Genomic DNA, 57,500 nt, shown 5'->3' with positions numbered 1-57,500 from the left:
CTTTGAAATCGTAATGAACAGATATTTGCGTTCGGTGTTGAGGAAGAGGGAGATATTTTATTTGTTCCCAGAAGCGTCCACAGACTGGCTTCCGCACCTTCGTTGGAGTGATATTGTTCACTGATTTTGTTCAAGTTAACGCCCAAAGATTTTGTTCAATGGAGGAGCAGACTCAAGACTCAATTTGGAACCGAATTGACTCTTCGATTGAATAAGATTATTTGGCAGCAAGTTGAACAAAAACGCGAAGGAGGTGATCTATTATATATAGGACATACAGGACAATAATGATTAACAGAATTTGTACTCTTTGACAATTTAAAAAAAGGAATGTATACAATTTGCTTTTCATAGGATATTATATCTTAAAAAGAAGATTTTTTCTACATCATAAATGAAAAGATATTGCGTGAATGTACCTTTGTACCGATCTCAGACATTGTAATCAACAAGTAACATAGTAAAGGAATGCTTTATGTTCTGTGCTATTTGATCAAAAGCCAATCTATTTTCGTTACATAAGATAGAGCTGAACACAAGTGGCGACATATTCCTATCTCTTCCTGTGTGCAAGGATGAGTGCCTGTGAGCTCGCCCACATCAAAACATTCTTTCCTAAATGAAAAAGACAAAAAAAAAAAAATATTTTCAGATTTTTTAACAAAGACTAATTAACAATAATACTTATGGTATTTTTTCTAAGATGTACATCTTATAGTTCACCAAAAGACCCTGTCAAAAGTAAACATTGCGTTAGTGCGCTGTTCCTTTTATAACTGCGTCTGATTGGCTTCTGAACTAAAGTGTTCAGTGCACCAGCCAATTAGGCGCAGCTTTGGTAAGGATGTTGCCATAACGTGAGGTTTATTACCGAGAGAAGTAAACGGACAAAACTGATACTCTCGGATTGTTAATATTTTATTTCTTTATTGTGTAGAACGTTTTGTAAAAGGGTTACGAAATTAAAATTCATTCTGCTAAGCTTCTGAAGTTACCCTATGGCAGCGGACAGACAGCCCAGCATCTGAGATACATAATATATCGACAAACTAAACTGGACAAACAAGCGAACAAGTGAATAGATAAGATTTTGTTGGTAAAGAGATCTGCTCAGTCATAGATGTAACATGTCCAGATTTGACAACATCCCACAGTATAAATCAAACATTGGTGTCTTATCTGGTGTTTCATTTCATTGATCTAAATTCCAAGTGATAACCGTAGGCAAATGTGGGTGAATATAATTATTTCTGTTGCTTAGTATTCTCAGCCCTCCCGTATTACAATACGATGTTAAAAACATTTTAACTGAAAAGACATTCATCATCGTCGCCATATGTTTTGAAGACTTTTGAAACAGGTGGTGTTTTCATTATTTATTCGTTTGTTTTTTCTTTAACAAGGTATGGGAATCAAAAATGTAAGATCACATCTCATAACTAAACAAGGTTATGTGATTATTAATCAAAAGGGTTAAAATCGTAGCTGTAACCAACGGCTTAGGCACAAAAAGTGCTGTTTGACATTGAGGTTGCAATGTTTGGACTCTGTCCACGATCAAGATGAGTCTTTAGAATCGCCAACAAGCTACAGAAAGGTAAACGGGCATTAACGTATGAATGACGTGGATGGAAGATTTCGTAATTTTTTTCCACAGTATGATGATTATGTAATAAAGTGACAAAGAAAGTGGTTGTTTTTATTTATACCTTAACACATCATGTCTATCGGGAGCGTGCTGATCTTGCATTCGCTTAGTTGTGGGTTCGAATCCTTCACTCTTCTCTGATTCCTAAAAGTGATTGTTACCTGTCACAATAGTCCTTAAAGCCCACAGAGAAAAAGGTGACTGCTTTTGCCCACTGCGCTATCGTGTATATGTAACTCGAGCACACAAATATAATAAACTGTGTTCAATTTCTAACTTGATAGCGCAGTGGTTTAAGTCACTGTTCACTTGGTACGTTTCAGCTGAGTTCGAGTCCTTGGCTTGAATACGTATCAGTTTCCGTATGTGCTTCTATCGAGCTCCTTGTAAGTCTCAATCGTGATGGCATGAAATTAAAGTGAAACATTAATGTGGTTGAAAAAGATTAATATCTGTGTACTGAGGACAATTCAGTATGTGTGTATAATACTTTCCCACGCGTACATACTACTAATTGCACTATCATATCGGGGATGGGTTGAGCATAAAATTCGTGTATATGTAACCCGAGCATACAAATTATAAGAAACTGTGCTCAACGTATATCTCTCTTGATAACGCAGTGGTTTAAATCACTGTTCACTTGGTAAGTCTCAGCCGAGTTCGAGTCCTTGGCTTGAAAACGTATCAGTTTATGTATATGCTTCTGTAGAGTTCCTTGTCAGTCTCGATTGTGATGGCATGGAATTGTAGTGAAAAATTAATGTGGTTGAAAAAATATTAATATCTGTGTACTGGGGACTATTCAGTATGTGTGTATAATACTCTCCCACGTGTACATACTGCCTTTGCATTATCATAGCGGGGATGGGTTGTGCATAAATTTTGTGTACATGTATGTAAATCGAGCATACAAATATAAGAAACTGTGCTCAACTTATATCTCTCTTTATAGCGCAGTGGTTTTAGTCACTGTTCACTTGGTAAGTCTCAGCCGAGTTCGAGTCCTTGGCTTGAAAACGTATCAGTTTATGTATATGCTTCTGTAGAGTTCCTTGTCAGTCTCGATCGTGATGGCATGGAATTAAAGTGAAAAATTAATGATGAAAAAGAGTAATATCTGTGTACTGGGGACCATTCAGTGTGTACACACACACACACACACACACACACACACATATATATATATATATATATATATATATATATATATATATACATACATATCAACCATAATTCATTCTAATTCTAAGCCATCAACATCGAGAACCTCGAAGAGGCATACATGCAGAAACGGATACGTAGTACAGCTAAGTACTCGAACCTCCGCTAGCACTTGTTACGTGCTAGCGGAGGTTCGATTCCTTAGCTGTACCATATATCAATTTCTGCGTGTATGCCTCCTCGAGGTTCTCGATGTTGATGGCTTAGAATTAAAGTGAATTGTGGTTGATAAATGTAAATCTGTTCACTGGGACCCATCCTTGCGGTGTCATGCTTCGACCGTTGGAGTCGAACGAGCAACGTGAGCTGGCTGGTGACCTCGGAGATGATTGTCTTGACCGTGCGCGATCCGACGGCACGACGGGTCGGCTAAACCCCATTGTTTGGGCGACTAGAGGTGAGGTCTTGAGCGGCTCACTACCACAAAACTCTTCATGTGTGCGTGCATCCGTGTGCACTGGTGCTGGCTGGTATGCATGCAGACGTATTGTTCTTATGGTTCGTTGATATGCAACATGTGCAACACTCAGCCCACTCATAGGTGTGCAAGTTACAGGTGACCCGTGGGTACATCAACTTACTGTGGATAACTCCACAGTTTTTCCACCAGTCTTCGTATTGGCTGGATTCCCCAATTGACCTCTTACTTTATATTTCACTGAACATGCATACCCGCTGCGACAGAGCTAAGCTACGGCTCTCTATTGCGGATTCGCCCCATGGGTGGCCCACTACTTCCCTTTCTGTGGTCTCACTTCTAGGCAATCGGCGATTGTCCACCAGGTCCTGAACTCCTGCACCCCTGTCAAGCGGGTAATTGTGAACTGATTCTCCCAAATATTGTCAAGTCACCGAATTGCGCCAAACTTTCCTCAGGGGTACACAGTCAATCACACTGTGCAGCGAGGTACGTGTGGGCAACCTGGACACAAGGGCGTGCCAGTGGCGACCGCAGAAAGATGAGCCTTTGTGGCAACTATTAACTTTTCCTCTGGCACCAGTACCAATAGCCTAATTGGTGTCCTAGTGCAATCCAAATGAGGACTGGTAGCCCTCGACCTGTGGGCAAGATGGTGGTTCAATCGCAGACAGTGACCAAAATGACCCCCAAAATTGTCAAGTCACCGATTTGCCCCAAACTTTCCTCAGGGGTAGACAGTCAATCACATTGTGCAGCGAGGTACGTGTGGGCAACCTGGACCCAAGGGCGTCCCAGTGGCGACCGCAGAAATTGAGCCTTTGTGGCCACTATTTACTTTTCCTCTGGCATCAGTACCAATAGCCTAATTGGTGTACTAGTGCAATCCAAATGAGGACTAGTAGCCCTCGACCTGTGGGCGAGATGGTGGTTCAATCGGAGACACTGACCAAAATGACACCCAAAAAATGCTAAGGGATTTTCCCAAATATTGTCAATTCACCGATTTCCCCAAACTTTCCTCGGGTGTAGACAGTCAATCCCATTGTGCAGCGAGGTAGGTGTGGGCAACCTGGACCTAAGGGCGTCCCAGTGGCGACCGCACAAATTGAGCCTTTGTGGCCACTACTTACTTTTCCTCTGGCACCAGTACCAATAGCCTAATTGGTGTCCTAGTGCAATCCAAATGAGGACTGGTAGCCCTCGACCTGTGGGCGAGATGGCGGTTCAATCGGAGACAGTGACCAAAATGACCCCTAAAAAACACGGATTTTCCCAAAAATCGTCAAGTCACCGATTTGCCCCAAACTTTCCTCAGGGGTACACAGTCAATCCCATTGTGCAGCGAGGTAGGTGTGGGCAACCTGGATCCAAGGGCGTCCCAGTGGCGACCGCACAAATTGAGCCTTTGTGGCCACTATTTACTTTTCTTCTGGCACCAGTACCAATAGCCTAATTGGTGTCCTAGTGCAATCCAAATGAGGACTGGTAGCCCTCGACCTGTGGGCGGGACGGTGGTTCAATCGGAGACAGTGACCAAAATGACCTCAGAAATCCTCAAGTCACCGATTTGCCCCAAACTTTCCTCAGGGGTAGACAGTCAATCCCATTGTAAAGCGAGGAAGGTGTGGGCAACCTGGATCCAAGGGCGTCCCAGTGGCGACCGCACAAATTGAGCCTTTGTGGCCACTATTTACTTTTCCTCTGGCACCAGTACCAATAGCCTAATTGGTGTCCTAGTGCAATCCAAATGAGGACTGGTAGGCCTCGACCTGTGGGTGGGACGGTGGTTCAATCGGAGACACTGACCAAAATGACCCCCAAAAAACGCAAAGGGGTTTACCCACGTATTTTCTCATAAATCCTCATGTCACCGATTTACCCCAAACTTTCCTCAGAGGTAGACAGTCAATCCCATTGTGCAGCGAGGTAGGTGTGGGCAACCTGGATCCAAGGGCGTCCCAGTGGCGACAGCAGAAATTGAGCCTTTGTGGCCACTATTTACTTTTCCTCTGGCACCAGTACCAATAGCCTAATTGGTGTCCTAGTGCAATCCAAATGAGGACAGGTAGCCCTCGACCTGTGGGCGAGATTGCGGTTCAATCGGAGACAGTCACCAAAATGACCCCCAAAAAACGCTAAGGGGTACCCACGGATTTTCTCAGAAATCCTCAAGTCACCGATTTGACCCAAACTTTCCTCAGGGGTAGACAGTCAATGACATTGTGCAGCGAGGTAGGTGTGGGCAACCTGGACCTAAGGGCGTGCCAGTGGCGACCGCAGAAAGATGAGCCTTTGTGGCCACTATTTACTTTTCCTCTGGCACCAGTACCAATAGCCTAATTGGTGTCCCAGTGCAATCCAATTGAGGACTGGTAGCCCTCGACCTGTGGGCGAGATGGCGGTTCAATCGGAGACAGTGACAAAAATGACCCTCAAAAAACGCTAAGGGGTACCCACGGATTTTCTCAGAAATCCTCAAGTCACTGATTTGCCACAAACTTTCCTCACGGGTAGACAGTCAATCACATTGTGCAGCGAGGTAGGTGTGGGCAACCTGGACCTAAGGGCGTGCCAGTGGCAACCGCAGAAAGATGAGCCTTTGTGGCCACTATTTACTTTTCTTCTGGCACCAGTACCAATAGCCTAATTGGTGTCCCAGTGCAATCCAAATGAGGACTGGTAGACCTCGACCTGTGGGCGAGATAGTGGTTCAATCGGAGACAGTGACTAGAATGACCCCCAAAAAACGCTAAGGGGATTTTCCCAAAAATTGTCAAGTCACCGATATGCCCCAAACTTTCCTCAGGGGTAGACAGTCAATCACATTGTGCAGCGAGGTAGGTGTGGGCAACCTGGACACAAGGGCGTGCCAGTGGCGACCGCAGAAAGATGAGCCTTTGTGGCGACTATTAACTTTTCCTCTGGCACCAGTACCAATAGCCTAATTGGTGTCCTAGTGCAATCCAAATGAGGACTGGTAGCCCTCGACCTGTGGGCGAGATGGTGGTTCAATCGGAGACAGTGACCAAAATGACACCCAAAAAACGCTAAGGGTTTTCCCAAAAATCCTCAAGTCACCGATTAGCCCCAAACTTCTCCTCAGGGGTAGATGGTCAATCACATTGTGCAGCGAGGTAGGTGTGGGCAACCTGGACACAAGGGCGTCCCAGTGGCGACCGCAGAAAATGAGCCTTTGTGGACACTATTTACTTTTCCTCTGGCACCAGTACCAATAGCCTAATTGGTGTCCTAGTGCAATCCAAATAAGGACTAGTAGCCCTCGACCTGTGGGCGAGATGTTGGTTCAACCGGAGGCAGTGACCAAAATGACCCCCAAAAAACGCTAAGGGTACCCACGGATTTTCCCAGAAATAGTCAAGTCACCGATTTGCCCCAAACTTTCGTCAGGGGTAAACAGTCAATCACATTGTGCAGCGAGGTAGGTGTGGGCAACCTGGACCCAAGGGCGTGCCAGCGGCGACCGTAGAAATTGAGCCTTTGTGGCCACTATTTACTTTTCCTCTGGCACCAGTATTAATAGCCTAATTGGTGTCCTAATGCAATCCAACTCGAACTAAAGAATTTTCCCCATCTTCCAATACTACTCCAAATAAGAATCCTCACTAACCATCATGTGTACTCTCTCTCCTAGACTGATATGGACTTCTTTATCCTCTCTTTAAGTTGATATTAAGTTCCTTCAGCTGGCTGTTGCTAAAAAATTCCTTTACAATCTATACATGTAATATATGTATCCTTAATCCTAATACATCTTAATATTACACACGTATAAAGAATATAGGTTGGTTACATATAAGCCTTAACTCTAATATGGTCCATATATAGGGCCACTGAGAGCACCTTTGGATTAATTTGCATGAGAATCATCCCTTTTCTTTGGACAGATACTGGGACAGTATGATCACGGCATTTTCCATTTGGGTGATTTCCTGCTCACCTTAGCACGTTTTATCACTTGGTAAGGCACACTCCCATATTCCCCCGTCATCTTGCGGTGGGTTTCCCGGGTAATTTGGTGAGCGACCTCGACTTCACCTTCCCTTCCTTCTACACCGGGGAGTCTGTGTCCTACCATTCCTGGTGGGTGTCTTCCAAAGAAGGCGAATATGGGGAATGACCGGTAGTTGTGTGTGTAGCACTGTTCATCTTCTGACAGGCCGATAGTAGATCCGGCCACTTGTTCAGATGTCCCTGACACAGTGGTTCCAGGATGTTCTTCAATGTTCGATGCATCCGCTCTACTACACCATTTGCCTGTGGGTGGTATGGAGTGGTGTAGAATAGGGTTATATGCTGTTCTTCGCCTATCTTTATGAAGGCTGAGTTGGTAAATTCTGCTCCGTTATCTGTCAAGCTGCTTTCTGGGACGCCATAGTCCGCAAATAACTGGGTTAAGGAATGTAGTGTGTGTTGGTGCTGTTTTGTTCTTAATGAGAACCTAACAAACCTACTGTAGATGACCTGTTAATGTACCTCCTTCTAAGTAACTGTCTAATTCCTGCCATGTGGAGCTCTCCCTCAGTTTATCCTTGAAAGTCGTTTAAATGCAGTTGGTGTCTCTTATTTCCCCCAGCTGCTTTCTGTTCGCTTATACACCTGCCTCTTCTTCTCCCGGGTTAAATCCCTATTCCATTTTATCTGTCATTTTCCCTTGATTTCCTTTATGTGTAACTCTATCAAAACTATACACCTTAACACGTCACTTCCCCCAACAATCTCACCCGCTATTTCTATAGTTGTTTTCGTTAACTGCCTAGGACCTATTTCGTCTCTGATGACATTAATTCCAGTCCACAGGATGCACAAGTTTTGTCTATGTCGACATACGGATAAATGGGCTTAAGTTTAGTTAATGACGTAAATCCCACCGCTGCCACCAAGAATGTGGTGCCGTCGGGCGTTTTTTGATTGGCACCCTAGAAATGCAATGTTATAAACGATAAATATTATCATCTTTCAATTGATGAATGGAAGGGCAAGATGTTTATAACGCCTTTATAGAATTGTATTTAATCAAGAGCATCCATGAGAAAAATCAAATATATCTATACAATGGTGACTTGGGAAATATGATATTAAGCCTAATGACTTTGTAGGTATCACTGCCACCACCCAAGTCGATTATATGAATATATATGTGACCTGGAATTGAAGCTGCTTTTAATTAAACCATATTTTATTCCATTATCTTTTAAAGCCGTTTGAGATGTTATAGTAGCGGTAAGGCCGCTCGTGATGTTATAATAGTGATGTCCAGGTTGGATAATGAAAGGATATTTCGAATTTTCAATCCGTTATTCATTAAATTGTAGCAAAATATATGTTGATCCTATTCAACATAAACATAAGAACATAAGAATAAAGGAGACTGCAAGAGACCATAAGGCCTACACTAGGCAGCTCCGTATCCATCACCACCTGTCATCCCCATCTATAAAGTTCTCTAGTCGTTTTTTAAAACAACTGATAATTTCAGCGCTTACTACATGGTTACTAGGTTTATTCCATTCATCGACCACCCTATTAGTAAACCAATCCTTGCCTATTTCCTTCTTAAATCTAAATTTGTCCGGTTTATACCCATTACTGCGAGTCCTGCCCTGTTGTTTTAATATGATGACCTTGTTTGCTTCACCCTTGTTATAGCCTTTGATCCACTTGAACACTTCTATTAGATCACCCCGCACTCTACGTCTTTCCAAAGAGTGTAAGTTTAGGTGCCTAAGCCTCTCTTCGTAAGGCAAATTTCCGAGTCCATGTATCATTTTGGTCATTCTTCTCTGTACTGATTCTAGTGAATTGATGTCCATTTTGTATGACGGAGACCAAACTGTACCGCATAGTCAAGGATGGGTCTAACTATCGCTAGAGTTTAATAATTATCTCTGCACTTCTATTCGTTACCGTCCTAGTAATGAAGCCTAATGCTCTGTTAGCTTTATTTCTGGCGCTAATGCACTGCTTCCTAGTTTTGAGGTCCGGACTCACCAGAACACCCAAGTCCCTCTCGCACTCAGATTTTTCTAAAAACGTGTTATCTAAATTGTATCTATTTTCGGGGTTGTGTAGCCCTACGTTTAACACGCTACACTTAGAGATATTGAAGTTCATTTGCCATTTCACCGACCATGTTAACAATTTATTAAGATCATCCTGCAGAATCTCTGCGTCGTCTCCTGACCTAATTAGGCGTCCTATTTTAGTGTCGTCCGCAAACTTACTAACATCATTATTTATCCCATCGTCTAAGTCGTTTATGTACATAATGAACAATAAGGGACCCAAAACCGAGCCCTGGGGGACCCCGCTAGTAACATTGCCCCACCTAGATTTTATTCCATTTATGGTGACCCGCTGTTTTCTGTTACTAATCCAAGCTCTAATCCATTCTAACACTTTTCCTCCTGTGCCATGGGCTTTGATTTTATTAGTAGTCTCCGATGTGGTACCTTGTCGAACGCAAGGTCTAAGTAAACAGGTCTAACCGCTGGAGCAGTTCTGCGCAGCTTCTGACGTCATTTGGATGCGTCCATTTTCTCTTTGTGATACACTGAAGAAAACTGTGAAACGCCAAGGAAGACAGGAACTATAATATTTTATATATTATATATATATATATCATATATCATATATATTATATATTCATATATATAGACAGGAACTATAATATTTTATATATATTTATATATATATTTTATATAATATTTGTCAGAATATAACTAATTGAGTGGAGCGGTGCGAGCGAAGGCGACGTCATTTTTGAACGACGGACCAACTTCAACTGACAGCTATAGGACCCGCTAACCCCACTTTGAACAGCCAGGTGACGTTCACGGGCTCGCTGCGCCAACTCCCTCGAAATTCGGTCGGAAGTGGTTAGACCTTATATTCTTAGATCTTGGTCGAACGCTTTGCTAAAGTCAAGGTAAATAACATCGTAATTTTCATTGTTATCTGACGCCTTATATACTTTTGTGTAAAATGATAGAAGATTAGTCACACATGACTTACCCTTGGAGAAACCATGCTGTGAATCACGAATTAAATTATGCCCTTCGATGTGTTCTCTGAGTCTATATACTATTATTGATTCAAGCATTTTTCCTATAACCGATGTCAAACTGATTGGCCTGTAGTTGCATATAGACAATCTAACAATAGTCGTTAAATTGTAACAAAAGTAGTAAATAAATTTATGTGGATCATATTCAATGGTCATTAAATTGTAAAAAAAAAAAATAGTAAAAAGATATATGTGGATCTTATTCAATAATTATGGTACTCAACAAAATCTACGTAGGTATTGTTCAACAATTACAGTAACTCAACTGACTTAGGCATAATCTGAACATTCGAGGTAGCTTATGATGCAGTTGTGGAGGCTACGGGATTCAACGCAATAATGGCGTTCTAAGTACGATCCAACCTTCTGGCCACTATCTAAGTGTCTATTTCGTCTACTTTCTATCAAACCTAACCTCAGATTTTCTATGTCCATAGTAGAGAACGACTTCGGACAAAATTTCACTTACCACTTTCACAACAGCTTCACCCGATTGATACGTTATTCCTTTGATCACCTACACTACGCATCAAGTGTTTGTTTACACTTCTTCAACTCATTTCTCCCTGTAAATGGGAATAGTTGTGGCGTGAGACTCGCTAAATACTTAATACTAATATCTACTTATTATATTTTCAATGTATGTCAATTTATTTCAGTTATGGCCATGTCTTTCCATTAATTTTACAGAACGCACTGACATACCTGTTTATAGGAATTGTTGGGCGTAAAACTAATCTAAGCTGCGCACAAGAAACAGAAAGATTGCCGAACGCGTTCGTATTTATGTGTAAAACTCCACCATCTCGCTTTTCAAGTCAACTCCTAGCCACCACAATCCCCCCTTAAATATTCCTCTAGTGGAATCCTGAATTGGAAGTCGGGAATTTTTTTCATTCTCTTAAAACTAATGGTCCTAGTGTATGTCTCCGTTTGAACGCGTCCTATTGACGTCACGGATGGGCAGAGCTACAGTACACTCACTTTTAAGGTTTTTTTTTTACACGGTCAAATATGTTGGCCAGCACGTTTGACAACACGATGTTTAAGAGTATGTTTAAACATGTTTAAACCAACGTGTTGGATGGATGTCTGATCTGGCCTGATTTTTGTGGGCGGAGCTTGCTCGTTCATGCCCATGTCGTCTGTACACGCATCAGTCTCCAACAGTCATACATACTCAAATCTCGCGGAAGTAACATATATAGCAGCTCTTTCAGTGACAGACTTGCCGATTATTTTCAAAATGAATAACACGAGTGCCGTTAAAGACAAGGAAAGGGAAATTACGGTGGATTTCATTGACATATATGGGAAGCATATTGCATTGTGGAAGGTGAAATCGAAAGAATACACTAATAGGAATTTAAGAAATAAAGGTATAGATGCATTGCATGGAAAGCTAAAAGAACTTGACGCTCAGTTCACTCGGGATGATGTGATGAAAAAAGCAACTGTCTTCGTAGTTCTTTTAGAAGGCATGACAAGTTTTTGGTATAATCCTAGATAAGGTGCTAGTTGCGATGAGAGCTGAAAATCTCAAGTCTTGCAGAGATCTGTCCGTTGCTAAAAAAACGCAATGTTGCTCTTCTCATAAGGGTGTCTTTACAGGTAATGAGTGGCCAAATTCAGAAGTTCTAAATATGTTGATTCGTCCATGCGCATATAATTGCGCCAATCATCTGGGTGTAGGCTAATTTCAGCTCCTTCATTTTTTTTCCCCCTAGATTGGTGGAGGTGGCGCGCGCTGGCGATTCCGGTGGGCATGTATCCAAAAGGATACACAGAATAAAAAATTAAAATAAAATATATGCGTGTGTTTTTTGTCCATTTAAAGTTACTATAATATAAATATAGGGTTCGTAGAGTCCTGCTAATACAAAATTAACGTAATTCCAAAATAAAAAATGACAACTATGAACAATTGAAAAAAACTTTGACAGAAAATCAAAGGATTGAGATTACGTGTGCCTGAGCCTAATATAAGAGGAACTTGGTAAAAAAAACATTATAACAATGACCTACATATGTCAATTCATCTCATACAAAACATTTAAAGCCTCAATTGTACAAAAAAAACTTCGTCCTGACTAAATGAAAATGGGTGATTTTGGAAATGAATTTTTATGTGTAATGTGTAAAAATAATGCATGTACTTATTTTTCTTTTATGAAATTGTGTTTCTATGTGAAACATATATTCTTTGTATGAAATTGCACTTACATAGAGACGGAAGTGGAGTGTGAGGGGGGGATTGGTGCGTAGGCCTATGCAGTGAGGGAGAGGAGGTAACCGGATGTGGAATTTAGAGGGGGAGGGGAAGACAGGATGTAATGACAGCACTCAAATCCCTATGAGGACCTTCTAAGCATTCAATAAATGTCTCTGGCGACGCAAAAAATATAAATAGGTGATATTGCGAGCACTGTGCCACCTTGGCCCTCTGACCTAGAACCCTCATTTACAGTCACGATGGTTATATTACTTTCATTTATTGTCACCGACGTATTATCACAACCATGTTGAAACTCATGAGAGTTTACATGCTGTGCTAACTCATCTTCAGTGTAGTATATAGTACGTTTCATTTTTGGTTTCGACAACCTAAAATGAAATTGAAAAAACTACATAATGACAATTCCTTCTCTATTATCGAGTTGTGTATACAATTATAGTGTTTTTTTCTACCTATACAATACAAAATTTTTGTTTCTAAGCTACCATGTGAAGATATATAATGATTTGACTTTTCCCATCCGATGTCAACAAGCGTAACGTAACCGGTAGGAACTGTGCCAATCGGATACACGCTACCTTATAGGGGCTATATTATATATCCAGATGGGGTAAAAACACCCTTAAAAGAAAAAATATAATCATTACTGATAACTCAAACAATAAAAGTTACCACATATGCATTATTAAGGACAAAAAAGCCCGCGAAAATTTAAGCGCGAAAAGTGTGTATCCAATTGGCACACCTCCACCAATCTAGGAATAAGTTGGTATGAGAAATGTGGTCCCTTTTCAGTAATCAGTCGTTTGTCCACTTTGGACGCCGCCTTTTCTTTTCGTTGAAGGCAATCTCTACCCCAATTGACATCACCTCGTCTTGAGTAAGGGACATGTTGCCCCCTTCTCCTCTTGACACCGACTGAGGTTGTCTATCTGTTTGGTCTGAACGTGTAACAACTCTTCAAACATGTTGTGTTGGAGGTTTGATGAGCGAGTTGGCCAACACGTTTGATTGTGTAAAAACCCCTTTACAGTGCACTCTAGAAAAACGCAATTAAACGAAAATAATGTTCAATTAAAGTTTCTGGCCTTACATGTGTGTGTATGTGTGTCTGTGTATTCACCTTGGACATTGGATCACGTGCTGGGCTCATGAACGACAGCCATTTCCCTCCCAGAAGAGAGCTCAGAGCTTGTATGACCGATCTATGGGTAATGCTGTGACCTTGCACGCACACACAGCCCCAACTCCCACCCCCCACGAGAGTTGGAGTAACGACTCGGAGCGTAGCGATACTGAAATTGTTTCAGCCTTGGGGAGGATTCGAACACGGACAACTGTAGTGACAGTCGGAGACTCTACCAACCTACCAACCGCGCCACCGAGTCGTGTGTGTGTGTGTGTGTGTGTGTGTGTAAGAGTGTGTGTTGTGCACTTGATTCAACAGAACTTTGCTTAAAACGGAAAAATGTGTGTAGGCAGTACTGAGTTTACTACATTGTCCTTTTTGTAATGTCCTTTTTATGAAAGCCACGCTCCCCAATTTTTAAGAGGACAGAACATCCAGGTGATACGAAGAAAATAATTTTGTATTCATGAAACTGTTTCTTGAATACTGACAAAAGTGAATAACAATAATTGATGAGTATAATATCACAGTGGCAGTTCTGTTAAACATTTCCATAAATCAACATCAACTATACATACTCGGGTCTTCCATACAAATTTCTTCTTTTCCTTATATGTCCTATTTTTTGTTCATGTTGTCTTTTTTATCTCGTACCTTTGGCAATAACCGCTAGCTGGGCTATATAAGACACTTGCTGTGTGGTACATATGCCTGTCACTGAGATAAAGCAGTACCAACAACGTGGTTGAACATTTGAGTCGATGATCGAAACATTGTGTTGCGCAAACGCGTTGTAAACGAAAGAAAGAAATCGATCAATTGAGGAAAAGGCTATGTCGGAGACTTGTTCCTCATCCAAAATGGAGAATGGAGAACAAGATGTTCTACAGCAAGGCCATGACGAGAGGAGCGAATTACGGGTAAGATTATCAATTCACATTTATTTGTTTATTTACTTATTCAATCGTTAAGACTGTTCCATTTCGCAATCTCATAAGAACACATCCTCTCCATACACTGTCTGGTTTTTTTTTTTTTTTTCCGTAAAAATGAGATAGTCATTCCAAATCTTATTATCTCGGATATTCTTTAGACTTTTGTCTATATGCATACACTAATGATCATTTTTATACAATTATTGTCCATATTTAATGTTTTTGGATAGTTCTCAATTACTTTAATTTACATCCTGAAATATGGGCTATTTTAAGATATTCTTAATTTTGGAAGTGAGAATTCGGAACAAACTACAGGAATCAATTATGAAATCAGAATATTGTGACCACGGAAAAGTTTTTGAAGTTTTTGAAGTTCATGAAAATTTTGGTCATTGTATAATACGTGTAAGAACTCTTCAAACATATTGTGTTGGAGGTTTGATGAGCGAGTTGGCCAACACGTTTGATTGTGTAAAACCCTCTTTACATTACACTCTAGAAAAACGCCATTAAACGAAAATAATATTGATTTAAATTTTCTGGCCTTACATGTGTGTGTATGTGTGTCTGTGTATTCACCTTGGACATTGGATCACGTGCTGGGCTCGTGAACGACAGCCATTTCCCTCCCAGAAGAGAGCTCAGAGCTTGTATGACCGATCTATGGGTAATGCTGTGACCTTGCACGCACACACAGCCCCAACTCCCACCCCCACGAGAGTTGCAGTAACGACTCGGAGCGTAGCGATACTGAAAGTGTTTCAGCCTTGGGGTTGTTTCGAACACGGACAACTGTAGTGACAGTCGGAGACTCTACCAACCTACCAACCGCGCCACCGAGTCGTGTGTGTGTGTGTGTGTGTAAGAGTGTGTGTTGTGCACTTGATTCAACAGAACTTTACTTAAAACGGAAAAATGTGTGTAGGCAGTACTGAGTTTACTACATTGTCCTTTTTGTAATGTCCTTTTTATGAAAGCCACGCTCCCCAATTTTTAAGAGGACACAGAACATCCAGGTGATACGAAGAAAATAATTTTGTATTCATGAAACTGTTTCTTGAATACTGACAAAAGTGAATAACAATAATTGATGAGTATAATATCACAGTGGCAGTTCTGTTAAACATTTCCATAAATCAACATCAACTATACATACTCGGGTCTTCCATACAAATTTCTTCTTTTCCTTATATGTCCTATTTTTTGTTCATGTTGTCTTTTTTATCTCGTACCTTTGGCAATAACCGCTAGCTGGGCTATATAAGACACTTGCTGTGTGGTACATATGCCTGTCACTGAGATAAAGCAGTACCAACAACGTGGTTGAACATTTGAGTCGATGATCGAAACATTGTGTTGCGCAAACGCGTTGTAAACGAAAGAAAGAAATCGATCAATTGAGGAAAAGGCTATGTCGGAGACTTGTTCCTCATCCAAAATGGAGAATGGAGAACAAGATGTTCTACAGCAAGACCATGACGAGAGGAGCGAATTACGGGTAAGATTATCAATTCACATTTATTTGTTTATTTACTTATTCAATCGTTAAGACTGTTCCATTTCGCAATCTCATAAGAACACATCCTCTCCATACACTGTGTCTGTTTTTGTTTTGTTTTTTGTCCGTAAAAATGAGATAGTCATTCCAAATCTTATTATCTCGGATATTCTTTAGACTTTTGTCTATATGCATACACTAATGATCATTTTTATACAATTATTGTCCATATTTAATGTTTTTGGATAGTTCTCAATTACTTTAATTTACATCCTGAAATATGGGCTATTTTAAGATATTCTTAATTTTGGAAGTGAGAATTCGGAACAAACTACAGGAATCAATTATGAAATCAGAATATTGTGACCACGGAAAAGTTTTTGAAGTTTTTGAAGTTCATGAAAATTTTGGTCATTGTATAATACACTATAATTATTTATCACTACTTTTTACCAGTTGCCCTTGAGAACTATCAGAAGGTATTACGTTGCTAGCTTCTATGTTGGATTGTAGAATATGATCTATAATATTCTCTAAACACAAGGAATGATAAAGATTCATTAAGTCGTCAGTTTATCTTAATTCTGAAGAGTTACTGTGTCCTACCTGGGAGAGGTTTATCCACTATAAAGCAAATATAAATATGGACCAAAAGGTCTCCTGTCGGCATGCTCCGCCTTTGTAATCCTTTGTAAACCAGACAGAGAGGACCAAAATCACATCTCCACAAGGAAGTGCGGCCCCAAAAAGTACTACTTTTGTATCACTTCCCATCAACTATTCCTCTCATATTTATGTTTTTTTTTTCAATAAGAATGCAAGTAACGTAACTTTTGCCCCCACCCCACCCCCAACCACATCCTTCTAGCTGGAGACACGGAAAACCACCCAAGCCCATAAACATGTTCTACATTTACAAAACCAATAAACTCTTCACACATCCATCAGATGCAACACATGTTATATATGGACCTACTACACATGCACCGCACTCACCAATACAAACCAATACACAAAGGATTAGACCTGCAGTCACCACGGAAAAACACATTCATCCAAACACACTCCAAACATAATACAATAATCTAAGTGGAATCACATATAAACACACGGTGTTGCTTGAATTCTTACAAAAATGCAACATGTGCAGACCTCTAATTCAAGAAACAAAAATAATACTACAATCCACCTTCCCCCACTTTGTGTGGGAAAACAATACACAACACAGACACATTGGTAGACTCACAGCAGTAATACACAAGAGCGTATAAAAAACATACGCTCCACTAAGGCTGCATCATTCAACTCCAACCTCTCAATTTACTACAAAAAAACATATATTGGTAGGCGATCTAAACGCACGTTACCCAGCTTAGTTTAAAGCACAAACATCAGACCAAAGAGGAAATCAAATTCGAGAACAACTCCCTAACCTATGCATATTCAATGCCAGCAACCGTTCCTCACGCAAGCCCCTCATCATAAATAATAAGCAACCACCACCGAGATCGAAATATGCTCACCTTCCCTACAAACACAAATAACTTGGGAAATCATATGTAGCATTTCACCCACAAAGTTCAATATAGAACTAGAAGGAATAACTACAAAAAAAAAAAAAAAAGCGGCAAAGTAACGTGAATAAGCAGAAAAAAATAGATAAATAGGGACCTTCGATATAAATCAATCTTCGTTCATTGAGAGATCTGCAGATAAGATAAAAGTAAAACAGTAAGATGAACACTCCCGCAGAAATAATACAACTCCAAATACACGCAAGAGATAGCTATCCTAAACAAGAATAAAACAAAAAGCAAAATTTAACAAAACACGAAAAAATCAATGGAATTAAATATATCACAAAATTAATAAACAAGAAGGAAGAAAAATAGGAAAAATAAATACAGTAGATGCAAAAAGAAGCAAATGTGGAGAACTACAAGCAACATGGGAAAAAATTTAACCCTCCCCTACCCATGAAGCAGTTCATGCAACAAAAAGTAAAATATCACCACGAAGACAGCAACATAAGTCACCCATAATTCCATAAAACAAGAAAATAACAAAAGATAAAAAAAAAAAAAACTAGACACAGATGCCATCCCTCTTTCTCCAACAAAGACATTGGAAAAGTTATTACCTTACCGGGGTGCTGTATCGACTTGGACATTGGCCACTATGGAGCTCCATTCCTGTATCCACATACATGGCTCTTCTTAACAAGATGGCATTTTTTTTTTTTTCTTCTCCTACAGACGTCCTTGATCCGTCTACATATTTTCTGCGTGGTCTTCCTCTTGCCCTCTTTCCTTCTATTTTTCCTGTTAGGCACGTATGTTCTAATTGTTGTTTTCTCATGACGTGTCCTACAAATAGCTATAGTGAAACTAAAAAGAGTCCCATGCCAGAGGCCTAGGTAATATTCCCAACATTCCTGCAAAACACTTCGGCCAAAATGTGATAAAAAAAAAAAAGTAACTGATCGTCTCAGCCACTCCAGGATATACAATGAAATTCGAATAATCTAGAAAAGAGCCCACATAATACCAAAAATAATCCCAAACTAACCACAAGAAAACCCAACATCCTACAGACCAATTTCACTACTGCCCACCATAACCAAGCTGGCGGAAAGAGTAGTAACAGAAAGGAAAATAACTGATCTACCCGCCTCCTGGAACCAGCATGGTACATTATTCACAAACACCACCCAATAAAGGCTGGAGCGATTCAAGAAGAAAGGACTACAAAGGAGGAACATGCCGACAGGAGACCTTTTGGTCCATAACTAGGTCGGATGCAAAAAAAATATAATAATGATAAATAAATACACAAATAAAAATAATTATAATAATATAAACAATGATAAACAAAAATAATATATATAAATCAATAAATAGGTAAATTTAAATAATAAATAAATAGGTAAAATTAAATAATAAACAGATAAATAGTAAACAATAATAAACAAACTGACAAATAAATGGTGTTCGATAGCATCTCTGATGATAGTTTCCAATATATAAGCTGAAGCTCCTGACGTAGTCCTATGAACAAGTACCTATTCTATTTTTTAGCAGTTTGAATCAAAGTTGTGATCACTACTTGCAATGGTTTCACCAACTTCTATATCGGTTATCATGCTTTAGCGGCGAGTGATCAATAAATCGAGTAAATGTCCATGTCTTGTGGCCTCTTTTACACGTTGAACTAAGTAATTGGCACCGAGAAAATCTATCAGGCAACTACCTATATATCAGTAAAATTGAAATCACCCATTATCAATACCTCCCGGTTGCAGAAACTAGATAGTTCTTGAAACAACAGTTTGTCGTCTGCTAATGATAATGTTTTTGGCCTATATATTACACCTAGATTCATCTATACAGTCCCTTCGTTGTACTACCCCAGTTATGGAAGCGTTACTGATTGTTGACAAAATACTATCATACTCGACTTGCATCTTTATTGTATGTAACCTGGTGATTACATTCAAGGAAGTATTTCACGCGGGTACTTGTCCAAAGATATGAATTCGTTCTCTCGTCAGTACCATTACTAGAGATGATAAGGTTTTGTGTATTCATCAAACTTGCAGAAGTTTATACACCTCGTTCAGTATTCTATTTGGAAATTCCCTACCTCAGTGCTATGACCTTATTCAGATCTACAAGAATACTGGCTACGGTTGCAGTTAATTTCCCTAAAACTACTGACGCCACAATTCCAGAGAGGATTCTTGTTTACATCCATCGAATATGTTAAGTCGGTTCCGTAAATGTCGTTACTTGCATGCAGGTAATACGTACATATAGTGCCATAATCGTGACGAAGAATGATAACACCTTGTCTGCATGTAAAAAACAGCTTTCAAAGTCAGCAGTTTAGCTGTTATCTACTCATTTGATATAGCGGCTCTTAACAACAGATAGATGCACAGTTGTGCGTAATCTTTTCATCTTTGTTCAGTAGCAAGTTTTGCTTATCTGCAGGGCCGTGGCGTCATCTCGTGATGCTGTAGAGCAGTTGTTCCCAAACTTTTTCAGTTTGTTACCCAGTTTACATTAAGCATGTTACCCCTTTCACAAAATGTAGTCAACATTGATATATATGGCTACATTAACAATCTAGAGATATTTTCTTTTATTTGTTGTATTTGAACATTGTGCATCTCTAATGACTACTGCCAAAGATGTAGAGAACATCAGTGGGATGGATGAAACTGCATGCTTGAAGCTAGTTGAGGAATTTTTGGCTTCTCGATTTTCAGAATTCTTATTATTATTTTGTCACCCCTCCATTACCCCCAAATATTTCTTGAATTACCCCAGGGGGTAATTTACCCCCCAGTTTGGAAACCACTGCTGTAGAGGAACTTCTTATCCCTCCTTGATAACGAATCCACATCACAACCACGGCCTCTGTAATCTGATAAAGTTGTACTTATTGGGTTTATGGGATTTTTTTTCCCGAGGATTTTCCATAAATAGGTCAGCATAAATATGTTGCCTCCTTCCCAAGGTCCTCGTATAGGATATTCATATTGGCTGCATGTTTTTTGTAGTCGATGTTTCAAGGACTTATGTGACATCCGTAGCATGACTGGAAAATAGTTTCCACTCAAAACAAAAAATAGAATAAATAAATAAATAAAGTAAAATAAATAAACGGATAAATAAGATAATCGTTTCTTCTAATATCCTGTTTTGTTACCCTCCATAAATCTCACGCACCACACGTCTTCGGTGTGATATTGTCCCTAAAGATTGAGGCAATGGAAATAATAGCCAATAAAATAATTTCCACGGACGACTTTTAACATTTTTAATCCATTCAGGGTGACTGCAATACTTTAGAATTTCAATGTACCTTGAAAGTTGCATCTTGCATCTAGATTTTTCCAGCAAATTTCTTATACAAGCGTTAGTCGAGCTTCATAACTATGAGCAATAGCACATACTTGTAAAACAACCGATTTCCACAGCTTTTTTATTGCAGTTTGATCCCGCAATTTGAATGTCATGACTCAGTTTAAGAAATTAAAACTTCTGTTTGATAGACTTATATGTTCTTTGAAGTCATAACACAATGATAACCTAATCCCAAGATCCTATTTCATGGGTTTTAGTGCAGTGATAAACCCTAAGACTGTATTCTTCTGAACAGTTGAAATTAATCAACTGAAACTTGTTTTTGTCGAATTTCATTCGTTTATCATGCATGCACTGTTTCCAAGCCTTCGTGTAAAGAAAAATCATTGTGAGGAGTGTATATTACTGAAGATTATTGTGTCGTCAGGAAAACTGATGCTGCTGCTTGTTATATTGACACTGATGAGGAATAGAACTAAGCAAATAATTCATACTACTTTTGTATCCTTGGATACTGATGATCTATTCCCTATTCGTTAAATATGTACCTATTTATGATACTATCTTCTTTCAGGATCACGGTGTTTATATAACAGAATCCAGTGGTCCACTCAGTCAAACGCTTTACTGAAGCCCAAGAACACCACAGTCCTCTCCTATGTTACGTTGTTTCATTCATGAAATAAGATTATCCTCAACTTACTTGACTATTAAACGTTTCATAACTCTCAGATTTAGATATATAAGGTGGTAATTTGCAGACATTTTCTTGTTTCTTCACTTATAAATCGATATAATAGCAGCTGCCCTTATAGATGCAAGCATTCATTCTTTTTAAGTGAGTCTCCCTGTAGTTTATTATTAATATTAGTTTACTGACATTTCTTCATTATAGTTGATATTACGCCATCTGGATTTGGTAATAAGGTTATTGAAATTTGAGGGATCGCACTTTTTACGTCACCTTTTTTTAGTAACCGATCAAAAATCGTGAAATAAATACTTTAATTTGACCCTTCACAAACAAAATAAGACAGAATTAAATATATTTTTTTCTGTGTAGGATTCCAGCATCATCATCGTCGTCGTCGTCATCGTCATTGTCATCGCCATTGTTATCATCATCGTCGTCGTCGTCGTCGTCATCATCATCATCAACATCATCATCATCATCATACGAATCATGCTGGTTTGATACATAGTCATCCCAGCAATACTCCCCAAAGGCAACTTGGTACTAAAGACATCCAGACGCCTCTTCAAGTCAGCATTTAAGTCTATGTATCACAGTTGTACAGCATAGCAAAGAGAGCACAAACGATTTGAAGATTCTAATATTAGTCATCCAACAAAAATATCGACGATACTACAGTATATATTCTGAATACGTCCATATTACTATAGGCAATGCCAATCATTCGAAGGATTTCCTGTCATGATCCACCACTGTTATGCACTACACACCAAGGCATGAACAGACTAAACCGCGTCATCCGGTAAGATCCTAAACACCTGCACCTTGGACTGGAGTCCAAGCGATCTCGCCTTCCAAGGCAATGACACGAACACTGCAAACAGAAACTGTCCAATGATTCTGCAAGAAGTATATCATTATCGACAAGGACAAGGTCAGTAGCTTTTGTGTATCCAGTGGATGCTTCACAATGACATTGATCGACACTTCACCCAAACTTAACAACACTCTCTGTCCCAGAGTATAAACCAGAAATCAAGTGAAAAATCTTTGCATGGATACAGGGGCGCCCGCAGGCTGACGCACCGGACGCACGTGCGTCCAGTTTGGACATTACAAGCATACAAGGTCCCCTATTCAAACATTTTTCCCTTCTAAAACCCTCAACTTTCAATGAAAAATGTAGATGTTTTACATACATTAGACCTAAGTATGTCAAAAAGGCAACCAAAAAGTGGCAAAAACTCGAAACATTTCCGAACCCCTCAGGTGGATAAGCTTCGCTTGGTTGTCTCCCTATAGCCCTTTATACCTTGTGCGTCCACCACAAGAAAGTCTGTGGGCGCCCCTGCATGGATATACGCTGAGATAAAAGCCTACCTGAGATCAACATAGGCTGCAAGAAACCCCTGGTCAAACTCACATCAGCACTCAACAAGAAAGTCTGAGGATACGATCAGTTGTCGATTTACGACGTGAACCAAGATTGCTCGGGGCTCTATGTAGTTTTTTTAAGTTTGTAAGTCCGCAATAGTGCATGATTTTCGCCAGGTCTACTTGTTCGAGGAATATGGAATACGTGGCAACATCGCAAGCAATTATGAAATGAATATATATATATATATATATATATATATATATATATACATACATACATACATAATTCTTTTATCTATTTGTTTGTTTTTTAAAGGTTTGCGAAGCTAACATTCACCCATACCTGAAGCAAAACAGGTCTACGTTACGCAACCGTTTGGAGTGGTAGTGCCCGGAGGTTAGGAAGGGTGGGAACAGTTCTTACCTAACGGGAACACAAAAAACGATCTTGCCGCATATACAAATTACTACTCGATGAACCAGGCGGGATTTTTGTCAGCTAATGATGTTTTTGCGAATTTTCTTCTAATAAAAGACGATTTTATTTTGCCCCTTACCGGTGGAACAAAAAGATTAAAAACTATTAATCACTCCCACTGTCATCAACCCACCTGACAACGAAATTTATGGTTTACTATTTACAAAAACGCGTGGTCGGGCTGTCGAACAATCACATAGGGTTAAAGGGGGTATAGGTGTCAAGCGTGTTCCTGAGGAAGCACTTAGGATAAACTGGCGATATTGGTCTGTAAGTGATGAGGAGTAAGCTTCGCATAATATGAACGAGGAGTGGACAGGGATGGGCGGAAAGTGAAATGAATGTCAATTTCCCTCTCCCATACTTAGCCACATCACTTTACGATTATCAATTGATTAGAAGATTTTCATCTCCTTTTTTTATCAGCCACCAGATGAAGAAACAGCATCGAATGAGGTGGAGGGACTGATGCCTATTCACGAGAAGGCGGACTCCCAGAAGGCACTCCTGTATAGCGTGGACGACACCCCACCTTGGTATCAATGTATTTTGTTTGGCTTACAGGTGAGTGCGAGTACTACAAGAATCTTGGAAAGGTGGGCAAGAATTTAGTATTCATATAGACTTAGTCGACCAGACTTATTACTGATAAGATAATTTTTATGACCGTTGGGTGTAGGACTCGCACCTACCGTTTAGGGCCCAGTAAAACTACTGTGCAGCGCTTCAACTTGATGCATAAGGTAGCACAACCAGTCTGACGGGTCACTTTGAGAACCGGGCAAACTCTCAGGACACGAAAACTAAAATCTGAAGAAATTCTAAGAACAAGACGTCGTTCAGAAAAATTGAATCGTTTCAGTATATATATATATATATATATATATATATATATATATATATATATATATATATATATATATATATAAAATGTATAGTCATGTGGATAAACTTGCCATGGACCTACGGAAGAATTTTCATTCACTTACACTTTATTGAACTATTTGTCTCCCATTCTTGTGAAGAACCATTAAAATCAAACTAAATTTAGTAAAGGGAGATTCATTTGTGATACCATTACCTCGAAATGTCCTACATACACTGATCAATTTTATTAATAAGATCTTCTCGGGTTGTTTTATTGCTTTATGTTCACAGAATTATTGTCTTAGAAATGTTTTCTATGTTTTCCTGTCTTAAAAACAGTTCTCTCTCACTTTTTCACACATTCATATATTCTCTCACTTTTCTTATTTTTTCACAAACTTCCCATATCGTCCATTAGTAGTTTTTTTTTTGCGTTTTGTATCAATGCTACAATTTTATTTGTTAATATGAAAATGTCTATTTTTATTCAACTGTTATGATTATATTTTCTTAAAAAAGACTCTTATTTCCCGGAGCCACAAAGGTGGAAATTGCGTAGCTTCCTTTTAGCGCTGTGCCAGTGACAATACTACGGCCATAAAAATCATCTGACTACTGTATATATTTATAAAGAGGTAAAATAACAAAAATCGCGTCATGATAACAAACAGGATTTTATATTGTGTTTTATCAATATTTATTTGTCCTAACCCAATACACGTTTGATTTCATACCAGCACTATCTGATGATGGTGGAAAGCGTAATCTCTGTACCCTTCCTACTGGCCCCACTCATGTGCATTCAAGACACGAACCCAGTTCGCGGGCAAATGGCCTCGACTATCATCTTCGTTTCTGGTCTGATTACCTTCTTGCAGTCCACGTTCGGAATCAGGTAAGATCGTACAAGATTTTCAGTGGAGGAAGGGGCTGATCTCTTTACCAAACAAACAAATGACTGGATAGATGACTAGATAAGTAAATGAATAAATAATTAAACAGATAAATCAATAGATGAATATGTAAGTAGATAAACGAGTAAATATATAGATGAATAAACGAATAGATATGTAAATAATGAATAAATGCATACATGAATAGATAAATAAATAAGTGAATTAATAAACAAATCATTAAATAGATAATTACACAAATAAATGAATGGTTAATGGAAAAACATGTAAAAAGATAATTTGAGTCCCTAAGTCTACTCGAAAAAAAATGTTAGACAACACATGGTCACTAACTAATTACATCGGAGATATGAAACAGATTCGACACGGAAATCGGATGTATGGAGCAAAAGTTTTGACCCACGCTACATCGTCAATATGATCTATTTTTTCGAGTACGTGATCTACTTTACTAAGTAGTATTTAGCTTCCTGTTATGTGATTTTCTTAGATATATAAATAAATAAAAATTCAAAGAATTTTGAATTTCATGAAAATCTCTGGTTGGTGGGTCAAAATTTTTGCTCGTGACTGTTAATCAATTGCCCTAACGGTATCTAAAGCGTAGCTACTTAAAACCAGCCTCCACATTTTTTTTTTCTTCTATCTTTTTCGTGGTTTTCCTTCCCAGGCTCCCCATTGTCCAGGGCGGTTCTGCCAGCTTCTTGTCGCCCACAATCGCCATTCTGACCCTCATGCCGTGTCCAATCACCGCCGACGTCGACGCTCTGACTCCTGAAGAACAAGAGGAACTGTGGCAATCGCGCATGCGTGAGATACAGGGCGGTATCTGCGTCGCGGCAATATTTCAGGTCCTTGTAGGATGCACAGGTAATGGGGAATGTCAGGTCCTTGTAGGGTACACAGGTAAAAGGAATGTCTGGAAGTGTAGTATGCACAGGTAATGGGGATGTCTGGTAAAAGACTCGGAAATGTGATTCGCTATCGTGGATGTGTCAGTATACATATCAACTGCTGTCTTACACGTGTTTGAGTGCATCATTCACATACTGTTCAGCATTGGCAGCACATAGATATCTATAAGTCTATACACCGAAAGCCTTTCCCCCCTTATAAGGGAGCTAGCCAGCCAAGGCAAGCATCCAGCCCCAATAATTCCACTCCCATCCACCTCTCATCTTAGCTCCTCGTGGATCAGAGGCAACGCAACCAAGACATAGTACATCCACAGGAAGTCCCTCCACCACAGTTTTATCATGAACATATTTATGTATATGTTATACAAACAGATATAATCACATTATAACTGGGGTGGAGGAACTCAGGCAGTAACAACAACAATTGTAGATAGTGGACAAATTTAGACAAAAAAATATATATATATTCGGTAACTGCCTCTAGCACAGTATTATTGCAATTTTTTTCTCATTTATTCGCTTGATACCTGTTTTTTAAGGAGCTTCCGGGAAGTTTAAGGAACCCCACGGTTCCTCTGGAACCGTTAAGGAACGTTAATGAGTCAAAATATTTTATTCTCTGTGATGAATTCAATGCAGTCCACTTATATATAATAAGAATCACAATTGTCGTCACTCTGTGCACACTGCTGAAAACTAACTTTTTTTATTTTTTATCTGTTCATTATTTTCTATTTATTGATTTTTCAGGAATGGTTGGGAGTATTCTAAGGTTCCTGACGCCGCTAGCTATGATGCCGACCATTACGCTCATCGGCCTTTCTTTGTTTTCGGTCGCTGCGGAAATGGCGGCTAAGCACTGGGGAATATCTATGCTGTAAGAACGCCACTAGCCCCCCTCCCCCACACTACCTGCCGTGGAAGATGCATAGACTATGTAATTATAGTCTGCGCGCTCCAAGAAGTGTGTGTGGGATACGTTGATTTACTATTAGCCAATCTGCCAAATGAAGCAGGTACCTCTCCCTCTCTCTTATTTTCCATCTACATGCTATTTGATTTTTTCTTATTCTCTATATAGTAAAGGAAGCTGTATAGTGCAATGGCTATACTCTTTTAGGGTTATAAACACGATTTCAATCAAATTTATGACTAGGGAGACCAGATGTCCTCCTTTAGGGAGGACAGTCCTCCATTTGAGCACTTTGTCCTCCATCCGGCGCAACCTCACGCCGGACGTGCATTTGTCCTCCTTTCTTGGGATGTGACAAAAATAAGTAGATAAATAAATAAATAGATAAATAACCCTAGGTATACAATAATGCCGTACAATTAAATTATTTGGGAGTAATCACGCAAAGTTCAACGTCGGAACTCGGCACCAAAGTAGACAGGAACAGCACAAGACCAATGTTGTGAACGTGTGATTGCAGATTCACATCTCATACATTGGGCTGCATTCCTGATGTGGCCACGGTGCAGTGTGGTTTAATAATTAGTTTATGAGGTTAAGGAGTCTGAAAATGCCGAAAAGAAAGAGGGCAGAAATACAAAAAGTAGAGGACAGAAATACAAAAAGAAATAGACCTCCAGGCAATCAATGTGAGGATACAACTAGGTTTTGTTTGTGTTGTAACTTGGTAAGAAATACAGGTATTTGTTTTTTGTCGGTTTTATTAGAAGTGAAAAATATGATTCACTTTCAGTTTTATATATATATTTATATATATATTACTGTATATTATAATCATCGATATGCAGTGTCCTCCTTTTTGGAAATGGCCACCCTATTTTTGACACGGGGCAGCGTTCCCCCCCCCCCCCATGTAACCACGCCGAGGTGTTACAGTTGAGACAGGTGAGATGGGGGTGGGAATCGTTGTTATAATTCTAAAAAGTAGTATTCACTGTACTATAGTTTCCTATACAATATGCAAAATATAAAAATACCAGATAAATACCAGGGAAATAGGAGAGAGAAAGAGAGGGAGGGAAGTTTGCTTCAAGGTTCATTAAGTACGACATATACCGCAGACTATACGGTATTTTATTTTATTTTATGTTTTTGTTATTTTTTTTACCAATACTAAAAATGGCGGAGGGATATTCAATAAAAATAAATTCTTTTTTTTTCTTGTTTGTTTTTTGCGTTTGTCACCACAAAGACTCCACGACACAATTTTTTTTATTTTCAACTGTATTTTCCAGCGACTATCCTTACTAGAACTTCACTCATCTCCTCACTTCACATCCTAAAAGGATTTCCTTCCCTATAAAAAAAATCTCAATATCATTAAATTCACATAACTTCACTCTCTCAGATAATTTTAAAACATTCAACATGTTTATATCTTCCCGTGGCTTTCGGTAGAGAAAGACCTTGTTCTCCTCTTACCTGGTCCTTCCTTTATCTTCCTTTAAGAACATAAAAATGGAAGAGACTGCAAGAGACCATAAGGCCTACACTAAGCAGTTCAATGTTCATTACCACCTATCATCCCCATCCATAAAGTTATCTAGCCTTTTTTTTTTTAACAACGAATATTTTCAGCGCTCTTTACTACATGGTTACTAAGTCTATTCCATTCGTTACCTACTCAATTGGTAAACAATTCCCAGCCCTCTTCTCCATCTCTCCCTTCCCTTCACCTCTTCACATTAATATACCTCACTTCCTTCTTTCAGAACGATGTTTTTACTTCTCCTATTCTCGCAGTATCTTGGAGAGATTGATGTTCCCTTTTGCACGTACTCCAAAAAGGAAGGCTTCCACATGTCTCGATACAAGTTCTTCAAACTCTTTCCGGTAAGCCCCAAATGAAATTACCCAATTTCATCCTTAATGTTTTAACTGCTTCTTCACCGAAAGGGTGCCACGAAGATGAATCAGCCTAGCGCCAGAAGGACCAAAAGGACAAGTACTACCTGGTAAAGAAGGGGATTAGATCCCAAACCCAAAGAAGAGGATTAAACCCCAAAGAAGGGGATTAAGCCCCAAACTCAAACAAGATGTCTCAACCGAGCAATAACCAACCATTTACCAAAATAAAGTGTCTGACCCAAGAAATAAAGTATTAACCCCATTTCTTTTTTTATGAATAACTTCATCTATCTTGTTTCGAACGTAAATATATCTAACTCATCATCTCTTGTCACACACAGGTTCTAATGGCTGTCTGTATATCTTGGTCTTTTTGTGCAATCCTCACCTATGCAGACGTTCTGGACGAGAACTCTCCAGCAAGAACTGATTCTATGGGAAAGATAGTGGGAGAAGCCCCATGGATTTATGTCCCTTATCCATGTAAGTGGGTATTTATATTCAAGAGTTTATATTTAAAAAGTAAGTTTGCATGCGGAGGTGAGTGGGCTTCCTAATGATGTCATATTGAACCGAGTAACGTTATGTTAGTTCGTCATCTTCAGCCAAGAGACTGTTGACTTGACTTTGCATATGTTCCTTTTAGATTTGTTCGCTTTCAAAGCATTACCTTTGTACATACATCCAGTTTGCTAATTCTACAGTATGTACACATTCGTCCTGTGAATTGTGGTCTCGGTTTTCTATAACATTTGTTTGATGAACTTTCTTTTTTCAGTTCAATGGGGAGTGCCTACTGTCACTCTAGCTAGCGTCATCGGGATGTTAGTAGCAGTGTTTACGTCCATTATTGAAAGTGTTGCTGATTATCATGCATGTGCACGTCTTGCTGGTGAGTTATATGGATTCATATGTTCTTGCCAAATCTCACCCACAAGAGTCAAGGCATTTCTTATCTAGGCACCCTTCTTACAGCTAACCTGCATGTATCTATGTTGGACTATAGGGGTGTAAAGGACACTGTTAAATACATTATTTCTTTTCACATTTTTAGATTAAAATTTTTCACACGCTGGTGGTGTAATTGAAAGCATGCTGGTCTTGCATTCACTTAGTTGTGTGTTCGAGTCCCACACTTCACTCCAATTCCTAGCAATGACTGTTACCTGCACCAACAGCCCTAAAAGTGCATGGGGCCAATGGTGACGGCTTCGACATCAGCTACGTGCATCATGGTGTAGTCTCCTCAACCTTCTTTAAATTTGTCCTAATCCATGATTTCTCTATCCCTCCTCCGCAGGGGCTCCACCACCGCCTAACCACGCCCTGAACAGAGGCATCGCTGTAGAAGGAATTGGTTGCATCCTGGCCGGGCTCTGGGGCACTGGCAATGGCACCACCTCCTATTCACAGAACATCGGTGCCATTGGAATCACCAAAGTACGTGTGTCTCTCTGAGGAAGGAGCTCCTTGATGAGAGCCAGCATTCGATGAAGTTTTCTCTTTGATTCTATGGCATTAACCCCTTCCTTGTACTATGGTTGGCACCAGGCAATGGCTTGCAAAAGAAACATTGAGCTCAATATTGAAATCCATTACCAAAATATTGGCAATATAATTGAAAATATGGATCAGCAGTTGAAGATAAGAATGACGAGATTATGAAAGGAAAAACAGAAAATGTAAAGAAGAAATAGAGGCACTAAAGAGTAAAGCCACAAATTTTTGGGTGCCTTAGTTAAAAGCTTTGAGAATCAGAATTGGTTCTTGATGTTTGTGGCCAATATGGCGACGACTTGAGGGTAGATCGGATCCAACACTCTCCTTCAGAAGCGTTTCAAAGAATTCTGAATACATATACATTAATTAACACCTTACATTTGATCAAATTTGAATTATATTCTCTTATCTATGTATAAAATATGATGACCAAATACCAGCAAATGTCAATCACCAGTGTTATCAAGGAATTGGTCAACTGTTCTCATGAAGTAGGTGAAAGATAGAATGCACCACTCAGAAAAAATTCCTCTTATAGCTGTATTTTCTTCCGCAGGTGGGCAGTCGTCGGGTGATTCAGTACCTTGCATTCATGTTGATGTTGTGCGGGCTGGTTGGCAAGCTGGGAGGGTTCTTCATGGCAATCCCTGCACCCATTGTTGGAGGAATATTTTGCTTAGTTTTCCCCATGATCACGGCAGTCGGGATCTCGACCCTTCATTCCGTTAACCTCAACTCGACCAGGAACCTCTTAGTCATTGGCCTTCCCCTCTTCTTCGGGTTGATGATCTCAATGGTAGGAAGTTTCTTCACCTGTTCGTTTTACGATGGCAATTGCCTTTTGTTGTCATAGTCAGGTTGCTTATTCAAATGGTAAGAGGGTTATCTGCTCTGTTTTTCTTATGAGAGTGATGGGATTTTGTTGCCATATTCAGGGTGCTAAGCTCAACAGTAAGATGCCTACTTGCCTATTCTTCTTGTAACACTGATTATTGTTTCTTATATCACTTATAACTTTAGCATTTGCACTGCATATATATATGTGTAAATATATACACATATTTTACCTAGTTGTATTTACCTAGTTGTATTTTGCGGGAAGGGGAGCTATGCTCGTGTTGTCCCGCCTTTGTATCTTGCAGTGTCTAGTTTGTTTTTAAACTCATGAATGGTTTTTTGCGCATACTATTTCATTGTCCAGTTTGTTCCAAGTGTCCAAAACTCTATGAGGAAAACTGTTTTTCTTCAGTTCTCTTCTATAGCTATGTTTTTTTATTTTCTTTCCATGTCCTCTTGTGTTTCTTTTGTCCCAGTTAAGTAAGTTCTCACTATCGAGTACCTCTGTGCCTTTCATGATTCTGTAGATGGTCAATAGGTCACCTCTCTCTCTTCTTTGCTCCAGTGTCGGTAACTCCAGTTTAGCCAATCTCTCTTCGTATGATAGGTTTGCAAGTGCAGGTGCCATTTTTGTAGCTGCTCTTTGGATTCTTTCTATTTTCTTTATATTCTTTTTGGTACTGGGGGACCACAATGTCGCTGCATACTCTAATCTAGGCCTTATCAATGTAACCAATATTTTTTTCATCATGTCTTCGTCCAAGTATGTAAACGCCACTTTTATTGATCTTAGCAAGTTGTAAGTCTCCCCGACAATTTTGTTAATCTGTATATCATAGGACAAGTCGTTCGTGATAATTACTCCCAAATCTTTTTCGGATCCTACTTTCTTTACTTCTTTGGTTCCAATTGTATATTTTCCTGATATTCTGTTTTTGCTTTTTCCAAACTCCATTATGCTACACTTCTTCGTATTAAAGTCCACTTCCCATTTCTGACTCCAGTTCCATACCCTATTTAGGTCTTCTTGCAGTGCTTCACAGTCCTCATCAGTTTCTATTTTCCTTAGCAGTTTGGCGTCATCGGCAAAGAAGCTCATGTAGCAGTTCACGTCCTCATCCATGTCATTCATATAGATAGCAAACATTATTGGTGCCAGCACAGATCCTTGCGGTACTCCACTGATCACCTCTTTCCAGTCTGAATATTTTTCTCTGAGCACTACTCTCATCTTTCTACCAGTCAGAAAGTCCTCTATCCATTTTATTAGGTTTCCCTGTATTCCTCCTATGTGTTCCAGTTTTTTTTAGTAGTTTTCTGTGTGGTACTTTGTCAAAGGCTTTTTGCAAGTCTAGGAATGCACAATCAGCCCATCCATTTCTTTCTTGCACTATGTCTATTAGTCTTGAGTAAAAGCATATTAAGTTTGTGGAGCATGATCTTCCTTGTCTGAATCCGAATTGTCTTGGGTTTAATATGTCATTGTCTTCCAGATGTTTTACCCATCTATTCTTGATTATTTTCTCACAAATTTTGGCAATGGTGCTTGTTAGTGATACTGGCCTATAGTTGGTGGGTTCTTCTTTGTTTCCTCCTTTGTGTATTGGTACAATGTTAGCGTTTTTCCAGTCCTCGGGTATCTTTCCTTCTTTGAGTGAGCTGTTTATTAAGATGTGTATTTTGTCTGTTAGTTCTTCTTTGCACTCCTTTAGAATCCAATTTGCAATACCGTCCGGGCCATGTGATTTTCTGACATCCAGCCTTGATAAATGTTCTGATATTTCCTTTAGTGATGCTGTAAACTCATTCATGAGGGGAGATTTCTTGTTTTTGTCTATGTCACAATTCGGTATTTTCTCTCTGGTGAAAACAGATTTAAAGTGATTGTTCATGACTTCGGCCATCTCTAAATCTTCTGTGTATTCTATGTTTCCTTGGCATAGTTTCACCAATTCCTGTTTGTTTTTAAGTTTACCATTCACATACCGATAGAATAGTTTGGGTTGCTCTTTGCATTTGTCTATAATATCCTTCTCATGGTTCCTTTTCTCCTCTCTTCTCACATTAACATACTCATTTCTATAGTTAACATAAATTTGCCATTTGCTTTGTTTTTTGTCTTTTCTCCACTTTTTCCAAGCTTTGTCCCTTCTGTCTTTTGCCTCACTGCATCTTTTGTTGAACCAACATTTAATGTACTCTCTCTCTCGCTTTTGTCTTGGTACATGCCTGTTTACCCCTTCATTGTAGTTTTCCATCAATATATTCCATTTCTCTTCCACTGCTGTTTCTTCCCTGTAAAATATTTCCCAGTTTGCATTCCGGAAGAATGTCTTTAGTTTTGTAAAGTCTGTTTTGTTGTACCTCAGTCTTCCTTTCCTATGCTTTTCGTTCCTCTCTATGTCTATTTCTTCCTTTAGTATAGTTTCGATGAGTACATGGTCACTCTTTCCAATTGGTGTCGCATACTGGACTTTATGCACTATTTCAGGCTCTGTTGTAAATATTAGATCTAGTTTCGATGGCTCTTCATTATTTCTGTACCTTGTGTTTTCATGGACCCATTGGGTCATTGTGTACTCCATGGTCATATCTAGCCGTACATTGCCCCACGAGTCATCTCCTCCTTGCACTGTCATGCTGTCCCAACAAATTTCTTTGCAATTGAAGTCCCCCATAACTACCAGATTACCCTTACCCATTAGTATCTCATTGAGTGATTTTCTTGTGTCATCTAGCATTTTTTTATGTTCAATTTCTTTCCAAGCGCTTGTTTTTGGAGGCACATAAGTCACCACAAACTTTCTACTTTTCATATTCTTGCCTTCGACTTTTATCATGATCAATTCAGCATTACCTTTGCCCTCTGCAATTTTTGTCACCTTTAGGTCTTTCTTGGCCAAGAACATGATTCCCCCTCCCTGTTTCTTGTCCCTGTTTTTTATCCAGTAGTTGTATAAACCTTGTCCGATAACAGTGGATGGTATTTCACCTCTTAGTTTAGTCTCTACAATTCCCATTATGTCTGGTTTTGCTTCTAACAGATAATCATTGAGTTCGTTCAGTCCCGAAATTAGTCCGTCAATGTTGGTATAGGCCACTTTTAATTTTCTTCCTTCTCCCTGGTTTCTTCTTCCCTTGTTTTGTTCGTTTTGAAGCGCCATTGTCTTAATCTCAAGTCTATTACTCTCCACTGGAATTCTTTGCATTCTGTCTCTGATCTTTTCAAGTTTTTTTTCCTTTGCTTCTTCTCTTAGCGCCCTTTCTTTTTCTAATTCCTCAGTACTCATTTCTCTTTTTATCCATATCTTATTGTATTTTTCACTCTTTGCCAAGTTACCTACTTTTTCAAATATGTCTTCTACTACCACTTGTGACCTTAGTTTTATCTTTAGAGGTCGATTCCTATCCTTAGTATAGCGACCAATTCTGTAAGTCTCTTCTAAGTCTGTGCCTGAATCACTATCTCCCCCCTGAATTTCATTAAGGATTTCTACTGCTGTCTCTTTTTCTTCTTTTTCTCTCATGTACCTCGCCAATCCTTGTTTTTCTTTAAGCCCATAAACCACAATACATTTCTTCCTATCTACTGTGTCCCTGACCCAATTTGCTTTTTCGTTAATCACTTGAATGATTGTGTCTTTTGCATTATCTTGCATTTGCTGCTTGACTATTTCTTTGAAAGCAATTTCTTTATTTTCAATATTTTCTTTCCACTTCTTAATTTCCTGGATACTGTCCCCACCTAAGTTTTCTTCGATCTTTTGTGTCAATTCTTGGAATTTGTTGTTCACTTCCTGCTTTAGATTTTCGCTATTATTATCATTAGTTTTCTTCTTTTCATTATCATTCTTCAGTTCATTTATGTCTCTTTTCATTTCTTTAATTTCGTTTGTAAGATCCAAGTTAGCTTTTTTCAGGTCAGAAATTTCATGGTTAGTCTTAGATAAACAATCAATTAAACCAATGACCTCTTTTCTTAAGTCCATGATTTCATTTTCCCACCGAGTCCTATTTTTGCTCATCTCTCTCTCTATCTCTAATAATCTACTTAAGTTCTTTCTTTCGTACTTACCAAACCCTAAGAAATCATTGTCGTAACACGTGGTGCTTTGTTTATTGTTTACATCGCGGTTCAGTGGATTGCCTCCAGATGGCTCTGATTCGCAACTGGCTTTCGAGTCGTTTTCATTCATTTTTGCTAATTTCGAGTTAACACAATTAACTAGCACTGCATAGATACCATTTCGGGCACTCACGTTCACTCCCCACCCCTACAGTACAAACCAGGTTTTCCTTTTTCGTCGTAAATCCTCTTCTTCTTGGTCGCGCGCGACGACGAGCGGTGTTGCTTCGATGAGCGTGTGCATATATGTATATACATGTACATACTATATACAGTATATACTATATAATATATATATATAAAATCCTCAATATAACAGACAATATGGGCACAGGGGTCTGTTGTTATATCAGATTTGTTATAACCAAGGATCTCTTATATCTGATGGAAATACCAGACAGATCCATTATATCCTGAAGCTTGTCTGGTATTAGAAATTAGTAGGATCAGCAGTTATATGTATATATATATGTATGTATGTATTTACCTAGTTGTATTTTATGGGAGAAGAGCTATGCTCATAGTGACCCGCAGTTGTATCTTTCTGCATCCAGTTCTTTCTTAAAATCATGTATAGTTTTAGCACTCACTGTTTTCTCTTTCAATTTGTTCCATGTATCTATTACTCTGTGTGGAAAGCTGTTCTTTTTCAAATCTCTTCTGTAACTGTCCTTCTTAAGTTTCTTCTCGTGTCCTCTTGTATTTCTTCTGTCCCATTTAAGTAGGTCATCCCTATCAAGGATTTCCATCCCTTTCATAATTCTGTAGATGGTTATCAAATCACCTCTTTCTCTTCTTTGTTCCAGAGTTGATAAGTTTAGTTTGTCCAATCTTTGTTCGTATGTCAACTTGCTAAGTGTTGGTGCCATCTTTGTCATTGCTCTTTGAATTCTTTCTAGTTTATGTTTTTTTTTGCACTAGGTGTCCATAGTGACACTGCATATTCTAATTTTGGTCTTCCCAGTGTAACTAGTATTCTCTTTACCATTTCCTCATCCATGTAGTCAAAGACCGCTTTCATTGATCTTGTTAGATTGTAAGTTTCTCCAACTATTTTGTTTACATGTTTGTCTGGTATCATGTTGTTTGAGATAATTACTCCTAGGTCTCTTTCTGAATTTACTTTTGTAACTTCCTTTGTACCAATTTTGTATTGATCCATTATTCTGTTTTTATTTTTTCCAAATTCCATTATACTACATTTCTTAATGTTAAACTTCACTTCGTTATTTATACTCCAATTCCAGACTTTGTCCAGGTCTTCTTGAAAAGATTTGCAATCTTCTTCTTTCCTTACTCTCTTCAATAGTTTCGCATCATCTGCAAAGAAGTTTTTATAAGAAAATGGATTAATTCACTCCCTAAACAAGTACATCCTTCTCTTACAGTGGTTCAGAGAAGAAGCCCATGTCTCCACTGTTGATACAGGAAGTCCCCTTGCCAACCAGGTCCTTCTTGTGCTGCTGAAAACTCCCATGTTTATTGGAAGTGTCTTAGGTATCCTGCTGGACAATACTTTGGCAGGTGAGAACTGACATTTTCAACTCAGGTTGCAAAGTTTTGGTCCATAAAAAAAAAAAAAAAATGATAATAATAATAATAATAATAAAAATAAACAAATAAATATAAATATATATACGGTATATATACATATATCACTGAGTAGCTGCCACCACACTTCCTGATTCAATAGGCTTGTTAGTCATGGGTTTCTCCAGTTTCTGTTCTCTCCTGTGGCATTGCGACTTTACTCATTAATTAAGTGTGGTTGGAAAAATACCCTGTAAGTTACTGTTCATTACACTGGTTTTATCATTTATCACAAAGAGAGAAAACATTACATCTTTATCACAGACAACCAAATACATAAACAAACTTAGCGTATCCACCTCTACCTCCCTTCCGTGTTCATGATCTCTGGTCCTAAACATATGCAACTCATACTTCCTTTACATATGAACACATAAGTATCTCCAAATAAGTTAATCTGTTTATAGATTTTTAAGGCGTTAAGTACAAATTACGATTCGATTACTACATCTAACCTCTGGCCGCCTCACCTTCTCACTCTTTGTGTATGATAATCAAGACCGCTCAAACTGAGGGGACACTATGGGTCACAATTATTACAAATTTCGTCGGTTATTGGTTTATGACCTGGACATGTATGACTGCTGGTCAATACACTCCTGTATTATTATTATTATTATAGGTTTATTCAACAATATTAAATACAATTAGACATACATATATACATTTTTTTTTTTACAAAATTGGTAGTTGAAAAGGATGCACTCCCCTTATAACGGTATAAACCTTGTAATGTATTTTCCGTACCTTCACTCCCTACTCTAATAAGAGAAATTTTTGTAACAAATTTATTCGCTCCCATTTCTAACAATGTAATCTTTGTAATATATTCTGTGCACTACCCCTCTATCCTTTTTGTGGTGCCAGGAACCACAGTGTAATCCATGGCGTCTAACTAGAAAGTCTACTGAGTATATAGAAAAAACATTTTCCCATTCTATATTCAAGTATGCCCATGACATTCTGTCACTCACCTGCAATCCATGGCGTCTCACTAGAAAGTGACATGCTAAGTTGCCAGCGGGCACGCCATACCCACGCCACTCATCCAAATGCCTTAGGGCATCCAGCTATAATTCAAATGTGGGGAAGTGAGACTTCCTGTTATAACCTATCAATGCTAGAGGAACTTTAAAAAATTTCCCAAGAAGTCGTCTGACTGGAATCCTGAATTATATGGCAGGAATTTTTCTTCCTGCATTTCTGATCATCATAAGGACTATAGCCACTATCCGAACAAGGCTGATGATGTCACTCCCTTGGTGGGACGGGCCATGGCATGAATTGTCTTTGTCATGTACACGAAAAAAAAATAATACATATCAAAGTATCAAAAATAGAATTTCCGTCCTTACATAAAAAATTCAAGATGAATGCAGAATTTCATTAGCAGGAATTAATTTTCATTTACAGTGCCCACTTATGATATAGGACATGTGCTAAAGGAATTTGAAATTATTCATTATTTTGACTATGGTATACATATTCATAAAAAAAATGGTCATTTGCTTATTAATCAAAAAAATTTGTGCAGGAACTGATGAAGAACGAGGGCTTACTCATGTGAAGAATCAGCACAAAAAAGTTGACGAAGATCCATCCTTGATCGCGTGTGACGAGTCGTGTTATGATCTACCTTTTGGTATGTCATTGATCAGGAGGTGAGACTCTTCATTTTGTTTTTACTATCATCATTAAAAAGATACTCTGATTATTTCCAAATATCATACCTGTTCACTACTCAAAATATTGTGTGACTAAAATATAAATCCTATTAAAATGTTTATCCACTGCCTTTGAATTGAGCAGTGTGGCAGAGGAAGGAATGACAATTTATCTTTGAGGTGCTAAAATAGGAGAAATAGTGAAAGGGAGAAAAGTCTTTTGATATACTTGTAAGTGTGTGTTTGTATAATGAATAGTATTCCATAAGATCAGAGGACTTATGTGAACTAACCAACAAGACTGTCTTTCTCAACAGGTGGAAAATTATGCGGTGGATTCCAATTTCCCCAACTTTTACCAGGTGGCGCAAAAAAGACAACTCAACTTCTTCAGGTGATTGTGAGGACAAGAAGATAGAGACGATTTTTTGACTTATTATTTTGATTTTAACATGTATATCTTAATTTGTATATAAAGATAACTCACCTCAGGGTTAATAGTTAAATAGCAGATACTCTTCTCTATTTTGTAAATATGAACATAACTGCTTCTGACCCAGGCAGTGGGTGGAACACAGTAATTCCTTCATCCAGAAGGAATTAAGGTGAAGGGGAAACAAATGGGTATTGAATTAGTGTGGAATGGGTGCTGGATGGATACCTTGGCTGGTTACCTCTCTTGTAAGGAGGAAGATGCCTTTTGTTAGATTCTCTCACAATAAAGTACAGCAAACCCTCAATATAACGAACACATATGGGTGAAGGGTGGGTCACTAAAGATAAAAAGTCGTTATATCCATAGGTTGTAAATTAAGATACATTTAGAGCACACTGTTTGTTATATACGGGGATTAGTTCAGTCATACGCATCATCTCGTCTCCCAACTCCCCACTCCTGTGCCAGATGGACATTACACAGGAATTAATTACCCTTCAGCAATGACTTTAGTTCAGATTCCAGGAATTATATTCAGAGTACTATTTGTCCTTAGTATATGAAAAGAGTTCACTGTGTTGGACAATTAAACCTGAACCTTTGTTTCTGGATGATGTCAGACTTCTCTTGTTTTTCATACTTGGAACAGACTGGTTCAGGAAATTTCATAGTGGACTGAAGTTTAGTATCTCTTGCAAGTTTGTATGATAGATATTCAGAATGCAAGCTCAGTAATTCACCAAGTAAAATCTGTACAAATTCTTTAAATACAAAGTGGAGATTTATAGTTTGTACATTTTATTGTTTAGTTTGTCATATTATCAGAACAGTACCAAATTTTTAGGCAATTATTAATTTTGGATTTATCACATTGCTCCAGTAGGAAGTCCTATGCAGTTTCACGGTTTGGATGCAATATGTAGCACAATAATGCTTCATACACTCGCATGGATCAACCTTCTTTGCCATTCCAACACCTGCTTTGGCTTTGGGATGTAGCCCATTGCACCTCTCCATTTTTTTCCAGTTTTCTGCTTTTTACATGAATTTTCATTGAAATGAAGAGCAGCAAGTAGTAGCCTAAAAGTGGATTAATAATAATGATTTTTAATCACCATGAATGCATTTTACCACTCTTAATATAGATTCAGCCCCCTTGTGTCTGAATTACCATAGTGAAATTACATTAAGAGATGTTTGAAGTTACATACGGTATGTATTTGCCTTCCTTTAATTGCTTCGTAAAAAAGTGCTGGGACTTGGGAACAAAGAAGCACAGAACCTTGTGATATGATTCCAGCGCTGATGTTTGTTGACAAGGCGGGAGTTGACTGATATCCGTGAGAAGTGCTTCCTGCATTACTATGAGCTCAAACTCTTTTTGTGCTTTTGACTTGAAAGCAAGATGATAAGCAGGCTGTTGTGTGGCATACGATTGCTAAGCAGATGTACATCTATGAAGCAAATGGAAAGCTAAAAACATGGTACAGTGTTGGTAGCAGCTACTATTCTCCATCAACCAGTTCTACATGCCAGTTCCTCGTCAAATGCTATACTACACTTTGTATTATAATTTACAAGAAATACCAGGAAAACACTGTCAAAGACTTAAATTTCATTACATTGTACAGGAGAGAGGATGAAAATTTGATCAAATCTTTGACAGTGTGAATTGGGCTTATTACCATCTTTCAGCCATTCTCTATCGTCAATGGTCTCATGCAGATATGTTGGATATTTTTGACTGTGGCTTTTAGGCTTGTTGACAATGCCAGGTCTCCAAGTGTACCATTTTTTTTTTTTTCCCCTGATATGTTTTGAACAGAGTTTTGCTTTCAATCTAGGCTTCCATGACTCATGCCATCTGCACCAAATGATCCAGTCCTTTTTGCACAGAGGATCTTTCAGAAAAGAATGAAAATAAAGTCCATCTGCAGCAGGAAATTTTGTTGAATCACTGTTGCAATTTGCAGCAACACAAACAATTTTTGAACTAAATACTTGATCAAACCTTGCTAACACACAAAATATGACATATCACTGATCAAGTTGACAGCACAGCATGGCATTTTATAGTGCACGCATATGGCATGCATCAGAATGTAAACAGCGAGATTGACGTCACAGCCAATAAAGCCTTACAAGAACTGCCTAAGAACAGTGAAAGAAAAGTTCATCTGCTACTAACACTTTGATAGGCCTTTTTATCACACTGCATAATAATTAGGATTTATTTTTGCATTATTTTTATCAAAAAGTGACTAAGCCATACATCTAGCAAATATTCACCACCTCTTTGAAAACCCTCTCAGTTGAGCTTTAAGGGAGTTAATGACAGAGTTTGAGAGGGTATGCTATAGGAGAAAGTTGAATATGGGTAAAAGTAAGGTGATTAGATGTACACGGGTAGAGGATGGTAGCGAGTTAGAAGTCTTAAAGGAGGGAGGCTGGAAGAAGTGGATAGCTTTAGGTATTTTGGGTCACATGTGGCAGGAGAGGGAGGAGTGGAGGTGGAAGTAAATTGTAGATTGAGAGGCAAGTAAATGCCTTGGGGGATTAAAAATTGTCATGAGAAATAGGCATTTGGAAATGGATGCAAAGAGGAGAATATATGAAGGGGTGATTGTGCCGAGGGCACTGTTTGGGGCAGAAACATGAAATTTAAGAAAGTTAGAGAGAAAAAGTTTAAGTTTAGATGAAACGTCTGAGGAGTATGGTAGGGGTGACATGGTTGGATAAGGTCAGAAACGAAGAAGTGAGGAAGAGAACTGGTGTAGAAAAGAAGATGGTATGGTATATAGGGCTGATGAAAAAGTATTGGGATGGTTTGGACACATGGAAAGAATGAGTGAAGAAAGATTAGCGAAAGAGATGTGGAAGGCAGAGGTGTAGGGAGTGAACTTGAGGGGACGACCGAGGATGAGATGGATGGATGGGGTGAAGGAAGGGAGAAGGCAGGAGATAGGGGTGAATGGAGAATGGTTGTGTATAGATTATACTGTGATGCAAGGAAAGGAGAAGATGGGGGGGTTGGGAATAGTTATGTATTAGTGATATTTTGACACAGCCCAAAGGGATTTCTCCTCATCTTCTCTTTTCCTGCATGAGGGCATGGAAGGGGGAAGGGGTTGATGATCAAGTGAAGCGGCCTTACTATGGATGTGCTGTGTTTTGCTGCATTGCTTCTGACCCAGGGCAGTGGGTGGGATACAGAGATAACCCGTCATCCATGAGGAGCCAAGATGAGAGGGAAGAAAGGGGTGGTGGAGGGGAGGGGAGTAGGTGGGAGTGAAATGGGTGGAAGTAGATACTGTACTTGCCTTTTGACTTGGGACTTGGCTACCTCCCTTGTATGGGGATAAAAGCCCTTGGTATTTAGATATATAGTTTCTGTCTTGTATTGTAAAGTACAGTACTGTCGCCATTTAAATTTAAAGAAGGGCATATACACTTCAAGTATCCTGTATATGCATGTATGTGTGTGTGTATATTTCCCTAGTTGTATTTTACGGGAAGAGAGCTATGCTCATAGTTGCCCACTATCATATCTTTCAGCATCCAGTTTGATCTTAAATTCTTGTATAGTTTTTTTTCTCATTCAGTTTGTGTGTGTGAGCATGTGTGGCATTGGCGGGTGTGGAGTCACGTGAAAAGTAGACTGGGTATGTTGCACCGATGATCACTCAAAATGTCCAAGCTTGGGTTGACTGTGTCAGCGAACTCTCCTGCATTTTACGACCTTGTATGTGAATAAAACAAGCCAAGTGCTTGATAACAGAGGTTCGTTATATAGAGGGTATACTGTATATAGAGAATATATTTATCTAATCATCTGAAATTTTTTTGAAAAAAAAAAAGAAAAAAAAATGGTAAAAAACTTCCAAAGATTTTCTGTAAAACTGATGGTATTCTGTAGATATAATAAAGTATTAAAGAATTACCAGATATTGTTTGTAGTCATAAAGTGCATGTGGGATAATAATTTATTGCAACTTTTTATATAACCTAACAAGACAAAAAAAATGCATAACTTTACAAATTAATTTACTGCAATTTGACATACAGTACTTTCTTAGGAAATATGAAAAAAGTATGTAGAAAATACATTTTTACAGTGTAGACAGTCCCAGTTTCATGACAAGAATAATAAAACTAACAAATATATTACTTCTTTAATACAGAGTGAAAAATTAGTAAAAGAATAAACCCGAGAAAGTTTTTCTTATTCTGTGGTCTACTGGGAGAAACTTAGTTATATAATAAATAAATAATTTATTTGGCAAAGAATCAATATACATGAAGTGCAAATAATGACAAGAACACATAGTTCGAAATAATAATTGCAAATTGCTGAGGATAACACAATTTGCAGTTATTATTTTGAACCATGTGTTCTTGTCATTATTTGCACTTCATGTATATTGATTCTTTGCCAAATAAATTTATTTATTATATAACTAAGTTTTCAGGTTTTGAAGAACTTTTCATTCCTACATTAGGCAATTTAATAATTACACTAGATCACTGGGTGACAAAACAACAATACCTCTATCATCTTTCCTTAATTCCTAATGAAAAAAAACAGGACTTTTAACCAAACTATTAATACCCTTGACTAAACCTATACAGTATATACATACATATACCAAAGGCTTTTTCCTTATACAGTATATGAAATATAAAATAATGCATGACTGTAACCCAAGATTGTCTAAAAGGTTAAAAGTGCAAGTGCTGGATATACCCATGGATTTTGCCCAACATCGGTAGGTCACCGATTTGGCCTAAACTTACCCCAGAGAGAGAGTCAGGCACAGTGCATTGCAAGGTAGTCATGAGCAGCCAGGGCCCTGGGGTCTGTGTATATCAACAGTCCAAAGTTGAACCTTTTCTCCGATTTTTCACATTTCTGCCTCTGGTGCTCGTATTGTTGGCCTGAGCAGTGTCCAAGTAGAACTCACTGGAGTCCTGGGTGCCCTCAACCTGTGGGTGAAATGATGGCCCAATTGGAGCAGGTGAGCAAAATGACCCCAACATGGATTTTACCCAAAATCAGGTCACCAATTTGGCCCAAACTTATCTTAGAGAAAGAGAGTTGGGCACAGTGCATCACAAGGTAGGTGCGAATAATCTGGGGCCAAGGGCCTGCGCGTGGCAACCGTCCAGTGTTGAACCTTTTCTCTGATTTTGCATATTTCCACCTCTGGTGCTCGTACTGTTGGCCTGAGCAGTGTCCAAGTAGAATTCACAGGAGTCCTGGCCACCCTCAACCTGTGGGTAAAGTGGTGGCCCAATCGGAGCAGGTGACCAAAATGACCCCGAAACGAAAAAATTCCCAAGGATGTATACCCACAGTTTTGCCCACCCCCTTTGGTGACCTGAATACTGTAATCATGTCACCTCTTTCTCTTCGATCTTTCAAGGTTGGCAGACCCACTGCTTTTAGTCTCTCCTCATATGGTTTATCTGCCAGGCTGGGGGCCAGTTTGGTTACTGTCCTTTATATTCTCTCAATCTCTGTTATGTGTGAGAACTGATGCATATTCTAGTCTTGGATATATCAGGGTTTTGACGAGTTTTTCAATCATCTCTTCATCCATATAATGGAATACCACTTTAATCTTCTGCAGTAGTTCATATGTCTCTCCCACAATCCTGCTGTCTGTCAGGTGACGGGTTGTCTTTTATCAACACTCCCAAGTCTCCTCTTTTGCTTTTGTAATGTGTTTACTTCCCAAGGAATAGTTTAAGGATGACCTTTTGCTGCTATTACCCATTTCCAGTGTTTTTTTTTTGTTTTTGTTTTTTTTGTATTGAACTTCATTTCCCATTCTTGGCTCCATGCAAAAATAGTATCTAGATCATTTGCATTATTCTACCGTCTTCCTCATTTTTCACTCTTCTCATGATTTTTGCATCGTCTGCAAACATGTTGGCATAGCTTATTGTTCCTTCCATCATGTCACTAACATAGACAAGCAACATTATTGGTGCAAGCACTGAACCTTATGGTACTCCGCTCATTACTGCTCTCCAACTTGACATCTTGTCCTTCATTACTGCCCTCATGTATCTTCTTCAAAAAGTCTTTAATCCATTCTAATAGTTTGCCTCTCAGTCCTCCAACATGTTCCAATTTCCACATAAGTCAACTGTGAGGGTACTTTATCAAATGCCTTCTCAATGTGTGTATTTACCTAGTTGTATTTATCTAGTTGTATTATATGGGGAGCTATGCTCGTAGTGACCGCCTTTATATCTTTCAGCATCAAGTTTGTTCTTAAATTCTTGAATAGTATTTACACACACTGTTGCCTCATAGCTATTCTTTTTCAGATCTCTTCTATAACCATCCTTTTTGAGTTTCTTTTCATGTCCTCTTGGTTTTCTCTTGTCCCACTTTAATGAATCATCCAGTAATACACCATTTCTTGAGACTTTTAGCTCTTCAAGGATTCTACATGTGCTCACACTGTACTTGTCCATAAGACATATGGATAGCAGACTTGCTATCCATGATAGGAATATCAAACATATTTTCAATCACACACACTTTCCTCTGTATACCTAGGCCATGTTATTGGAAAACCAACCAACCACTCAATCCATTGCTACATATCTCTCTTGCAGGACATTCACAGCTCCCAGGTAATTGGCAACAGATTAGATTAGCCCATATGTCGTGCAAGAAAAAACGTTCGAGGTGTCTGGGTAAGGCTAGGGTGCAATGTGAAATGAGGTGTGTTTTATGTGTGATGGTTGCATCTAGGGCAGTTTATTACTGTGACCAAGCCTATTCTGTGTTGGTATAGTTTTAATACTGGATGGTGACCATCTCTCCATCTGCAACTTTCACCTTTCCTTCTCTACTTGATTTGCCCCCTCTTCCTCTCTTAATTTCCTTCCAAAACTCTTATTACTTTCAAAATTTTCTGTCATACTCTTAAGCCATTTCACATCAACTCTCCTCTTTGCCTCCTTTATTTTGTAACCAGTCTGTGAATGCTCATTTCTTCAACCTTCTTTGCTTCATCATCCCACCACTCACTACCCTTCCTTCTATTTCCTCCTTGTTCCACACATCATCTTTGCACACCTTGTGACTCCCTCCTTGAAACATCCCCATTCCTCTTCCACTCCTAGTTTTACTCTATCCTTCACTCCCTCCCATTCTTCTCTCAGCTTCTTCTTGTACTCCATTTCTTTCTCATTTAATCAGTTTACTCTATATAGACAAATAATAACTACTCTACCCTTGTTCTTTAATAGCTTCAATATATTATGCATGCCTAAGCCAAGACAATGATCTGCTGAAGAGAATTAACAAGACCAGGGATATCTGCCTTGGATTTTCCCTCTTTATCAGCTAGAAAACCTTCAGGTCAACTGTGAAAGACCTCATTCAATATCTGCTCTGTTAACAGATCTACGAAGATTCTTTAAGTAAGGCTCAAATGATTTCAGCATGGAGGCATTCTCCAAGTGTTCACTGTAACCTGAAAGTAAAGCCAATATCAATATATTATTTTTATCTACCTGTATACACTGGGGAAGGGAGAAGGCAGGGCATAGTGTGAGTAGAGAATGGTTGTATATGGATATCTTGACAAAGCCCAAAGGGCTTCCCATCTCAAATTTTTATGTTACTTTATGCTCAGAGTAATGCTGATCACTCCTGAAGTTTTACTATCACTCACTTCTTCCCTACTTCAATCTCCCTTTTACCACCTCTGTGATTGAAAAATTGGTCAACAAAATCAACATAGACTACCATATCCAATATATTACAAGTTAATATGTTCACTCTTCACTCGCCATTTGCTTTGCTTCCTACACTCTACATCTCTGATATGCATGTTCATTTCTTCCTATGCACTCTTCTTTACAACGACTGCCTCACTCACCTCTTCATTCTATTGTTCACTACCCTTTCTTCTGCTTCCATCCATTCACCTTATCCCACACTGCATATGCATCTGGTATAATTATAATAGTTAATATATACAATATGATATAACATTTCATATTTTTTCTTTCTCAAATAAATCAATACAAAAAAAAAAATTGCCCTTTTTCATATACAACTACCAGCCCTTGTATGGACAGGGGATTGGTGGTAACATTGAAGTGATATGACGTTGATGTTCTGCGGAAACTTGTGGCCGAGTATCAAGTATCAGAACCTTGTGAAGAGTTTCGAGTGGGGGTGGAAGATAAGAAAAAGTTGCTACCTGAAAAAATATATAAATAAATAAACAAAATAAATTAATAATAATAACAACAACAATAATAATAATAGTAAGTTTAACCACCTATAATAACTTTCTTTGGTATTATCCCAAATTAAAGTGTCAATTTGTCATCCTCTAACAAAAACGGCTTCCATACCTAACTTCACTTCCTCTACCACCTCTCCATTGTCCTCTTCCTTTCCATCCTCTGCTACCTCTCTAACTTCCTCTTCCTCTCCACCTCTTCCCTGCCAGTTTGATCCTCTTCCTCCTCTCCCACAACCACCTCTCTCAGAGTTGTCAGCCATTTATACAAGAATGCCTATTGAGTGGTCTTCCTTTCTGTACACCTGTTATCTGTAAAGAATTATACAAATTACCGAATCCACTTTTTTTTTCTAACTCTTCCCTGATTCCGGAACCATTGCGCTAACCTAACCTAACCTTTGACACACGATATTAAAATATTCCTGGCACATGTAAGTCATGGACAGCTACGTCGTCAAAATATCGCGAGGGGAAAGTATGACGTCAGCTAAACTGGACAGGTAATTGATCCGAAGCTTCTTAGGTCGAAGAAGGGACCCGCTGTGGAGTAATTCTAGTTGTGCTGTAAACATCCAAATATAATTAGTTTAGCGGGATGTGAGTACTTCGTGTTCTCGACCTCCTGCCGGGAGGAGGCAAGGCCAAGCGATGTGGCCATATCCTGAAATGGCCACTCCGGAGTGGCCAGCCGGCCTGCTGCACATTGGCACAACCTACGATTTATAAACTCCGTGGGACCACTACGCCGGGGCTACTAATTAAGTGAGAATTTGAAAGCTTTGGATTTTCCGTGCCCTTTCACAAGCATTATTTTTCTGAGAACGGGATCACATGCTTCACTATGGTGGTCACCGATGAAAAGGTTCTCTCTGTCTTGTAACCACCACTGCCCCTTTGCTGGAAAAAGGAATTTATGTTTCGACTTCCCTTGAAGTAGTGATTGGAACTGCCCTTGCCACGTAGTCGGCGTCACGTTTTCCTCTCCCAACGACAGACCGAAAACTGATTTTTCGATGTGTCTCATTTGTTATATATTTGAATGGCAATCTACTTATTTTATTTATTCAAATTTTTATCTACTTGTGCTTATTTATATATTTTAGTTTTTTGTTTATCTACACATTTGTCTACCTATTCATTTATTCATTTACTAATCTATTTATTACCTAATTAATAATTCAATTAATTTGTTTATCTATTTATTTTTGCAACAGAGGAGTTACTCGTTTTATTCATTTGTAATCGCCCAGAACACAAACAAGTGTTTTCTCGCTTTGTTACGACCGCGAACTAGGCGGGAAAACTTTCGACCGAGCAGAACGTTTGCTTTTTACAACATATTTATACATACAAAATACAAACAAAATATACAATGATAATAATGCACAACAACTCTATGACATTTATATAATTGGAAAACATGTATCTCCCGATTCAACAATATGCACGTACAATATACAATAATAAATATACAACGCTACAATGATATGACAACCATCATGTACCCGGCGCCTATTCTCTTCCTGGCTCGACAGTAGTCGACGTACAAGCTGGCCAGACATCGAAGTGGTTATTCAGGAGTGACCGATGGCCTAAGGCCATTCATGTAACATCTTACTAACGAGTGGAACAAAATTGTAACATCTAAATTTTATTCTGGCTAGTGACAGAGGAGTCTGCGCAGAGGGTGAAGTTTCATTTTAAATGTCACACACACACACACCCCTATCCCATTCCCTCCTCTTTGTCTCCATTGGTGCACCCCCTCCTTTTTTACGGCACAAACCCTGGTATGAATAACTACTGTATATGCTCTAATATGATCTCATACCTAAAGCTCTCCATCTATTCACCCCTCCCTCCCTGAACTCACCCTCCTCTTTACCCTTGTCCTTCGCCGTAGTCCCACCCCACCCCGTATCTCCTCTTCCTCGTTCTTTTTCTCCTCCGACCCTCTGTAGTCTGTATTTCGCATTCTTGCTCCAAAATTAACGCATTCGCGTTGTACCCCACTCCTTTCATAAGACGCGTGCGAGTGACGTCGTGTTGCGCATATGTCCCAACTACCGCCAAGCAATTTTTTTTTTTCAATTGAGGGGAGGCCTTTCGTTCCTCGTAAGTTCGAACCAGGTCTTAATGTATTATTAAGAATATGAGTATGTATATATGTATTTATATCTTTATGTATTTATGTATGTATGATGTATATGTGTATGTACTGTATATATATATATATATATATATATATATATATATATATATATATATATAAACATGTGTGTGTGTGTGTGTGTGTGTGTGTGTGTGTGTGTGTGTGTGTGTGTGTGTGTGTGTGTGTGTGTGTGTGTGTGTGTGTGTGTGTGTGTGTGTGTGTGTGTGTGTGTATGTACTTATCTGGTTACATAGATAAACCATAGTGACAAAGTAGTATAACAAACATTTGGTAACTTGTGATTCAATAACCATGTTCTACATCAAAACCTACATATATCGTATCTAATTTTCTTCTCAACAACCACTATATCCTCCCAAAGGATAGATGCGCTGTTGAATTATCGTCGAAAGTATTCATTTATCCCCATTTGTTCGAATTGTCGTTCGTTTGAACCCAAGCAACTAGACATGCCAAATGTTTCCTGCCTTTGAGGATATACAGTTGTTTGCCCCGCTTCTCAGCTGGATTAAGTTGCCTGGCGTCAGGCAGAACAAATATACAAGACGTGTAAGGTCATTTTATAAGTTTAAATCCATGCCCCATAGGCACAAAGAACTCACTCAAAACAATTGTACTGTACTTCACACAAGCCGAACATTCAGAAATTGGCACTCACATTTTCGTCCTTAGTACAACGTGTACGTGTACATTGACTGTACAACCCCAATTTTAAGATACACCTCTTGATATAGCTAGTTTGTTGGATCTAAGTGCTAATCACTACCTACTTTAAGTGATATGTTACCAGGAGTTTCATAATCTGAAGATGTCCTAAATTATTCAAAACATCAAAACCACCTTCTACGAAATAAATATATAAATTAATAGATTAATAAATACTCAAATAAATAAATATATATCTAATAATCAAATGTTGAAGGTGTTTGTTTACATTTCGATAAGGTCAAGATTGCAACCCCAAGCGTGACGTCATGATAACGTAATCTGAGAAAATAATAATGATGATGATAATAATAATAACAACAACAATAATAATAATGATAATAATAATAATAATAAAAATAATGATCATCATCATCATCATTACCATCATCATAACAGTATTGTAATAACTACAATAATAGAAATAACAATAAAAATCCTGTTTAATAAGGAGGTAGTTGAATTCGTTGGAAAGTTCTTCCTTTTTGAAGTTGTGCTACAGAAGCAGATAAAACAACTAAACGGCAGCCAGAATAAAATTATCAAATAGAGTTCAGTTGGATAATAGTAAACACGGTTTCTAGTGTAGGACGGAAACTATTAAACACATAGTCATGGGCAAGGTGGATGTTATATGAAAATTCTACATCAAAGGTTCTCCACCTGTTGTCTCACGCGCATCCCATCTTATGCATTGCTGTTGCCTCTGGAGGCCATTTCAGCACGTGCATTGATATCGTTTTCAGTTTCAGTTTTCATTTGTCCTTTTGACTCCTGCAGAGGTCCCTGGGAGTCCCACTAATCAATAAAGTTAAGAACAAACACGAGTTAGAGCCTAGAGCACAAAATGGAGCCTGTTTCTGTAAAACTCATCGAGGTAAACACATCTGGAGTTGTGACTCCCAAGCTTTGTGGTACTAACCTCCCTTCCCCAACTCCTGCTTTCCCTCCCTTAACTCACTCCTTCAGTCAACCTCCTGTATGCAGTATCCCCACCCCCAATCATCCTCAAAATAAGAATTATCTCCATATGCGCATTTAGACAATGACAGTTGATCGGTGGGAAATCGAACACAAAAACTCACGCGACCGTGTGAAAATAGGCTGACAGTCAAATATTTTTTCCATTCAATGAATACAGTGATCACACCTTCCCATAGAAATCTCATCAAATATTTTTTCCATTCAATGAATACAGTGATCACACCTTCCCATAGAAATCTCACCCCCCCCCACCAACCCCCTCCCCTTCCTCCGAGTTTAGAAACCTTTGGTGAAAATAAACACATAAATAAACAAAAGAACAACAGAACGGTTCCCAGCCTATCGGGCAGACTGTATAAGGAAAGACTAGAGTAATTGTAACTCTCTTCATTAGAAGAGGTGATATAACTCTTGTGTACAGAACAATGAGTGACATAGACAAACAAGACTGACGGGGAATCTAATTTGAGATAGTTCAACAATACAAGACCATGAGAAAAAATTAAAAAGACAATATATCTGAAAGATATCAAGGAACTCATCTTTCCGTACAGATGCATCTACTTGTGGAATAACCTAAAAGGGGAGATAGTAAAATAAAAACTCATAAATTAATTTGTATACAAGTTTGATGAGACAGATGGAACATAGAATTCTTTCGTGTGAGCACGCACACCCAGCCGATGGCACATGCGCACCCACTCACCCACGCACACCCATTCGCACGCACGCACACACCCACACTCACACGCACACTCCCACGGACGAATACAAACACGTGATCCAGCCACAAGCTGACAGTAGAAACAAACAGACCAAAACGCGGCAACAAACAGTGGAGCTCGTCAAAATATACATCATGTGAACATTCTCATCTCTAGGCAGGCTTTGAGCCCTCTGCTTGTCCTAGTTTTTGCAGCAAAGTCATAAGAACCAAGTCCAGCCCGAAACTCTATGCATTTTGATCCTTGTGGACAAAAACAAGGCACTTTTTGTCCTGCCCACGCGATGAGATACACCAGACGAGAAGCGGGGCTGTACCATCCATTCCGTCCATCCGAGAGAAGACTACAGCGTAGAGGCTACATAACAGCTACCTAAGCCCTTCCCCCCTACCTTCTCCTTGCCTTGCCCAGTTCCACCCATAACTGATGCCTCTTGAGTTTACACTCTGCTTATAGACAAGAACCATGTCAGCTGGGGAGCTGGCGGATGTATGGAGCAAATGGAGAGAGGCCCTGGCGCCAACCCAGGGCGGGACGCTTCATCAATCAAGACCACTTAGGAATCTTTTGATTATGATCGCGCGCACGTGCATGTGGGAAGGCAAAATAGTGTTAATTTCCCCGTACAAAACAACGTGGCAAAACCTGATCTCCTTTTGATTTGTGTTTTGGCCGCCAAATAAATTTATTATTATTATTGTTATTATTCTTATTATTATTATTATTATTATTATTATTATTATTATTATTATTATTATTATTATTATTATTATTATTATTATTATTATTATTATTATTATTATTATTATTATTATTATTATTATTATTATCATTAGTTGATTAGGTGTCTGCCGCACCCATATAAACAAACGGCAAAACAAAAAGAAACCTGATACTTCATGGCGTATTAAAAGCTAATTCCATTGCAGAAGAAAAGGCGCCAAACTTGGATTTATGTTGTTGGGAAGGGTCGGGGGAAACCTTAGATGGCAGCAGAGTAAGTGTTTACGTGACCTCTTTCCCCCCTCACAAGAAGGTTAGGTTCATCAGGTTAGGTCAGATAGGAACTCTGCCGAGGTTAAAGGGAACACAGCTCCGACGAAAGGAGCCGGAGGTTAAAGGTCATCTGAGAAGGTTTTGGATTTCTTTATTTTTTGTTATCTCACGTATGAAAATATAATTTAGAAGAAGTTAGAACACTAATATGTACGTTTCTAGCATTTTATAGTCTTGATTTGATCCAAATTGCATGATCTTAAAAGTGCCTGATAGCAGACGAAAATTCAATGTCCTAGTTACATATTCCACCGCTAGGGTATACTGATGACGTAACAGCTGCTGTTTACATTCTTCAACATGGCCATCACGCAATACGAAAGTGACTTGACATCGAGTGAAGAAGATTGATCGGATTTGGATGCACTTTCGTGTTCCAATATGGGTACGGTACAGGGATACATGTAATAAAATATATATACAATAGACTATGTGAAAATGCATATTTTTATGAATTTATAGCAAAATGAATAATCATAAATTGGTTTTTTTTATTTCTTTCAGGCTGTACAGGTATCTTGCCTATCGTAATTTAGTGGAGTGGTATTGGCAACGACTGGGCAAAGGAAATTGCCTGCCCCTTCCAGTGTGTGCCACAGACTGAATTAGGAAAAAATGCCCTGCGCCAGATGGACATTACACAAGTTTTAGATACCCCTCAGCAATGACTTTAGTTCTGATTCTTGGAATTATATTCGGAGTACTATTTGTCCTTGGTACTGTATATGAAAAGAGTTCACTGTGTTGGACGATTAAACCTGGGCCTTTGTTTCTGAATGATGTCAGACTTCTCTTGTTTTTCATACTTGGAACAGACTGGTTCAGGAACTTTCGTATCGGACTGAAGTTTGGCATCTCTTGCAAGTTTGTATGATGAATATTCAGAACGCAAGCTCAGTAATTCACCAAGTAAAATATGTACATATTCTGTAAATACAAAATGGAAATTTATAGTTTGTACATTTTAGTTTGTCATATTATCAGAACAGTATCAAATTTTTAGGCAAGTATTTTGGATTTATCATATTGTTCCAATAGGAAGCCCTATGCAGTTTCACAGTTTGGATGCCATATGTAGCACAATAATGCTTCATACACTCACCATAAGTTAGATCAAGCTTCTTCGCCACTCCAACCCCTGCTTTGGCTTTGGGATAAGATTCAGCCCATTGCGCCTCTCCATTTTTTTTTTTTTTTTTTCAGTTTTCTGTTTTTACGTGAATTTTCATTGAAATGAAGGGCAATAAGTAGTAGTCTGAAAGTAAAAAATCAATAATGATATTTTTCAATCACCATGCATGAATTTTACCATTTTCAACATGAATTCAACACCCTTGTGCCTGAATTACCGTGGTGAAATTACATTAAGAGATGTTTGAAGTTACATATGTACTTGTCTTCCTTTCATTGCTTCACAAAAAAAAAAAAAAAAAAAAAAAAATGCTGGGACTTGGGAGCAAAGAACCCTCAACCTTGTGATACGATTCCAGCGCTGATATTTGTTGACAAGGTGGGAGCTGACCGATATCCTTGGGAAGTGATCTCTTCATTACTATAAGCTCAAGCACTGTGTGTGCTTTTGAATCTGAAAGGGAGATGATAAACAGACTGTTGTGTGGTGCACAATTGCTAAGCAGATGTACATCTATGAAGCAAGTGCAAAGCTAAAAACATGGTTCAGTGTTGGTAGTAGCTATTATTTCCCGTCAACCAGCTCTACATGCCAATTCCTTGTCAAACGCTTTGCTATACTTTGTATCATAATTTACAAGAAACGCCAGGTACATACTGTCAAAGACTGTTAAATTTTATTACACTGTACAGGAGAGAGGAAGAAAATTTGATCAAATCTTTGTGACAGTGTGAACTGGGCTTATTATCTTCTTTCAACCATTCCCTATCGTCAACGGATTCGTACAGACATGTTGGATATGTTTCACCATGACCTTCGTGCTTGTTGACAAGGCCAGGTTCCCGAGTGTACCTTTTTCTTTTTTTTAAATGTTTCGAAGAGTTTCGTTTGCAATTCAGGGTCCCATGACTCGTGCCGTCTGCACCGATTGATCCAGTTCTTTTTGCAGACATGATCTTTCGGAAAAGAATGAAAATGAAGTCCATTCGCAGAAGAAAGTTTCGTCGAATCACTGTTGCAATTTGCGGCGACACAATAAACCATTTTCGAACTAAATACTTGATAAAACCTTGCTAACACACGAAATATAATAGATCACTGATTAATGCTCTTTTTTGTTCACAAGGAATATTTTAATCATAATATTAATTGGACTAATGCTTCCACCATTTTTTCTTGCAATTCATTTGCCAATAGAAACACTATAGAAAGTAGCACTATAAAATATTCTGAAGGCTCTAATCTTAATATCAGCAGTGGTATTTATAAATTAGATAAATTCATCATCAACAAAATTTGTTATCAAGTTATAATTGACTAAAAACAATTGGTGATTTGTGTTGTTCTTTGAGACTTGTTATTTTTTTATTTGTGACCTTTTGTGCTTTGCCAGTTCCTTTCCAAGTGTTTAGTCTCTTGTCTTATAAACCTTATTGTACATTTATTTTTATCTGTATTCCCCTGAGGATGTGATAAACACGAAAGCGTATGGGAGTTTCTGTTTCTTTCCGATTTCCCTTGTGATTACCTGCAAAAAAGTTTGGATTACGTTTGTTTTTAGTGATCATTCTGCACACACACACACACACACACACACACACACACACACACACACACACACACACACACACACACACACACACACACACACACACACACACACACACACACACACACATATATATATATATATATATATATATATACATATATATATGTGTGTGTGTGTACAAATGTGTTTTTACACATACACGCGTGAACACACATTATCAGCATTGTAAGCAGTAGTAATAATAGCAGTCGAAGTAGTCCATAGTATTGGTTGTAGTTGTAGCAGCACTAAAAGTAGTAGTAATTTTTCTCTCTAGTAGTTGTCACCATCAGAGCCCTTAGATGCTAAGTGCCGCCCGGGACAAAGGTCTCAGCCCCCCTCCCCTCACCCCTCCCCCATCACCACTTCCCATCTCCACTCTCCCTCACAGCCTGTCTCAGCTATTGGCTTGCGAAATAATTAAACGGATTTTAAAAACTGTATTTAATGTCCCTATGACAGAAAGGATAAGGGAAAAATAATTCACATTCTATTGATTCTAAAAGAAAATTCGTATATTATGGTAAACTATTCAGGGCTCATTTGACCTTCCTCCCTCCCCCCATGTGAGGGCACTGGTCACTATTGCAACATAGCTGCCAGTCGGCGCCAAAACGTTTGCTTCGTTGCTGCGACTAATTTGGAGCATTTGCTATATATGTGTTGATTTATAAGTGATATACATATTTTCTTATTTTCTGATAGTCCTAACATTTTTGCTTATGGATCTTACAAATGAAATTCGTTTTGGGAATTAGTTCTTTTATGTTATAAAAGTTCTTTTGGTGAAGTAGCATTTAAATAAATTTTAAATATTATCTTGCAGCGCATTTAATGAAACTGTTTTTCCCAGTATTCATGAAGCTGATACTTCGCAGAAAATGCCTTGCCTGATACTCGTAAAATGATGAAATACAGTACATAAGAATGAAGGAGACTGCAAGAGACCATAAGGCCTACACTAGGCAGTTCTATGTTCATTACCACGTCATCCCCATCCATAAAGTTGTTTAACAGTTTCTTAAAACAAACGATAATTTTAGCTCTCAATGTATGGTTACTAAGTCTATTACATTCGTTGACCACCCTATTAGTAAATCAAGTCTTGCTTATTTCCTTCTTAAATCTAAATTTACCCAATCTAAATCCGTTACTGCGAGTCCTGCCCTATTGTCTTAAAATGATGGCCTTGTTTACGTCACCTTTGTTAAAGTCTTTGATCCACTTGAACACCTCTATTAGATCACCCCACAATCTGCGTCTTTCTAGAAAGTGTAAATTAAGGAACCTAAACCTCTCCTCGTAAGGTGAATTTCTGAGCTCATGTATCATTCTGGTTATTATCCTATGTACACATTCTAGTGAATTGGTGTCCTTTCTATAGGACGGAGACCAAAACTGTACTGCATAGAGGATGGGTCTAACTAACGGTAGATAGATTTTGATACCTCTGCATTTCTATTCGTAACCGTCCTAGCAATGAAATCTAATGCTCTGTTAGTTTTATTCCTGGCGCTAATGCACTGTTTCCTGGATTTAAGGTCAGGACTCACTAGAACTCCCAAGACTCTCTCGTACTCAGTTT

General features: G+C 38.7%; 1 protein-coding gene across 2 annotated transcripts; it reads left to right on the top strand.

Annotated features, from left to right (window-relative positions):
- Positions 1-14,457: 14,457 nt before the first annotated feature.
- Positions 14,458-43,478, top strand: LOC143028400 (solute carrier family 23 member 2-like). Of its 2 annotated transcripts, none has more exons than XM_076190413.1 (13): positions 14,458-14,662; positions 24,025-24,162; positions 25,203-25,360; positions 26,050-26,249; positions 27,047-27,173; positions 28,982-29,102; positions 29,459-29,600; positions 29,896-30,009; positions 30,418-30,557; positions 31,174-31,413; positions 36,969-37,104; positions 38,705-38,831; positions 39,152-43,478. In XM_076190413.1, exons 1-13 carry the CDS (start codon positions 14,576-14,578, stop codon positions 39,264-39,266), a joined length of 1,845 nt encoding a protein of 614 aa, XP_076046528.1. In that variant the 5' UTR covers positions 14,458-14,575; the 3' UTR covers positions 39,267-43,478. The 2 variants fall into 2 exon arrangements, with proteins under 2 accessions (XP_076046528.1, XP_076046527.1); XM_076190412.1 differs by lacking the exon at positions 14,458-14,662 and adding an exon at positions 15,974-16,178.
- The last annotated feature ends 14,022 nt before the right edge of the window (positions 43,479-57,500 follow it).

This window comes from Oratosquilla oratoria, chromosome 9 (assembly GCF_046742065.1).
Source record: "Oratosquilla oratoria isolate Oo_2021 chromosome 9, ASM4674206v1, whole genome shotgun sequence".
Taxonomy (NCBI): domain Eukaryota; kingdom Metazoa; phylum Arthropoda; class Malacostraca; order Stomatopoda; family Squillidae; genus Oratosquilla; species Oratosquilla oratoria.
This window is presented reverse-complemented; position numbering and strand designations above follow the sequence as displayed.

What these genes read in the sequence shown, in the direction of transcription:
- LOC143028400 (XM_076190413.1), top strand. Translation starts at nt 14,576, where the DNA reads ATGTCGGAGACTTGTTCCTCATCCAAAATGGAGAATGGAGAACAAGAT. An exon ending in ACGAGAGGAGCGAATTACGG is followed by an intron (nt 14,663 to 24,024) that starts GTAAGATTATCA and finishes TTTTTTTATCAG; the next exon opens with CCACCAGATGAAGAAACAGC. An exon ending in GTGCCATTGGAATCACCAAA is followed by an intron (nt 30,558 to 31,173) that starts GTACGTGTGTCT and finishes TTTCTTCCGCAG; the next exon opens with GTGGGCAGTCGTCGGGTGAT.